At 45.5% G+C, this 72,089-nt stretch overlaps 1 protein-coding gene across 1 annotated transcript; it reads left to right on the top strand.

The window, feature by feature from the left end:
- Nucleotides 1–10,722: 10,722 nt before the first annotated feature.
- Nucleotides 10,723–37,534, top strand: pde6d (phosphodiesterase 6D). Its single transcript, XM_033031295.1, has 5 exons — nt 10,723–10,954; nt 22,550–22,638; nt 24,092–24,217; nt 27,508–27,613; nt 36,849–37,534. Exons 1-5 carry the CDS (start codon nt 10,905–10,907, stop codon nt 36,928–36,930), a joined length of 453 nt encoding a protein of 150 aa, XP_032887186.1. The 5' UTR covers nt 10,723–10,904; the 3' UTR covers nt 36,931–37,534.
- Nucleotides 37,535–72,089: the final 34,555 nt, after the last annotated feature.

The following is a 72,089-nucleotide window of genomic DNA, read 5'->3' on the forward strand; positions in this document are numbered from 1 at the left end:
CACTCTGCAAAGAGGTGGGCAACCTTCTCCTCTCTAGTAGCCATATCCGGAGAAACATCTCTTCCTCCCACCCCCGTTCCCCCCTTGAGCTGACATGATTGTACCCACCATGCAGTTGGGAACCCTCGTACTGCAGGACGGAGATGGAGTCCGTAGTGACACGGTGTCAACACAACACCCTCTCCCTCCATGTCAGCAAGACCAAGAAGCTTTCTGAAGTGTGGTGGAGTACAAGTCCCTAATCTGCATCAATGGTGCAGATGTGGAAATGGTTGAGAGCTTCAGGTTCCTTGGCGTTAATAATACCAATGACCTGTCGTGGACCTACTACACATTGAGACAAGAAGGCACAACAACGCACCTATGTTCTATGTTTCTATGTAAATCACAGAGCCCTCTGTTCGGTTTAAGCTGTGACAAGGACTCTCCAGACTCTCTTCGCAAATCCACACTCTGCAGCCTCTACTTCCTCAGGAGACATCAAGTAACCGTTGCTTTGTGGAGGACTGCGTCGCAACAAAAACCTTCCGAGTGTTTCCTAACCAGTAGCCTTGGATGAACCATGAGATCCGTACTCTTCAGAAGTCCAGATCCCCCCGGGGCATTCAGGTCTGGAGATGCAGAGGCCTACACAAAGTTCAGGTACGACCTTGGTAAGGCCATCAAAAAGGCCAAAAGGGACTTCTGCTCCAAGCTGGAGGATGAGACGGATGTTCGGCAACTGTGGCAGGGCTTGAATGCAATCACTTCCTAACAAGGCGAAACCAGGAGGCAGCTCAAATGTCAGCAAAGCATCACTCCCTGACGAGCTCAATGCGTTTTACGCACGCTTTGATAGGGAGAACACTGATGTGCCTTCCCGAGCCCCCATTCGCTGTGATGGTATTTCAGTCTCAGTCACAGAGGCCGACGTCAGAAAATCCTTCAGAGGGGGTGAACCCTCGAAAAGCACCTGGTCCTGATGGTATACCCGGGCGTGTTTTGAAAACCTGTGCGGACCAACTGGCTGGAGTTTTTACGGACATTTTCAACCTCTCACCTCTGAGGTCTGAGGTTCCCACCTGCTTTAAAAGGGCACTCCTACCTCGACAAGAACCTCGACCCAATGCAGTTCGCTTACCACCACAACAGATCAACGGTGGATGCGATCTCACTGGCTCTCCACTCCGCACTGGATCACTTGGACAACAAAAACTCATATGTCAGGCTGTTATTCATTGACAACAGCTCGGCATTTAATACCATCATCCACTCCAAGTTGGTTACCAAACTCGCAGAACTGGGTCTCTGCGCATCCCTCTGCAATTGGATCCTCAACTTCCTCATCCACACACCACAGTCTGTCCGTATTGGTGGAAATGTGTCAGCCTCAATAACAATCAGCATGGGAGCACCTCAAGGCTGTGTGCTCTGCCCCCTGCTGTACTCACTCTATACTCATGACTGCATAGCCGGACATAGTGCGAACTCCATCATGAAGTTCGCCGACTACACCACTGTTGTGGAACGAATCACTGATGGTGACGAGTCAGAGTATAGAAGTGATGCAATTATAAAGAAAGCACATCAGCGCCTCTACTTCATGAGAAGTTACGGAGAGTCGGTATGTCAAAGAGGACTCTCTCGAACTTCTACAGGTGCACAGTAGAGAGCATGCTGACTGGTTGCATCGTGGCTTGGTTCGGCAACTTGAGCGTCCAGGAGCGGAAAACAATGCAGAAAGTTGTGACCACTGCCCAGTCCATCATCGGATCTGACCTCCCCACCGTCGAAGGGATCTATCGCAGTGGCTGCCTCAAAAAGGCTGCCAACATCATCAAGGTCCCACACCATCCTGGCCACTCACTCATCTCTCCGTTGCCATCAGGTAGAAGGTACAGGAACCTGAAATCTGGTACATCCAGGTTCAGGAACAGCTTCTTCCCCACAGCCAACAGACTATTAAACTCAACTCAAACAAACTCTGAACTATAACAGCCTATTGCGCTTTATCTGTTTATTTATTGTGTATATATTTCTGGTCTATGCTATATAGACTCAATGAACTGTTCTGGATTTATGCTTACAATACTCTGCAGCAAGCAAGAATTTCATTGTCCTATCTGGGACACATGACAATAAACTCTCGACTTAACTTGACTCTCCATCCCTCCCCCACCCTAGTTCTCCAACTAGTTTAATTGTCCTTCTGATTAATTTTACTGATTGTATGCCTCCTTGTCATCTTTCCCTCAGCTAACAATGAACAGTTCTACATTCCCTTGAGCATCGTCTGCTTTGATCTGCCATTTTCACACCTTACTCTTCGATATCTCTGATCTCCGTCTCCCCTGACTCTCAGTCTGAAGAGGGGTCTCGATCCGAAACATCACCCATTCCTTTTCTCCCGAGATGCTGCCTGACCCGCTGAGTTACTCCAGTACTCTGTGTCTATAATTATTTTTGGTTTGGACTTGAGATTGTGGTATAAACTACAACCACAATAATATCTCCAGAACACCAGAAGATTCACAACAAGGGTGTGTACTTTATTAATGACTAACAGCAATGCTTGCATCATATGTGTCTATGTGTGTTTATATATATATATGTGTGTGTGTGAGTGTGTATGTGAGTGTGCGTGTGTATATATATGTGTGAGTGTGTGTATATATGTGTGGGCGCGAGTGTGTATGTGTATGTGTGTATGAGTGTGAGTGTATATATGTGTGAGTGGGTATGTATATATGTGTGAGTGTACGTGTATATATATATATATATATATATATATATATATATGTGTGAGTGTGTGTGTGTATGTATATATATATATATATGTGTGTGCGTGTGTGTGTGTGTGTGTATATATATATATATATGTGTGTGAGTATATATATATATATATATATGTGTGTGTGTGTGTGTGTGTGTGTGTGTGTGTGTGTGTGTGTGTGTGTGTATGTATGTATGTATGTATGTGTATATATGTATATGTGTGTGTGTGTGTGTGTGTGTGTGAATATATATATATATATATATACTAGACCAAGTGCAGACCCGTTGGGTCTGTTCCCCCAACGTGCGGTTTTGGGGGGGGAGGCGGCATGCAGCGTCACACCCACTAACTATCCCCCCCCCCGCACTCACACTAATTACCCCTCTTGATATTATATTAATATTATTAATTTCTCCTTTTACCCCATAACCACCCTATCTACGGACGCATAGCCCCCAACTTGCAGTCACATCTAGAGAGGGAGGGAGGGGGGGGGGGGGGTAGAGAGTGAGGGCAGAGAGAGAAGGGGCAGAGACACACAGAGAGGGGCAAGAGAGAGAGGGGGATGGCGAGGAGGAGAAGAGGGAGGGTGGGTGAGAGGGAAAAGGTGGGGGTGGAGGGGAGGAGAGAGAGAGGGAGAGAGGGGGGGGAGGAGAGGAGGGGAGAGGAGAGGGGGGAGAGTAGAGGGGGGAGAGGGGGGAGAGGCGAGAGGGGGGAGAGGAGAGGGGTGGAGAGGAGAGGGGGGGAGAGTAGAGGGGGGAGAGGATGGAGAGGAGAGAGGGGGGAGAGGAGAGGGGGGGAGAGAGAGTGCCTTTTTATTTCAACCCAAACCCCCCAAACAACCATTTGCAGGCATTGCTTTTTTACTATAACCATATTTTCATTTTCAAACCACATTAAGGGTACTTACTCACAGTTGTGTGGACATGTGTTCAGTGTTATTCACAGCTCAGAGAAACGTGACCCTCTGCCTTCGTCCAGCTTGCAGACTAATTGAGGCACACCACTTCCTGGTTTTATAGTCCATCCCCCCTGCCGCCAGCGGGGGCAGCAGAGAGAATGGGGAATTTTGTAAAATCATTAATATCTCTGTCATCTTTCATCGACTGGAAAAATCCTCGATACACATGCGGCGGAGGGGGGCTCTAAGCGAGGTGGCCAAAAATGACGGCCGTAGGAGGCGGCGTTCTCTCGGAAATCGCAGCACAGATCGCCAAAACCGGTCAAGAACAGACTTTTAGTAATATGTGTGTGTGTGTGTGTGTGAATATTTCTGTACATGACGTCATTTCGTTACATAACCACATGATACATTAAGTAGTCAATGGTTCTGGCCTGGTCGATTGTCCCTGTCCCTCTTCCGGGCCCACGCCCGTGCCTACGTCTCCCTGGAGAGGGGACCTGCGGTGTCCACGGGGACTTTGGAATCCTTCCATAAACGGCAGAGAGTTGTGGACGGATCCTTGACCATCACGCAAACTAAGCTCCCTTCCATTGACTCCATTGACACCTCACACTGCCGCGGCAAGGCCAGCAGCATAATCAAGGACCAGTCTCACCCCGGTCACTCCCTCTTCTCCCCTCTCCCATCAGGCCAGAGGTACAGATGTGTGAAAACACACACCTCCAGTCTGAAATATATATCTATATACTCATATACACACAAATACATTCATATATACACTCACGCTCACACATATATACAGTCTGAAAAAGGGTCGACCTGAAACGTCACCTATTCCTTCGCACCATAGATGCTGCCTCACCCGCTGAGTTTCTCCAGCATGTTTGTCTACCTCCAGATTCAGGGACAGTTTCTTCCCAGCTGTAATCAGGCAACTGAACCATCCTCTCATCAACTGGAGAGCGGTCCTGACCTCCCAGCTATCTAATTGGAGATGCTCATACTATCTTTAATTGAACTTTATTATTTTTAAACTTTCACTAAACGTTATTCCTTTTATCCTGTATCTGTACACTGTGGTCGGCTTGATTGTAATCATGTATAGTTTTTTCACTGACTGGATGGATGGATAGTAAGTAAGTAAGTAAGTAAGTAAGTAAATAAGTTTATTGGCCAAGTATTCACATACAAGGAATTTGTCTTGGTGCTCCGCCCACAAGTAACAACATGACATACAGTGGCAGTTACAAATGACTCAGAAAACACTAAACATTAATAATAATAAGACATTAATGATAAAACACCATTGATCAAGCATGTGAACCAACAAAATACCATTTCAAAGGGAGGCTACAGATTTTTGGCTGTTGAGTAGAGCAATTACTCGTGGATAAAAACTGTTTTTATGTCTGGTTGTGGCAGCTTTGACAGTCCGGAGTCGCCTTCCAGTGATTCAACAAAAAAGCTCTTGGCTGTACCTCGGTATACATGACAACAATAAACTAAACGCTGATCACTGCAGGGTCTTGAGCACATTGTGGACACAGATGATGATGCTGCAAGTCGATGGTTGATGTTTGCAAACTGCACAAGTAGTTTTGATCAATGCAGTACTTTTTAAAACTGAGATTCTGCAATAAAAGCTCATTATTGTGGAAGAAGAAATTGACAAATGAATCTTAAATAGGGCACCGACTGCCTTTGTTTCAATCATAAGATGTCGTTAATCTCCTCGGTAAAAACCAAATGCTTTGGTGAGGTAGAAACTCAATGATTTTATCATTCAGGTTTAATGAGAAACTGAATTTTGCATTAAATCCCTTATTTTAATCCCTTGGAGAGATTTGTATTGAGTTTAATGAGAAGTGGATGATATAATTCGGGGAAGAACACCGTTTTTAAGGTACAGAAGAAAACAGATAAAATTGCTACTTTTAAAATATAATTGGACAGATACATGGATAGGAAGGGTTTCGAAGATGATGGACAAAATCCAGGCAATTGGGACTAACGCAATATGCCAACTATTTTTGTAGTTTAGTGTTAGTTTAGTTCAGTTTACTGTCACGTGTAGCGAGGTACAGTGAAATGTTTTTGTTGCGTGCTAACCAGTCAGCGGAAAGACAATACATGATTACAAATTGGGTCATCGATACAGGATAAAGGGAATAATGTTTAGTGCAAGATAAGGTCTAGTACAGTCCGATTGAAGGGTGTCTGAGTGTTTAAGACAGAACTGCAGATGCTGGAAAAATCGAAGGTAGACAAAAATGCTGGAGAAACTCAACGGGTGAGGCAGCATCTATGGAGCAAAGGAGTATGTGATATTTCGGGTCAAGACCCTTCTTCAGACTGATATGGGGAGGGGGCGAGCAGAAGAAAGGAAGATGCGGAGACAGTGGGCTGTGGGAGAGCTGGGAAGGGGAGGGGAAGGAGGGAGAAAGCAAGGACTACCTGAAATTGGAGAAGTCAATGTTCATACTACTGGGGTGTAAACTACCCCAAGCAAAATATGAGGTGCTGCTCCTCCAATTTGGGGTGGGACTCACTCTGGCCATGGAGGAGGCCCAGGACAGAAAGGTTGGATACGGAATGGGAGGGGGAGTCGAAGTGCTGAGCCACCGGGAGATCGGGTTGGTTAATGCGGACTGAGCGGAGGTAGATGGTAGCTCAGGACTGCTCTCCAGTTGTTGATAGGTTGGTTCAGTTGCCTGGGAACATCTGGGAAGGAAACTGTTCCTGAATCTGCTGGTTGCCTGATAACTCAGCCTTAAGGCTGACATGGAGAAGGTGAGTCAAAGGGTCTGCTACTGTCTCCATGACTCTATGATCTTGGAGATAGTATGGGCTCATCATTTACAATTCATTGTTCTTTATCTCTCCACATTTCTGTCCAAATAATTTATATATATTACAACAATTACCTCCCACATTACTTCATTCATGTTGCAAAAAGGGTGAGTCTTAATTATCTGTTCTTGTGGTGGGGTTGGGCTCTCAGCCCGATGATTCAGAGACCAACACCACCACACAGCCAAGTCAGAAATGGAGTCTTGTGTATTGTCTACCAATAGTTAGGGCCCAAACTGACTCATAAACAAAATTAGACGATATTCGCTGTTCCAGATTTAGATTATGGTTTCCTCTGGTTGTTGTGTAGACTTGATGAGATTACTCTGTACCAAGTATTCATGTACACGTGCACATTGTATACTTCCAGTCTGAAGAAGGAAGGTCTTGACCTGAAACGTCATCTATCCATGTCCTCCACAGATGCCACCTGAGTTACTCGAGCACTTTGTGTTCATCGCAAGATTCCAGCTTCTGTGTTTCCTGGTATCTACTGTACATAGTGTTCTTTGACCGGATAGCCTGTCGAATAAGGATTTCACTGTACATCGGTAGACCTGACAGTAGGTAAACCAAACTGTACTAATTTCACTATTCATTTAAATTTAATTGTCAAGTTACAAATTATTTGACTTTTGTCCGTGACTCTCACCTCATGCGATGACTTCCATGAATTGGGCTTTCCACCGTGCAGTCATGTTCATCTCATTTGGTCCTTAACTCTTCCATCGCATTGAGAATGCTTTCTGTCCAACCTGCCTCCCTGCTGCAGGTGTAATCCTGGTTATGCCAGTTCCAACCTGCTGATGCAATCACGATTCATTACAAACTCCACCGACACCATTATTTCATTTATTGAGTGCACTGTACTGACTTCTTCTTACATAGAAACATAGAAAACAGGTGCAGGAGGAGGCCATTCTGCCCTTCGAGCCAGCACCGCCATTCATTGTGATCATGGCTGATCGTCCCCTATCAATAACCCGTGCCTGCCTTCTCCCCATATCCCTTGACTCCACTAGCCCCTAGAGCTCTATCTAACTCTCTCATAAATCCATCCAGTGATGGCCTCCACTGCCCTCTGTGGCAGGGAATTCCATAAATTCACAACTCTCTGGGTGAAAACGTTTTTTCTCACCTCAGTCTTAAATGACCTCCCCTTTATTCTAAGACTGTGGCCCCTGGTTCTGGACTCACCCAACATTGGGAACATGTTTCCTGCATCTAGCTTGTCCAGTCCTTTTATAATTTTATATGTTTCTATAAGATCCCCCTCATCCTTCTTCTTCTTGGCGTATGGCGTGCACAGCCTAAAGTTGTAGGACAACTTGTTCTATTTGATCTTATTTGATTGTGCACGCTGGGTTGATTGCATTCGACGAAACAGTGCGGACCACGTGAAGGTTGTAATCTTTCGCCCCACTGTACCAACCAGTTAGTTAGTGAATGGTTTTGTATAACAAGTTAGTTATTGAGTAGCACTGTATCAACTGGTAACTTATTGAGTTGTACAGCACCAACCAGCTCGTTATTGGGGAGCTGGGTCAACCAGTTACTGTGCTGTTCTTTATAACCAATTAGTTATTGTATAACCAGTTAGTTACTGAGTTGCACTGTTGTTGGGTGACTGCACTGTTATTGAGTTGAGTTGATCTGAAGAAGCATCACCCATTCCTTCTCTCCAGAGTTGCTGCCTGTCCCGCTGCATTACTCCAGCTCTTTGTGTCTATCTTCGGTGTAACCAGCATCTGCAGTTCCTTTCGACACACTTATTGGGGAGCACTGTGTCAACCAGTTAGTTACTGTGTTGTACCTTGTAATTAGTTAGTTATGAACGAGCACGCTATAACCAGATAGTTATTGAGCCCACTGTATCAACCAATTAGTTACTGAGTTGCACTGTATAATAAATTAGTTATTGAGAAACAATCTATAACCAGTTAGTTATTGAGTTGTACTGTAAAACCCATTAGTTATTGAGTTACACTGTCAAACCAGTTATTTGTTGAGTTGTACTGTAAAACCAATTAGTTATTGTGTTGCACTGTATAACCAGGACAGCTGCATCAGAGATTTGTCCACAAGAAGACAGAAATCCCATTGACTTAAATTGCAAAGAGAAAAGCACAGCGAGTAAGGAAAGTCAAACATGGTGAAACGTGGACCTTTTCTCAGGTTTTGATTGAGTGCACTGAATCAACCAGCTGGTTAGTCAGTGAGACGTGCCAATGAATTCTCAACAAGGCGAACAGCAGTCAGAACACAACAAACATCAGTCTGAAGAACGGTCACCCATTCCATCTCTCCAGAGATGCTGCCTGTCCTGCTGAGTTGCTCCAGTTACTCCAGCATTTTGTGTCTAACTGCCGCACACATATTTTGGAGTTTGCTTGTAACAGCAGCGTTGCAACAGCAGCATTGCAAAAGCCCTAAAAAAGGTAATTTTAAGTCAACTTATGCCTTACCTTCACCAAAATACTATCTTGGAAACTTTCCAATCAAGTTTCAGGGCCCACCAAAGCACAGAGTCTGCCTTGTTGAAGGTACATAATAACCTACTGCTCACCGTTGACTCCGGCGACTGTGCAATCCTGCTCCTTCTCGACCTCAGCGCATGTTTGATACTGTCGACCACACCATCCTAATTGACCGTCTCCGGTATGGGGTTGGTATTGATGGCACTGCCCTGAGCTGGTTCATCTCTTACCACAAAGGTAGGAGTTTCTCTACTAACATAGGCAACTCTTTCTCCTCCCCAGCTAGCCTCTGCTGCGGGGTTCCACAAGGTTCCACCCTTGGCCCCATTCTCTTCTCCCTGTATATGCTCCCCTTAGGCCGTCATTCAAAGGCACGGCATTTCCTTCCATTGCTATGCAGACGATACACAAATCTATCTCCCCCTAAAGCCCAAAAAAACGATCAAATCTGCTTAACCATATCCACTGCCTCGAGGATATAAAGTGTTGGATGGCCCAGAACTTCCTCCAACTAAACGAGAGCAAGTCTGAGGTCATCCTTCTCGGCCCCTCGGACTCAATCAAAATGATAGCAGGCAGCCTTGGAAGCCTTACCCCATTACTCAAACCTCACATCAAAAACCTTGGCATGATATTTGACTCGGCATTGAAATTTGACAAACAAGTCAATGCCGTGGTAAAAGCTAGCTTCCTCCAGCTTCAGACAATAGCTAAAATAAAACAATTCCTACAGTTTGATGACCTCGAAAAGATCATCCACACATTTATCTCCTCCCGCCTCGATTACTGCAACTCCCTCTACACTGGCATCAACCAATCTTCCCTGTCCCGCCTGTAACTGGTCCAAAACGCCGCAGCGAGACTCCTGACGGGCACCCGAAAAAGGGACCACATCACCCCGATTCAGGCCTCTCTCCACTGGCTCCCTGTGCGGTTCCAAATAAATTTCAAGATCCTCCTTTATGTTTACAAAGCCCTTAACGGGCTCTCCGCCACCTACATCAAGAGTCTGCTTATCCACCACACCACCTCCAGGTCCCTCAGATCGGCCGACTTGGAGTTGCTGAACATCCCGCGGTCTAGGCATAAGCTTAGGGGCGACTGCGCCTTTGCGGTTGCGGCTCCTAGACTGTGGAACAGCATCCCTCTTCCCATCAGAACTGCCCCCTCCATCGACCCTTTGAAGTCAAGACTTAAAACTCATCTTTATTCTCAAGCCTTTCTTGACGTCCTCTGAGGGAGGGCTATATGTATGTAGTGATGTATGTACTTAATCTATGAACAAATGTTGTATAACATTAGTACCCCCACCAATTGTAAAGCACTTTGGCCAACGAGAGTTGTTTTTTAAATGTGCTATAGAAATAAAAGTGATTTGATGGTGATTGCGTGAAGCTGCGGAGAGAGGGGGGTAGCTGTTGCAAGTTGGAGCAGTAGGTCCCGCCCACCGACGACGGCTCGCGCTCCTATTGGCCGAGCGAGGACCCGCTGGTCCCGCCCAGCGGCGTTACGCAGTCTCTGATTGGCTGTACTAGCTGTCGGTCACATTAATGGGCGGGCACAGTCACTCTGATTGGCCGAGCCGGCTGTCGGTTACCGGGGGAGGCGGGGCGGGCTGATTGTCCGGCCGCTGATTGGTCGAGGTAGCTGTCGGTCACCAGCTTCAGTCACTGAGACCCGCTGTGGATTGGCCTATTGGGCTGTCAGTCATGCCGGCGGAAGTGGAGGCGGGGCGAGGAGGGGGCGGGCTCAGCGGCGGCGGCGAACGCGACGTTGCTGTGGAGATAATCAGCTTGTTGTGTCCGCGCCGCCCGCCCGGAGGCCGCGCTCCCACACCCGGACCCACACCCGCCTCACGGCCGCCCACAGCTGCCGCGGGGAGAGCGAGAAGGAGAGAAGGAGCTGCGGGAAACCCGCTATGTCTTCGAAGGAAGACAGGGCCATGGAGATATTGAAGGGCTTCAAGCTGTATCCTTGTGTCTGTGTCAGAGGCCTGGGGCTGTGGGGCCCTGGAGGTGGGGTCTGGGCCTGTCGATCCCGGCCTGGGGCCTTGGGGGCAGGCCTGGATGTGTGCGGGCCTTGGGGCCTGGTCTGGGGGTGTGGGGGCCTTCGGGGGTCAGGCCTGTGGCCTTAGAGGTGGGCTCTGGGCCTGTCCCGGGGGTGTCGAGCCTGACCTGGGGCCTTGGGGGCATGCCTGGGGTGTGGGGGCCTTCGGGGACCGGCCTGGGGCCTTAGAGGTGGGCTCTGGGCCTGTCCTGGGGGGTATGTGGAGCCCGGCCTGGGGCCTACGCGGCAGGCGTGGGGTCGGGTCCCTGGGGTAGTTGGTTTTGGCCTGGCGTCCTTAGGATGGGGCCCCTGGCCTGTCCTAGGGGTGTGAGGCCTTGGGGTCGGGTCTGGGGCCCGGCCTGGGCGAATGGGTCTTGGGGACAGGCCTAGGACCTTAGGATCGAGTCTGGGATCTTGGGTCCTGAGCCTTCCATGAGGGTATGGGGCCTAGGAGACAGGCCTAGGAGTTGTGGAGCCTTAAAGGTGGGCTGGGCTCTGGGCCTGTCCTGAGGGGTATGTGGGGCCTTGAGGGTGGGCTTGGTGCCTGGCCTGGGGCTTGCACTGGACGTGTGGGTTCTTTGGCTCATGCCCTGGGGGTGTGGGGGCCTGCATTGGGTGTGTGGGACCTTGGGGATCGACCAGGGGACTGCACTGTGCGCGTGGGTCTTTGGACCTCTGGCTTGGGTGCATGGGGTCTGGGGCCTGCACTTGCTAGCTATTGTGGCACCTGAGGCCTGTACTGGGTATGGTGGTCTATGGGGACAGGCTGGGATCTGCACAGAGTGTGTAGGGCCCTCGAGGCAGTCCAGGCCTGTACTGGGTTTGTGCGGCATTGGGAGCAGGATGTAGCCTGCACTGGATGTGTGTGGCCCTGGCGAGAGGCCTGTGGCCACACACTGGATGTGTGTGGGTCCTTGGGGATGGGTCAGGCCTGCTATGGGTGTGTGGGGCCTTGTGGACAGGCTGGGGCCTGAACTGGGCCTCGGCTGCTGAAGCTGACTGTGCGTAATTCCCCTCAGTCCCTTAAGAAGGTAATTGGAGCATGGAGTGTCAGTGTTAGTCATTGTTCAATTCAGATAATTTGGCCTTTGGAAGAATAAAACATTAAATTGAGCTAAATATGTATATTCAGCAAATCATCTGAATAGTGGGAGAACCTAGGACCAGAGGTAATATCCTCAGAATTAAAGGATGTACCTTTAGATGAGAAGAAATTTCTTAAGTCAGAGGGTAGAATTCGTTGCCACAGATTGTGGAGGCCAAATTAATGGATTTTTTAAAGGCTGAGATTAACAGATTCTTGATTAGTAAGGATGTCAGGCGTTAGGGGGAGAAGGCAAGAGAATGGGGTTGAGAGGGAAAGATAGATCAGTCATGATTGAATGCAGACTAAACTTGATGGGCTGAATAGCCTAATTCTGCTCCTAGCATGTTAGAATGCTCTGAAGGAAACCATTCATATCTGATGTTGGAAATATCAATGTTTTCCCTCTTATTTCACAGGCTTGATTTAGACCTTTCTTTGTCTCATTTGCTATTGGATTGGCCTTTTATGTGGGGTGTGATTACCTTGTAATCAGACAGAGCATTTTTAAACCTCATGATAATTCTAGTTGGTTGGAATACAAAGTGCAGGAGTCACTCAGCACCTGAGGCGATGGACTGGTGATGTTTCAAGTTGGGCCCCAAATTCACAATTGGTTGATGGTTTGCTGAGTCAAGATGTTGGAGTAGTTAGAGATACATGGAACTGCGGACATGAATTGCTGGAGTAACTCAGTGGGTCAGGCAGCATTTCTGGAGAATAGGAATAGGTGACCGTTTGTTTCAGACTCCAGTTTGAAGAAGAGTGCCAACCCGAAACGACACCCATTCCTCTTCTCCAGAGATACTGCCTGACCCGCTGAGTTACTCCAGCATTTTGTGTCTATCATCCACAGTTCTTTGTATCTCTAACTACGGCAGCATCAACACCCGAGTATAAAATCATGAGAGGAATAGATTGGGGGAGATGCACAGAGTCTCTTGCCCAGAGTAGGTGAATTGAGGTCCAGAGGACATGGGTTTAAGGTGAAGGGGTAAAGATTTAATAGTAATCTGAGGGGTAACTTTTTCACTCAAAGGTGGTGGGTGTATGGAACAAGCTGCCAGACAGAGTAGGTAGTTGAGGCAGGGGCTAATCCAACATTTAACAAACAGTTAGGCAGATACATGGATAGGGCAGGTTTGCAGGGATATGGACCAAACACGGGCAGGTGGGACTTGTGTTGCTGGGACATGTTGGCTGGTGTGGGCAAGTTGAACCAAATGGCCTATTTTCACACTGTATAATTCTATGACTCTACAGTTCATTCCTACACAAGGAACTGCAGATGCTGGAATCTTGAGCAGCCATTGGTGAAGTTAGTCTGGTTGCAAGATCTAATAAAATTATGAAAGGCTACACGGAAGAGGATTAGCAACTAGGATGCAAATTTAATAAGTGGAGCTACTAAGGTGGTAATCTCTGGCCTTCACCCTGAGCTGTTTGTGAATTATCATGGGGCAAATAAGATCAGGGAATTGATCTAAAGATTTGGAAATGTTTCAACTAATGGCACATTGACACTGGTATAATGGTAAGTGCAAGCTGTTCCATTGGAATGGGCTTCACTTCAATTGGACTGGTATCTGTGTTCCAGTGAATTGACCAACCAGTTCTGTGGAAATTGATTTTTTCTAAATAGTGCTAAATCAGTCTGAAGAAGGGTTCCAAAGTGAAACATCGTCTGTCCATTCCGTCTCCAGATGCTGAGTTCCTGCAGCGCCCTGTGTTTTGTTCAAAATTCCAGAATTGGCGGTCTCTTGGGTCCCTAAATAGTCTCTTTGGTGGGGAGTGGCTTCTAGTGGAGAAAAGTTTCGAAAGTTAGAAAAGAGAGAGAAAATAGTGGTACAGTGTGGCAAAGTGGGTAATGATAATCGGAGCCTGCAAGGGAGGGACGGCAAGGGAGAATGGTCATAAGATGGAGTTAAAAGCAGTTTCGTTAAATGCATAATTGTAGAAAAGAAGACACAGGGCTGGAGTAACTCGGCAGGTCAAGCAGCATCCCTGAAGAAGGGTCCTGACCTGAAACGTCACCTATCTATGTTCTCCAGAGATGCGGCCTGACTCGCTGAGTTACTCTAGCACTTTGTGTGTTTTTTTCCCCATTAAATGCATGCAGTGTTCATGACAAGATAGTTGATTATACAACACAATAGACATTAAAGGATATGATCTAATAGCTGTTAAGGAGCAATGGATGCAAAGTGATCAGCTTTGGGAATTAATTTGTTCGGAATGTTTAACTTTCAACGGAGATGGGTTCCATTGAGAATAGGACAGTTTTGCCCTGATATTAAATGGTGGAATAAAGCAGTAGGTAGTGTGTAAGATTTCATAAATTAGATAGTGATCATAATATAGAATAGTGATTATGATCAATAGAATTTTAAGTGGAGTTTGAATATGATTTGGTTCAGTCTGAACTTTGGAGAAGTCTGAATGAAGACATGAATTAGCTAGCAATGAAGGGAGAGTGTAGCTATCAGAAGGGTGCTGGATCGGTGACCGTAGGGAAAGGCTTTGCCTAGTTGTGGCAAGGCTGTGGGACTAATCTAAAGTTCCTAATGTGTTTATAACCTGATTAATGGTTCTCTGAGCTGTACTGTTTGGCAATGGAGCCAGTGTAGATTCAACGCGCCAAGTAGCATCTGTTCACACCAGAACCTTTCTGTAATTATGTGATTTCTAAGTAAAATAATTACCTTAGTGATGTTTCTCAAAAACTTGGAGGACAGCTTCCTGACTTGTTACCTTTTAAGTGGAAAAGATGTGTGATTGACATCTTAACATTGCTTTATTGTGACGTGTACCGAGCTACGGTGGAAAGCTCTTTTGTCGCGTGCTATTCAGTCAGTAGAAAGATTATACAGCAACTAATATGAATAGTCGAGAGATTTTTATTGTCGTGTGTCCCAGATAGGACAATGAAATTCTTGCTTGCTCCGAGGATAATTGGGTTTGTTATTTTTCTTCCAAGAGTCTGGAATATGACACGCAGCCTTCCATTTTCTGCAGTATATAATTTAATAATACAAAAAAAACTAGGCCTACATTAACAAATCTAAGATATGCTAAATATTCCCTTGATTCCTTTAGCACCAAGAGAGTTAGATTTAGGTCTTGGGGCTAAAGGAATCGAGGGATATGGGGAAAAAGCAGGAACGGGGTACTGATTTTGGTGATCAACCATGATCATATTGAATGGCAGTGCTGGCTCGAAGGGCCGAATGGCCTAATCCTGCACCTTGTATATTTAAGAAGGAACTGCAGATGCTGGAATCTGTGGGCCAGGAAGGGGTGTGCTGACACCTGGGTCCAGAACTTTAGTGATTTGTTTGCTTGGGATTGGTCAAGAGATCATTATAGATGGGAAATTTGCAAATAGTTTAAAAGAAAGGGTAAAGATTTTTATTAGGGAATTATGTCATAATATTCCTAGCACTATGCTGTATTTAATATTGGATTTGAAAGCCCATCTGCATGTACTTAATTTACAAGTATGTGGAAAATGGAATTCTCTTCATGGGGAAGTACAACGGGATCTGGGGGTCCTTGTTCATCAGTCGATGAAAGTAAGCATGCAGGTACAGCAGGCAGTGAAGAAAGTGAATGGCATGTTGGCCTTCATAACAAGAGGAGTTGAGTATAGGAGCAAAGAGGTCTTTCTGCAGTTGTCCAGGGCCCTAGTGAGCCACACCTGGTATTGTGTGCCGTTTTGGTCCTCTAATTTTAGGAAGGACATTCTTGCTATTGAGGGAGTGCAGCGTAGGTTTACAAGGTTAATTCCCAAGATGGTGGGACTGTCATATGCTGAGAGAATGGAGCGGCTGGGCTTGAATACTCTGGAATTTTAGAAGGATGAGAGGGAGTTTTTATTGAAACGTAAGATTATTAAGGGTTTGGACACGCTAGAGGCAGGAAACGTGTTCGCGATGTTGGGGGAGTCCAGAACCAGGGGCCACAGTTTAAGAATAAGGGGTAAGCCATTTAGAAAGGAGACGAGGAAACGATTTTTCACACAGAGAGTGATGAGTCTGTGGAATTCTCTGCCTCAGAGGGCGGTGGAGGCAAGTTCTCTGGATACTTTCAAGAGAGAGCTAGATAGGGCTCTTAAAGATAGCGGAGTCGGGGGATATGGGTTGAAGGCAGGAATAGGGAAATGATTGTGGATGATCGGCCATGATCACATTGAATGGCGGTGCTGCCTCGAAGGGCCGAATGGCCTACTGCTGCACCTATTGTCTATAAACTCTCTCAAGTTCCTATGTGACTATTTTCTCATTTGTGCCATAATATTTTTGCATCATTGCAATGTAATATATTTAGTCCTGTTCAGTCCATCTTAATTAATCAAAATCAATCAATCTTAATTTGGGAGGAAAGGATTAAATCAGAGTCCCACTAGTGTTTGAATGGGGCTATAAGTTTATGGCTGGGATATATAGTCAGTTGTGCTCCATTGAGCTGATGTAACACTGGGCAAGCTCTCCCATGATCTGCTGGCGTTGCATGTGCAGATGCCCGCAGAACTGCCAGCAGCTGCTGGAGACAGTGAGTACCAGAAAATGTCAGAAACTAATGTTTTGTGGAATCAAAGAAGTGCTTGTGCTTCATTTCTTTTGTTATATACAGCTGTGGTTTAAACCTGAAGGTTGCTGGTGGCTTGATTTTAGCCCTGTATATATTCTGGGATGACCTTGATTTAAAAATAACAGCTAGCTAGCTAGCTAGCTATTTAGTACTTTCAAGGATATTAATTTTGCATTGATCTTTAAAACAAATAAAGATCGTTATCTTGAGATGGAAATAATGGATTTAAAATTGTCTAAAATTATTCCCTCCTGTGAAGCATCAAGGAGCTGCAGAAAGGATACAATCTCATTCATTCCCATTTGTGTGCAGGTTAAAATTGAGTCAATCTCCTGTATCATTGCAAATGAAAAGTGTAGACTCGAGTCTGCAGGTGAACTAGGGTTACAAGTTAAAGTTAATTCAACCAGAGTGAAGAAGTCAAGTCAAGTCAAGTTTATTCGTCAAATACACATACGAGATGTGCAGTGAAATGAAAAGTGGCAATGCTCGCGGACTTTGTGCAAAAAGACAAACAAACAAACAACCAAACAAACTACAAACAGAATCACATATTCTTTTACATATTAAATATTGTGGGCGGAAGGAAAAACGTTCAGTAAAGTTAGTCCCTGGTGAGATAGGAGTTTACAGTCCGAATGGCCTCTGGGAAGAAACTCCTTCTCAACCTCTCCGTTCTCACAGCATGGCAACGGAGGCGTTTGCCTGACCGTAGCAGCTGGAACAGTCCGTTGCAGGGGTGGAAGGGGTCTCCCATGATTTTATTGGCTCTGGAGTTGCACCTCCTGATGTATAGTTCGTGCAGGGGGGCGAGTGAAGTTCCCATAGTGCATTCGGCCGAACGCACTACTCTCTGCAGTGCCTTCTTGTCCTGGGCAGAGCAATTCCCAAACCAGATGGTAATATTTCCGGACAAGATGCTTTCCACAGCCGCTGAGTAGAAGCACTGGAGGATCCTCGGAGACACTCTGAATTTCCTCAATTGCCTGAGGTGGTAAAGGCGCTGCCTTGCCTTACTCACGAGTGCTGCGGCGTGTGATGTCCATGTCATATCCTCAGAGATGTGGACTCCCAGATATTTAAAACAGCTCACCCTATCCACAGTATCCCCATTTATCCTCAATGGTGTGTACGTCCTCGGATGATGTGCCCTCCTAAAGTCCACGATCAGCTCCTTAGCTTTTTTGATGTTCAAGAGGAGGCTGTTGTTCTGGCACCAGAGTGCTAGATCAGCCACCTCCTCCCAGTAGGCCATCTCATTGTTGTCTGAGATCAGGCCCACCACCACAGTGTCATCAGCAAACTTAATTATTGAGTTGGAGCTGAACCTAGCCACACAGTCATGTGTGTACAGGGAGTACAATAGGGGGCTGAGGACGCAACCCTGGAAGAGATGGCAGGTTGCGTAGTTTTGAATGTCTACCCTTGACCTGACTTGGAGGTTGAAAAATCGTTGGAGTTCACTTGGTTCTGATGAAGAACCTGAACTAGACACATCTTGTTCTGTACCAAAACAAAGTGCTGGTGGAACGCTTTGGGACAGGCAGCAAGCATCGTGGAGGGAATGGACAGACGACGTTTTGGGTTTGGGCTCTTCGACAGACTCTGAAGGACTCTACGGAATTAGAAGAAAGATTCTGACCTGCAGCATCGTCAGTCCAAACCTGCCACCATTTTGTGTTTTGCTCAAGATTCCAGCATCTGCACTTGTGTCCACATATCCTTAGTCAGAGGGTGGTGAATCTGTGGAAATCATTGCCACAGATGGCTGTGGAGGCCAAGTGAATAGATACTTTTACAGCAGAGACAGACAGATTTCTTGATTAATGCGGGTGTCAGGGGTAATTGGAAGAAGGCAGGAGAATGGGATTAGGATTGAAAGATAGATCAGCCATGATTGAATGGTGGAGTAGACTTGATGGATGGAATGGCCTAACTCTGCTCCTATCACTTATGAACCGATGAAGGTTTACTGATCTTTACAGAAGAACAGTGGATTTCTGTGTACATTCTGGATTTTCTATGTTTATCTCAATGTTAACCATTTTTCTGTTCCATTCCAAATATGATTCCCGCACAGAATATATTGTCTTCCGTACTTCTGTGTTACCATTACCGTCTTCATTCCTGGGAATGAATGTAGACGTTAACAGATGAAAATTCAGTGCCTTCCATTTATGGGTAAATGTTGTTCCCTCATTATCTTCTCCCTTGAATCCTGGGCACCGCTGGACAGATAAAGGCGGTCTATTAATAGAAGCAACATCTGTTATGTGAGGTCAAAAGAAATCCAAATACGCTTAAGTACATTTCAATCTAAAAGCGTGGGGTTTTTTCCTTGTCTGTGGCTTGGGATCTTGCTAGAGGAGCCACTAGAGTGAAGGACTGCTTCCCTCAAATATTTCAGAAGCTAAAGAGTATTAGAATTGCCCAAAATGCTGCAGTAACTCAGCGGGACAGGCAGCATCTCTGGATGGAAAGAATGGGTGACGTTTAGGGTCGAGACCCTACTTCAAACTGCATTGCAGTTCCTTCCTACAACTTAGAATCGCCCGTTAGGATCTGAAATTGCAGATTACACCCCAATACAACTGAAAAAGGAAAGTGCTGGAGTAATTTAGCAGGTCAGGCAACATCTCTGGATGACATGGATAAGTCTTCTTCTTCTTGCGTATGGCGTGCATAGCCTAAAGCTGTAGAACAGCTTGCACACCAGGTTGATTGCATTTGTCGAAACAAGGCGGACATGGATAGGTGAGGTTTTGGATCAGGACCATTCTTCATATCCTATCCATGTTGCCCAGAGATGCTGTCTGATGTGCTGAGTTACTCCAGCACTTCTCTTTTATAAAATGCCATCTGCAGTTCCTTGTGCCTTCGTATCCTTCAGTTGGATTTCACACATTTTGCACACTGACATTAGAAATCAAGAATCGCTAAAAATCCTGCCATGCACCTGTTTCACAGCTCCGGTGGTGTAGGTTTGATACCAATTTAGGGTAAATGCGGAGGTTGTATGTTCTTCCCTGTGTTTTCCATGGATGCTCTGCTCTCTGGGCGGCACGGTGGTGCAGTGGTAGAGTTGCTGCCTTGCAGCGCCTACAGCATCGGAGACTATGGGAGCTGTTTGTACGTTCTCCCCCTGACTTGCATGGGTTTTCTCTGAGATCTTCGGTTTCCTCCCACACTCCAAAGACATACAGGTTTGTGGGTTAATTGGCTTTGGAATAATTGTAAATTATCCCTAGTGCGTGTAGGATAGTGTTAGTGTGCTAACTTCTCCTATACTGTGCCTTGGTGCACGTGACAGCAATAATGCTAAACCTACTCCAATCTGTTGACTGTTGTTAATCCATTTTTTATTATTTTATGGCGGTGCCTGTGTACTGCTGGAGCTGGAGCTGGAATTTCTCTCCCCAAATTTCACTAGTCGTTGTCCTCTTCCGCTGAAAACCCAGTGGGAATAACAAGTGAGGTGGATGGCTGGTGAAATTCTAAAGAGGGCACCACTTTGATGTTAAATGCAGAGGTTTAAGATGGTATTCACGACCTAATCAAAGGCATTAAGGAATGGACCTAGCCAAGGTCATCAATATTCTGAAAAATAAAAAAACTGAAAATGTAGGCTTTCAACCTGATCTTTCCTAATAATGTACTAGCCAATTAGTAGTTTTCTGTATGTGTAAGAATGAACTGCAGAAGTTGGTTTAAACCGAAGATGGACACAAAAAGCTGGAGTAACTCAGCGGCACAGGCGGCATCTCTGGAGAGAAGGAATGGGTGGCTTTTTGGGTCGAGAACCGAAGTCTGAAGAAGGGTCTCAATCCGAAACGTCACCCATTCCTTCTCTCCAGAGATGCTGCTTGTCCTGCTGAGTTACTCCAGCTTTTTGTGTCTCTCTTTAGCATTCTATGCAGTTCCCTTTTCATCATTTTATCAAAAGATAAACCGCCTAAACCTACCTGATCTCCTGGTTGCTAAACAGTAACTACCCCTTCCATTCCCACCCTGACCTTTCTCTCCTGGGCCTCCTCCATTGTCGGAGTGAGACCCAGCGCAAATTGGAGGAACAACTATCATGGATCGGACACGTTTGGAGGGCTATGGACCAAACGCGGGCAGGTCGGACTAGTGTAGCTGGGACAAGTTGGTTGGCGTGGGCATGTTGGGCCGATGGGCCTGTTTCCCCACTGTATCAGTCTGAATCTAACTTGTATTTCGCTTTGGCAGTGGTATGGATATTGACTTCTCTAACCTCTCTAAAGCAAGTACCGTTGCTTCCCCTCTCTCTCTCCATCCCTCCCTCTTCCCAGTTCTCCGACTAGTCTGACTGTGCTCGTTTATATTTTATCTGTTTGCTTTGTTGTTACCTTCCAGCTAACAATGATCTATTCTACATTTTCCTTGAAACATCCTCTTTTGTCTTGTTTTCACACCTTGCACTTCCCTCTGTTTCTCCCTCTCCCCTGACTCGGTCTGAAGAAGGGTCTCACCATTCCTTCTCTCCAGAGATGCTGTCTGTCCCGCTGAGTTATTCCAGCATTTTGTGTGTGTGTGTGTGTGTGTATTCTGTAATCTAACAATTGGTTTTGATGGTGATGTCATGGCAAGAATATTTGTCTTCCCAATTTCCCCTCTCCTGGGCCGCATAATTGTGACTTCTTGATCAGGTTTTGAGACTTGCTGTTTGGTTTTTAAGCAGCTATTTTAATGTTGCAGCAGCATGTTTAAAAGTAGGATCATTTTAAAAATAAATATTACAATTGAGAAGGATTCGATAGATATCCTAGAGCCAGAAAGATCTGCCAGCAATTATCGAAATAGTTTTTTAAAGTTTATAATGCAGCTGGATTTTCCAAAACCATTTCTATGGCAAACAGAATATCTTAATATTGGCCGTTGTTTTTCTGTGTAGCGCAATTGCAGTCGGCGACTAAAACGTCTCTCTCATGGTTTGTCAGGTGAGGAAGGGGCTGTGGACCCCCAGCAGGACCAAAAACAAGACCTGTCAAAAAGCGGATGAGCCCCTAGTGAGCCATCGGCCATCCACAATTCAGTGGAAGTTGCGATCACTGTCATACACGGCATTGTAAGGCACCGTGCCCATTGATGTTTTCAACGATGATGATGATGAAACGTTATTCCCTTATCGTGTATATGTAAATGGATCGATTGTAATCATGTATTGTCTTTCTGCTGACTGGTTAGCACGCAACAAAAGCTTTTCGCTGTACCTCGGTACACGTGACAATAAACTAAACTGACTGATCAGAGGTACATTACAGTCTAATCCTGTGCCAAAGTATTTGAACTAACAGATTTACAATTTGTAAACAACATCACCAATGTAAAGATGTAGTGTCTTGTGTATTTTAAAAGAAGATAGACACAAAATGCTGGAGTAACTCGGTGGGACAGGCAGCATCTCTGGAGCGAAGGAATGAATGGGTGACGTTTTGGGCTGAGACCCTTCAGGATATTTTATTTTTATATGGCTTTTACACATGTTGGTTATACCATATAACCATATAACAATTACAGCACGGAAACAGGCCACCTCGGCCCTTCTAGTCTGTGCCGAACACTTATTCTCCCCTAGTCCCATCTACCTGCACTCAGACCATAACCCTCCATTCCTTTCCCGTCCATATACCTATCCAATTTATTTTTAAATGATAAAATTATACAATAATGTTAAAAATAATTTGGAAGTATGAGATAGTTATTACACTGTCATAAGTAGTTTGCTGCAATGATGAGCAGCAATGGAGCAATATTGTTCTAGGAGTTATTACATTCTTGATATATCCGACTTTTATTTACTTAACTAATCGGTTGTTCAGTAACTGGATGAATCTGCGTGATGCTGAGACAGGGAAGATCTTGTGGCAGGGTACGGAAGATCTCTCGCTACCGGGAGTGGAACATGAAGGTACCGTAATCATGGGTTCTAATGATAAATAGCTTAATTATGCAGAATATTCTGACGATAATCCACCCCAGATTTTATACACTTGACATATTGTAATGTTTTACAATTCTTTTCATCTAGAAATTAACACAAGTCCTGTACAGACTCAGAAGGGCCTGTCCCACTTGGCGTTTTTTTTTCTCGGCGACTGCCAGCATCATTGACTGGCGTATCAGGTCACCGAAACATTTGCGGCGTGATGACGTGTTTTTTCAAGTGTTGCACCATTTTGTTTGTCGCCGCTGGATTTTGAAATGTTCAAAATCTTTTGGCGACACTGACATGACGCCGGCTGTCGCCGAAAAAATCGCCGAGTGGGACAGGCCCGTAATGATTTGGTTAACCAATAATGCCGATTTTACTGGTTTTTATAATCTGAATTCCTGGATCGCAATGCATTGTGGAATCATTTGTTATTAATAAATGTCCAAGGACAGTGAGGTATTTGGTTAAAGGAAACTGGTCTTTTCATCCACTGCTGATAGATGTTCACATTATGTGAAACTTCAACATCATTTAACAAAAAAATCTATGAATGTTAAAAAATATATATAAAGCACTGGCTTCCACTTTTAACATTGGCACAATTTTCAGGCAATTAGCTCATTAGGTGTTGAAGTTATCCTTTATCTTGAGATTGCCAAGGAGATAGCAGCATGTACTTGCCTAACCACTTCAGTATGTACACTAATTGCATATATATGAACACTCCCACCATTTCTCTGCAAAAAATAGCTAAATGGTAAACAAATAATACTTCCCTATTTTTATATCAATTGTTTGAGCTGTAAGTTGTTTCAACAAACAAACGGCGGCCACGGTGGCGCAGCGGTAGAGTTGCTGCCTTACAGCGAATGCAGTGCCGGAGACCTGGGTTCGATCCCGATTACGGGTGCTCTCTGTACGGAGTTTGCACGTTCTCCCTGTGACCTGTGTGGGTTTTCTCCCAGATCTTCAGTTTCCTCCCACACTTCAAAGATGTACAGGTTTGTAGGTTAATTGGCTTGGTGAATGTAGAAATTGTCCCTAGTGGGTGTGGGATAGTGTTAATGTGCGGGGATCGCTGGTCAGCGCGGACGCGGTGGGCCGAAGAGCCTGTTTCCGCGCTGTATGTCTCTAAACTAAATATGGTTAACTATCTTTTTACATATAAAACCATATGTGAATTTGCTCAGGCTGTTTGGGTTTTCTGATTTTTTTAAAAATATGGTTCATAAAAATTTCAGAGTGGGGGAAATTAGTAGATTGTATATTTTTGTGTAGAAATGTGTAGCTCAATTTTGAATCTTTTGTATGTAATTCTTTCTCCATGCTTGCCTCCTGTTGTCACCCAAATCTTTGTCTATACAGCTGGTAAATTGTTTTAGAATTTGTATGTCTGTGAACCAAAATCTTTCATTCGTCTTCTACACAGCACGGGTTCCTAAAAAGATCCTGAAATGTAAAGCTGTCTCAAGAGAATTAAACTTTTCTTCATCTGAACAGATGGAAAAATTCAGGCTAGAACAAAAAGTTTTCTTCAAAGGGCAGTGCTTAGAAGGTGAGTACCTTATTAATAGTTTTGCTGCAGTGTGATGTTAATAATGATCTGCATTAAGGAATATTCAAGTGCTTCCTTCATGCATTAAAACAATTAGAAAAGCAATATACAATGCTGGAAGAACTCAGTGGGTCAAGTACCAATAGCAAATCATAGCAAATCGGATACTGATTGTGGATAATCAGCCATGATCACAATGAATGGCGATGCTGACTGGAAGGGCTGAATGGCCTTCTCCTGCACCTATTGTCTGTTGTACACTAACACTATCCTACACGCACTCGGGTCAATAGACCTACAAACCTGCATGTCTTTGGAGTGGGATGAAACCAGGGCTCCCGGAGAAACCCACGCGGTCACAGGGAGAAAGTATAAACTCTGTACAGCCAGCTCCCATAGTGAGGATCGAACCCGCGTCTTTGATGCTGTAAGGCAGTAACTCTACTGCTGCACCACCGTGCTGCCCCAACTGTTCAGATCTGGACTCTGTATCAGGACTAAGAGGGAAGAATTATAAGACTTTAGTATCATTTACCGATTAACTGGACAAAAGTAAATATTAAGCACATTCAACAATATCTTTCCACTGGAACTAAAAACCTTTTATATTACTGGTAAGGAAAATATATGAACTTGGATAGATATTATTTACTAATCCGGCTGTTTTCTTGGAGGTGGCTTCAATTCAAAGTTGAATTTTTTTTTTTAAATCGGAGACTGCACAAATTGTCAGCAAGTTAATTGATGAAGATAAAATGCTATATTATTTTACTCTTGCATTAATCAGTGAGGGATTAGTGTCCTCCCTTTACGCAGCAACATCAGTGTCAATTGTGTGCTGCTGTGCAGGATAGACTTGACGTGATACCATCTGGTGCAATTTATTTTTAATCTGCTGTATTTCATAAGTGTAATCCTGCTTTGCTTGGCATTTCTAGGCTTTGAACAATTGCGCATGAATATGCAGAAATATCTTCAAATATTATTCACCTTGCGTAACAAAAATATTCTTGAAGCTGAAATGTCTAATGAACTGTTAGTTCATTAGAAATTTCACTTGGACTTTTAATTGTCATAGGCAGCAACACATGCTGTTTTCCCCCCAGGAAATGTATGTTGTTTATTTGGGAGGGGAATTGATGGTTAAATTAGAACGGGTAGGATCTGTATACTTTTGGAAAGCCAGGGTCAGGCAGCATCTTTGGAGGGAATTGGGGATCAGAGTGCAGATGCTGGAATGTTGATTGAAACACAAAGTGCTGGAAGAACTTGGCCGGTTAGGTCGCTTCTGTGGTGGGAATGGACAGGCGACGATTCGGGCTCGGGACTCTTCTTCAAATCCTCCTTTAGTCCAGTTTGAGGTAGGGTCCCAACCCAAATCACTTTCTGTCCATTCCCTCCACAGATGCTGCCTGACCCACTAAGTTCCTCCAGCACTCGGGGATCATCAGTGTGGCTTTGGAATGGGAAATCCTGCCTCACTCATTTCATTTGTGTTGGGGGTTTTTTTGAGGAGGGAACTGAGAAGGTTGAGGAAGACGAGGTGGTATTTGTTGTCCACTTGCACTTTGGCAAGATATTCAATAAAGCCCCAGGTGGTAGGATGGTCCAGAGGTTTAACATGGAAACGTCAAAAATATGTGCAGGAGTAGGCTATTCGGCCCTTCGAGCCAGGACTGCCATTCAATGTGATCGTCCCCAATCAGCACCCTGTTCCTGCTTTCTCCCCATATCCCTTGATTCCGTTAGCCCCAAGAGTAATATCTAACACTCCCTTCTGTGGCAGAGAATTCCACAGATTCACAACCCTCTGGGTGAAAAGGTTTTTCCTCATCTCAGTCCTAAATGGCCTTGCCCCTTATTCTTAAACTGTGACTCTGGTTCAGGACTCTCCCAACACGGGGAACATTTGTCCCGCATCTAGCCTGTCTCATTCCTTAAGAATTTTATGTTTCTATAAGATCCCCTCTCATACTTCTAAATTCCAGCTAATTTAAGCCCAGTTGTTCCATTTTAAAGCACATGGGATCCAAGGTGAGCTGCCTCATTGGATCCTACATTGATTTCTTTAAGTGATAAGAGGTTGAAGGTAATGGTGGAAGGTTTTCTGATCGGAAGTTTGACCAGGAGTGTACTACTAGGATCCTTGCTGGGGCCTCTTTATTTTTGTGATATTGATTAATGGACGTGAATGTAGGATTAATGGAATGGAATAAGTTATTGTCACGTGTGACAAGGCGCTGTAAAACTCTTTGCTTGCATACCCATGGTATGCGAATAGCTGACAAAGTTAGTAAGCTTATTGTTTAAGAAGGAACTGCAGATGCTGGAAAATCAAAGGTACACAAAAAAGCTGGAGAAACTCAGCGGGTGCAGCAGCATCTATGGAGCGAAGGAAAAAGGCAACGTTTCGGCCCGCTGAGTTTCTCCAGCTTTATTGTGTACCTTAGTAAGCTTGTTGTTGGTTGGTGATGCTATGGATAGCAAGGAAGGTTGGCTAAGGCTACAGTGAGGTATAGATCAGATGGAAAGTTGGGCGGAGTGCAGGCAAGTATGAGCTGACGCATTTTAGGAAGTCAAATTGGGGTGGGACATGTAAAGTATATAGGATGTTCAGGAACATTGATGAATGAAGAGGGAGCCTGGGTTCAAGTTCTTGGTTCCCTGTAAGTGGCAATTCATATAGTACACTGAGTGTGTTTGCCTTAAAGGCTTGTGGCATAGAGTATAAAAGTTGGGGTGCTTTGTTGTAACTTTGCAAACCACATGGAGTGTTTGAAGTTGTGGTCACCACATTATAGGAATGATGTGATTCCAGAGTGCAGAGATTTGCCAGGGTGTTACCTAGGAGAGGAGAATTGAGTAATGGGGAGAGATTGGATAGACCTGAAAGGTGTCCTGATAGGCATATAGAATTATAAGTGGCATAGCTGTAGTAGATAGTTGGAATTTGTTTTCAGTCTGATCAGGCAAGATCAGTTTGAAGAAGGGTCTCGACCCGAAACATCGCCCATCCCTTCTCTCCAGAGATGCTGCCTGACTCGCTGAGTTACTCCAGCATTTTATGTCTACCTTGGAATTTTAAGATCATTGAGGAAATGCCATTCTCTACGAGCTTTAAGATGGAATTTTATTTTGATGTTTCATGAATCATGTTTCTCATCCTCTATTACCATCTGCAATGCCCTGAAGAGATTTTGTAAAATTAAATTGTTTTTAAGTATCATTATGAGAAATTATATTTGTTGCAGCTAATCTTTCGAAACCGTGTCCTTTTTTTTTCCCCCTAGAATGGTTTTTTGAATTTGGGTTTGTCATCCCTAACTCAACAAACACTTGGCAATCGTTAATAGAAGCCGCTCCAGAGTCTCAAATGATGCCAGCTAATGTTTTAACGTAAGTAGCTAGTACTTGGCCGTTAATGTGTGCATTATATTGTTGTCTTGGAACAAAAATTAAATTGATGGTGATAAAATTGAAAGCATTACATGTGATGGGATGTGGTGATCTATTGCTGGCCTTGTTTGTTCCTTTGCACAGTTGTGTGTCTGCACTCGTCATTTTCTACATGGTTAGTTTTCATAACTGTATACGTCCTGTCAGCTTCATGTGAACAATGAATTTTAATAAACTCGTTTGAATCTGAAAATGCTATTTATGGAGGCAGATTCCAGACATCATCCCTCATAATGGCATTTTTCTAAAGTTTCCTTAGCTATACTTGTGCCTTGGTCTCTTCAGCCACAAGCGACGCTGCTCTAGCGGAGGTTTGGAGCAAGCAGCCAACAACTAGGATGCATCACCCATGGTCAGTCATGACCGAGGGGGTGGCCACTATACTTGTGCCTCAAGTGTGCTTTCTTTTTTTTTTTTTTCTTCAGGCCAAAAGTCACTTTTAAACCTGCTTTTCTTTCACCACCCAACAATTAATTAGTGATGCATTCCCAAGCAAATTAACTTTATAGCCTAAGGTACACAAAATTGCTGGGGAAACTCAGCGGGTGCAGCAGCATCTATGGAGCGAAGGAAATAGGCGACGTTTCGGGCCGAAACCCTTCTTCAGAGAAGGGGTCTGAAGAAGGGTTTCGGCCCGAAACGTCGCCTATTTCCTTCGCTCCATAGATGCTGCTGCACCCGCTGAGTTTCCCCAGCAATTTTGTGTACCTTCGATATTCCAGCATCTGCAGTTCCCTTTTGATAACTTTATAGCCTCATGGGTAATGTATGAAAATCAGCATTTTTCTAACTTCCCAACTTTGCAGCTGAGATTAGAGATACTGTAATAAAAAGCTATCATTCGTGTAGCAAAAGATTTGAAAATAAACTGTTGATTCTTGGTTACACTGGGAATACTAAAGAGAGAGAGAGAGAGAGAACAGCTACTAGTACTGCTGTCCACAGCCTCAGAGTAAGCATTTGATCCTAACTTGCGTGGCGTGTGTGCAGTTTGTACGTTCTCTGTGACTACGGAGAATCTACTTCTCCGAGTGCTCCAGTTTCCTCTAAATGTTTGTAGGACACTTGGCGACTGTAAATAGCCCCTGGTGTTGTGCGTGACTGGAGGATTGGCATGGTGGGGTGAGGGGGAGTTGGTGGAGATATGGGAGGGTGGTATAGTGTGGCAACTGGTGGAGTCGCTGCCTCATAGTGCCATCAGAAACCTGGCTTCGATCCTGACCTGGGGTGCTGTCTGTGTGGAGTTTGCACGTTCTCCCTGTGACCGCGTGGGTTTCCTCTAGGTGCTCTGGTTTCCTCTCGCAACCCAAAGACATGCGGGTTCGTAGGTTAATTGGCTTATCTGACATTGTTGCTGATGTGGGATAGCGTAGATCTAGTGTGGACGAGTGATCTATGGTCAGTGTGGACTTGACGGCCAAAGGTCCTGTTTTTTCATTCTGTTTTTTTTTTTTACTGTATCAGTGTAGGATTGGTGTTAATGGGTGCATGATTGTTAATATGGATGTGGTTAGCTGAAGGACCTGTTTCCATACTCTGACTTAAAATTGTAACTGGTCATTGTATTGAATACAGCTTTATAAGCCTAGGGTCATCTTATTATTAAAATGTGGCGGCAGGTTGAGTGTCCAATAAAGATTTCCATTATTGTTAGCAAGAATGTGAAGTTCTGATCTATTGGCTGGGGAGGAGCAGCATTCCTCTCTTTAAAAAAGGAAGTTTAAGAAAGAACTGCAGATGCTGGAAAAATCGAAGGTCGACAAATGCTGGAGAAACTCAGCGAGTGAGGCCGCATCAATGGAGCGAAGGAATAGGTGACGTTTCGGGTCGAGACCCTTCTTCAGACTGATTTCGGGGCGGGAAGAAGAAAGGAAGAGGCGGAGACAGTGGGCTGTGGGAGAGTTGGGAAGGGGAGGGGAAGATGGGAGAAAGCAAGGACTACCTGAAATTGGAGAAGTCAATGTTCATACCGCTGGGGTGTAAACTACCCAATCGAAATATGAGGTGCTGCTCCTCCAATTTGCGGTGGGACTCGCTCTGCCTATGGAGGAGGCCCAGGACAGAAAGGTCGGATATGGAATGGGAAAGGGAGTGGAAGTGCTGAGCCACCGGGAGATCAGGTTGGTTAATGCGTTCTGTGCGGAGGTGTTGGGCAAAGGGATCGCCAAGCCTGCGCTTGGTCTCACTGATGTAGAGCAGTTGGCACCTAGAGCAGCGGATGCAATAGATGAGGTTGAAGGAGGTGCAAGTGAACCTCAGCCTCAACTGGAAAGACTGCTTGGGTTCTTGGATGGAGTCGAGGGGGGAGGTAAAGCAACAAGTCCTGTGGTCGCGACAAGTGTAGCAAAAAGGAAGGCTGAGTTGTGACCTAATAGTGTTTTAAATTATGAAAGACTGTATTCAAGTATGCAGAGGGTGTGTATGTTTACATATACTAGGTTATATAGTGGTTTACATACAGTAGGTTATATAGTGGTTTACATACAGTAGGTAATATAGTGGTTTACATACAATAGATATTAGATCTGCAGTCTCTCAACACCAGGGATACGGGTTATTTTTTTAACCCACCAATATACTGCATTGAGTGGGAGTGTCTAGGACCAGCAGGCACAGCGTCAGAACAAAAAGGTTGCCCCTTTAGCATGGAGATGAGGAGGAATTTCTTTAGCCAGAGCAAGGTGAAGCTGTGGAATTCATTGCCACAAACGGTGGTGGAGGCCAAGTCATTGGGTATTTTTAAAGCGGAGATTGGCAGGTTCTTGATTAGTCAGGATGTCAAAGATTATGGGGATGAGGCAGGAGAATGGGGTTGCGAGGGGAAAAGTAGATCAGCCTTGATCGAATGGTGGAGTAGAGTCGATGGACTGAATGGCCTAATTCTGCTCTTCTGTCATGGCCTTAAACCTATCTACCTTTTATATTAAATCGAATAACTCTTGCTTTGATTATCCGTGAGTTGTAGGCATTGACGCTCTGTTCCGTGGCATTCCTTTCATGCCACTTGTCATTCAATCTCTCCCGAAACACATCCATCTGTTTTTCTTTACTGTGGCATCAAAACATGGAACATTCTGCCAAAGATGATTGTTTCCCAATCGTTATGGCTTTATATAACGTACCCAGGCCTTGGGTAAGTTATACCCAAGTTTAAGAATAAGGGGTAGGCCATTTAGAGTGGAGACGATGAAACACTTTTTCTCACAGAGAGTTGCAAGTCTGTGGAATTCTCTGCCTCAGAGGGCGGTGGAGGCCGGTTCTCTGGAAACTTTCAAGAGGGAGCAAGATAGGGCTCTTAAAGATAGCGGAGTCAGGGGATACGGGGAGAAGGCAGGAACGGGGTACTGATCACATTGAATGGCGGTGCTGGCTCGAAGGGCTGAATGGCCTACTCCTGCATCTGTTGTCTATTCTCTTGCAGAATTGATCAGTTTAGCTAAAAATAAGATGTGGTTTTATGCTGGATGTAACGAGCCTCCTGTCAAAATATCATGGATTGTGCAATGGGGAGATTTGCACTACTTATCCTTAAATAGCATTGGGTTTTAGAGCATGATTATCTGGGTTCAGAAGTTGGCCAGTGGGTTAGCCATACAGTGTGTCATTACTGCAAATACATTGAGAAATGAATGCTGAAATTATTTGGGTTAAGGGCCTGTCCCACTGTTGCGGTTTTTTTCGGTGACTTGCCGGCACCCGTCCTAGTCGCAGCAGGTGGCCGAAAATATTCAACATGTCGAAAATCCAGCGGCGACCAGAAAAAGGTACGACTCTTTGGGCAACTACTCACGACCATACAGGCAACGCCCCGCGATGTCGCACATGCAGCCTGTATGGTGGTGAGTAGTCGTCCAAAGAGTCGTACCTTTTTCTGGTTGCCGCTGGGTTTTCGACATGTTGAAAATTTTCTGCCCACCTGCTGCGACTATGACGGGTTTCAGCAGTCGCCGAAAAAGTCGCGTAAGTGGGACAGGCCCTTTAGGTAGAATCAGTATCTATCTTGGGTATAGGCAGTATAGATACTACTTTGGCATAGCTCTTGGTTGAGTGCTTATCCTGGTGTTATAGCACGTACTTTGTGTGTTTTAATAGTAATTCGATAAAGTTGCAAGCTAAGTATGTTAGACCCTTTGTTACTGCTTGCCTCTTGTGTAGTCGCTTGTGTTATTTGCACACAGAATGTCGTCATGCTTTTACATTTTATTTTAGCTAGGAAAGTTAAAGTATGATCAATGGAATTTCCGTTGGTTCTGCAGAGTTTAAGTGTAAAAATAGATTTGGCAGAATAGCAGCATATTGAATCAATCTCACTTCCCTACTGATGGTTGGCACAGTATGTCAAAGACTGGAGGATTCTATTGCAGATCAAGTTACCAAAGCAAACAAGTGCAAATTCTACAGTGCAAGGTGAAGTGGTTATTGAAAATGGGTTTGTTATATCCACTTCAGTTCTTTGAAGGTTAAATCCTGCTTGGAGCCAGTTATGCCACCAGCTGGATCAAAAATTAATGGAACGCCGAGCTTCTGTTTTTTAGTCTTTTTTTAGCTATTTACTCTAGAATGGAGTTTGATTATTTATTTTAATATTCTTGGTTTTAGCTAAAAAAAAAGTCCTCCTTGACTTCACCTGAATAACAATGTCATTGATGGTAAAGGTTTATCTTGCAATGTTCTTCCTTTCCTTAGCAGCGACGTCTTTAGTTCTAAGACTTCAGAAAATTGCCTTCTCCCTTTAGAAACGAGGAACTGCAGATGCTGGCTTGCAAAGAAAAGACACCGAGTGCTGGAGTAACTCGATCAAGCAGTATCTCTGGCGAACATGGATAGGCGACGTTTTGGGTTATTTTTGACTGACGAACAGTCATAACTTGCAAGTAGAAACTGGAATCCTGTGGGGAAAATTTAAGTTTCCTGGATAGGCCTAGAATACATATTCAGACCTGTGGGTCTGACGAAGGATTCCGACCCAAAAATATCACCTTTCCATGTTCTCCAGCGGTATCGCCCGACCTGCTGAGTTACTCAAGCATTTTGTATCTTGGATTTTCTCTTTGTTGGTTCTGTTAAACTTTTAATTGTAAATGCATACTCAGTCTTTAGGTCAGGAGCACCATGGCTTCAACTACCAATGGTAAAATCCCAGAATACCTACTATTTAGTTACATGCAGTAAGCTGATGGCTATTGATGGTGGATAGTTGTGGCTTTTAAGACATTTGGAAGGGTATATGAATAGGAATGGGTCAAATTATGGCAAATGAGACTATCCCAATATGCTAACTTGGTCGGACAAGGTGGGCTGAAGGGCCTGTACCCTGCTCTCTAGTTGTATGACTCCATCTGCAAGATAGCAGCATTTAAGATATTCAGAATCATTTTTCAATCATTTGTTTACATACAACTTCAGCACATCTTGTCTTGTTATGTTTGGCACTTAAATGTTTTGTTTCATATTTAGAATATCATGTCTTCACTCTGTTATGCAGCAATCAGTTATTTTTAATAGGTTTTTGTTTTATTGTAGTGCAGATGGATAGCTGACACTCCTGTAATCCAGTCTTGCTGTTTGTTGATTACCAGCTCCAGTGTGTCCAATATCATAGTTTTATGAGCACTTGTGCCTCCACTCAAAGATCCTGAAACAAAATATCCTGGTACATCCCTTGCTTAGAAACATAGAAAATAGGTGCAGGAGGAGGCCATTCGGCCCTTTGAGCCAGCACCACCATTGTTTTACCTTGGAGCATTCTCCTTTGGTCCTTTTTGAGGATATTTTCCCCCAGTACATTGCTAACATCATCGGTGCATCCTGTTGTCTCTCTGTATTTTTGTTCCCAAATCCATCTTTTTCGCATCTTCACAGGGGTCACCTCTATCTCTATCTACATGTCAGAATTGTAAGCTGGTGACTGCTGACTCCCACAAAACATTGACTAAATGTCCTATGGTGCTTCCAGAAAAGATTCTCCCAGGTCCTTTATCTGTACTGACAATACCAGTTCTTCAAATGATGTCATTGTTTTTCTTCAATTTTTTATTCTTCCCATCGTAATTGAAAATGACCTCCCAGTCTGAAGAAGGGTCTCTACCCGAAACGTCACCCATTCCTTTTCTCCAGAGATGCTGTCTGACCTGCTGAGTTACTCCAGCTTTAGTGTGTCTATCTTTGGTTTAAACCAGCATCTGCAGTTCCTTCTTAAATATGTCTGTTCCATTTCCTGCCCTTCTCCGAACTGTTAGGAGCAGGATAAGATAAAGCCTGGCCTTTATTTACAACCTGCCAGCCTTGTCCATTTGATCAAGTTTAGGTCCATTCTCGGTCACGTGTGTGACCAAAACTATGAAAAGTTGTGGAATACATCTCTTCTAATTCTGAAAGCATCACGTGTATTATTTTGTACTGTATATATAATTCATTTTTTTCAAAGTTTATCAAGTGAAATGTTTATGTTATGCTGACAATGTTTGTTTAGGGTCAGAGGTCCTACGGTTTACCACTAGGGGCGCCGCATTGAAGGCCGTCTCTGCCTACAGTCCGTTTGTTTTTCAATCTTTTTTTAATTTTTAGTCGGTTTAAAGTTTGTTTTGGGGAATCTTTAACTTCTCTATGTGGGGGAGGGGGGGTAACTGTCTCCCAGTCACTTCCTGGCGGGGATGCGACTATTCTCCGAGTCGCGCCCTCGCCCCCCTCTCACGGCCTACCACCTGGATCGCAGCGGCCTTTCCTGCCGGGGACTAGACCAGAGCTTCAGCAGCGGCGGCGCAATGCTGGATTCACCGCGGAGCGGGCGATGTCTACCTGGATCGCCGATTGGAGCTCCGGAGCGTTGGTCCGCTGCTCCAACATTGTTGAGCTGTAGTTTGGGAGAGCTTTCAGCGCAGGCAACGCTGAACAACATTGCGGAGTCCTGGGGCCCTTTGCCGAAGGCCACCAGCGTTGCATCTCCGCCCAGCGCGGCCTGCGGACTTTGGGAGCCGCGGACTCCGGTAGGAGGTGCCCAACTCGGATGTCCAGGCCGCTGAGGAGGCCCCCCCAGCCCCGACGTCGGACCTCCATCACCCCGGCGAGCGGGCCTGAACATCGGGCCGCCCGGAGCGACTACAGCAGAGGACTCGGGGAGGCCCTGACCACGGGTGAACATCAGGAACATTAGAAGAAGATGACTGACTTTGGTGCCTTCCCTCACAGTGGGAAACTTTTGATTCTGCAGGGTGGGGATGTTTTATGTTGAACTCTATCGTGTGTTGTGTTCTTTATTTTTATTGTATGGCTGTATGGTGATCACATTTCACTGTACCAACTGGCACATGTGACAAATAAATGTATCTTGTAGGTCAAATATTTTTCCGTAGCTTGGTTTTATCTTACAGACTCTGTGAATTTTTAAAAGTTGGCATGTTCATATCTTTAGCAGACATGCATTATAGTTCTGTATGTGGGAAAATATCAATGAGTAAGATTAATCTCTTACAAGAATGTTTTAATGTATTGCTTTGTCTGATGCCGTCTGGTCACGTGTGTGACATTTTGGTTCACTTTCCTGAGAAAGGCCCTTCAGGTGCTTCTAATATGGTGGGCCTGCTGGGTGCATTCTTCTCTCTTCTCCCATTTTTTTTTAAGCTACCGTTTCCTCGCATACCCCAATTAATTTTCCCACCACCACTGATACCCACCCATACCCATTTCCTGCAACACTTTCCTCTGCAAGCATTGGAAACGCAATACCTCTTCTTTTAACTCCATCCTAATGCCCTGAGCCCAAACACTTTATAAAGTGACAAAAGACTCATACTGTTAACTTTATATCACTGTTCAAAATGCAGCCTGTTCTACCTTGGAAAGATTAATTAATTTATGTTAGCTGACTATTTATTCAAGTTTGACCCTGTGCTTCTTGCTGCGTTAAGGGCCTGTCCCACTTTCGCGACCCAATTCACGATCTCTGCCGAGTTTGCCCTTGACTTGTACTCGCAGCAAGGTCGGAGCAGGCCGTGATGCTAGTCGCAGGTACTCGCGGCATCAAGTAGGTCGGGGCGTTTTTTCCAGCCTAATGAAAAATGTCCACGAGTAAAAAAGGTCGTGAATTAAGTCGTGAAAGTGGGACAGGCCCTTTACTTTAATCCTTTGTTTCCCTCCCATTCTGATCACTGTCTAAGAGTTGCTAAACTGTTTTAACTTTCTCATGGAACAGTGCCCCAACCTCCAACCAATTCCATGCAGTTTTCCAGGCTCAATATCAAAACTTTTTTGTTTAACGGCATTCCAGGAATTTTAATTTCTAATGTCCAGGCATCCTTCCATGTTCATTTGGTAATTTTGTATATTTATTCTGCATTTACACCTCTGGACATTTTGTTATCTACTACCACCTTTTTATTACATAGTTTAATATCTCTGATTTTCTGTTACTGTTACAGATACAGACCTTCCCGTTTAGTTTTAGTTTAGAGATACAGCGTGGAAACAGGCCCTCCGGCCCATCAAGTCCGCACCGACCGACGATCCATGTTCACTTAACACTACCCTACACACACCAGGGACAATTTTACATTTATACCATGCCAATTAACCTACAAACTTGTACATCTTTGGAGTGTGGGAGGAAACCGAAGATCTTCGGCTCGAAGGGCCGAATGGCCTACTCCTGCACCTAATTTCTATGTTTCTATGTTTCTATCTCAGAGAAAACCCACCTGGTTAGGGGGAGAACATACAAACTCTGTACAGACAGCGCCCGTAGTCAGGATCGAACACGGGTCTCTGGCGTTGCAAGCGCTGTAAGGCAGCAACTCTACCGCTGCGCCACCGTGCGGCCTTTGTTCTCGCCAGCCCTTAAAGATAGCGGAGTCAGGGGATATGTGGAGAAGGCAGGAACAGGGTACTGATTGGGGATGATCAGCCATGATCACATTGAATGGCTGTGCTGGCTCGAAGAGCCGAATGGTCTACTCCTGCACCTATTGTCCTCACTTCTTCTCAAATCTGCTTATTTCTATAATCAGTTCCAATGACAGACCATTGACCTGTAATGTTAACTCTTCCTCTCTCCACAGCTGCTGCCAGCTTTGCTGAGTATTTATTATAGTTGTCTGCCGTCACTGTAGTTGTCTTCCATGCCCTTGACCAAGCTGTTTAAGCTTACAACTCTCTCTCTCTCTCTCTCTCTCACCAACAGTGGTAATGTAGTCATAGAGACCAAATTCTATGACGATGACCTCCTCGTAAGTACTTCCAAAGTCAGACTTTTCTACGTCTGAGGTGAATTGTGTACAGTTCAGTGCGGAGTGTCTTGTTAATGGGCGGATGGATGAAACACTTTCAACCTCAACACCAATGGAGCAGCTCGACTTGGACGGCAACTGGCAAATTAGGTTCTTCAGAACGTTTTAGAAGATTGAAGTGAGCAAGACTCACTGCAAAAACAAAAAGAGACTCTTGTAAAAGAAGAATGAGCAGTGACAGTACTGTATTCCCCGAGACCAATATTGTACATTATTTTAATTGCGATTTGTTTTGCTTTGAATCTGTACACTGCTTTGCTTCAATAGTTTGTATGATATGTAGTTGAAAATTCCAGCTCATTTGAACATTTAGTCCACGTTAATTATTTCGTTTTTTTTTCTATTATGACATATTCTTCAGTTGTAACAAAGTGTAAAATACTCCGTCTGCTAGTTATAATCCCCAATAAACTAATGAGAGGGCTGAGCAGCATTGAAATAAAGGCTGTTGCTTCTGTATTTAAAATTCAAATCTAGTTAATTTGTACTGTATATATTGTTGCAGTAATATTTTATAACATGTTTTGAGTTTACAATTTGTTTGCTAAGGTACAGTATTAAACGAGTTAGCTTTAAATGATTTTAAGTAGATCTTTTGTTTTAATCAATGGGGTTGTGCTAGAACAATATAAACAATTCACAGTATATAGTGGGAGGAAGAAAAGATCACTCATCTGAGTAACAAGAATGATCCCAGGATTGAGTTGGGTTAGCATATGATGAGCGTTTGACAGCACTGGGCCTCTACTCGCTGGTGTTTAGAAAGTTGTGGGGGGACCTCATTGAAACTTACAGAATGTGGGTTCCCAACCTTTTTCGGCCCATTTACCCATGGCAACTTTAATAGTACGCAACAACGTTATTTCACTTATTTTTGAACAACTAATTCTTCTTCTTATCGAGTCCACACACAAGATTAGAAGTTGTTCAGCCAGAGCTGAACACACTTCTCGGCATCTGCACAATGGTGTCTGTCTTGCACTTCTTGTGCGTCTTGTGCGTGGTGGTGGAAAGATTGGTTGAAACAGGGCCGCGACGTGAACGCTCTTTCCTTGACCCCCATGAACAACTAATGATGAACAGATACTGGTATACCAGAACCAGTCAGTCAATGAGAAAAAATAAGTACAAATCCAGAATCAACCAATTTACCCCCTGGGTAGGTGAAATGTACCCCAGGTTGGGAACCCTTGGCATAGATAGCGTAGATGTGGAAAGGTTGTTTCCACTCGTGCAAGAGTCTAGGACCAGAGGTCGTAGCCTTAGTATTAAAGGGCACTCTTTTAGAAAGGTGAGGATCTTCTTTAGTCAGCAGGTAGTTCATCAGTGGAACCCATTGCCACGTAGGGGTGTGGAGGCCATCAGTCGATATTTTTAAGACCGAGATACACAAATTCTTGATTAGAACGGGGGGTTATTGGGGGGAGGGGGGGTGGGGGAGGAGGAGATCAGTCATGATTGAACGGCGGAGAAGACTCGATGGGCCGAATGGCCTAACTCGTGAGCTTGTGAAGTGGTCTGCTATCAAATGCATTGTATCGGTGATCCATCCCTGCACTCTTCACAGCAGCTTTGCATACACGGGTAGTATTGTTTTCAGTCATACAGCACAGAAACGGGCTCTTTGTCTCAACTTGCCCACGCTGACCAAGATGCCCCATCTACGCAAGTCCCATTCACCCTCTAAACCTTTCCTATCCGTGTACCTGTTTAAATGTTGTTATTGTCCCTGCCTCCTCTGGCAGCTTGTTCCGTATATCCACCACCCTCTGCGTGAAAATGTTGCTCCTCAGGTTCCTATTAAATCTTTCACCTTCAATCTGTGTCCTCTGGTTCTTGATTCCCGTGCGCTGGGGAAAAGACTGATTTACCCCCCCCCCCCCCCCCCCCACCACCCAGGCATTCATCCTATCTAATCCCCTCATGATCTTTAGCTTGTGGAGATCTAGTGCCGAAATGGGGGCCCTTCAGCCCACTGAGTCCATGCTGATCATCCCACGCACTAACACTAACTTACACACGGGGCTTAATTTAACAACTTACCAGAGCCAATCAGCCTACAAACCCGCACGTCTTTGGAGTGTGGGAGATAACCGGAGCACCCTGACAAAACCCATGTGGTCACAGGGAGAACGTACAAACTCCATACGGACAGCGCCCATAGTCAGGATGGAATCCGGGACTCTGGCGCTGTCAAGAATAAGTGAATAACTTTAAGTTTATTGGCCAAGTATTCACATACAAGGAATTTGCCTTGGTGCTCCGCTCGCAAGTGCCAACATGACATAGTGACAGGAATTACACATAAAACATTAATAATGAAACATTATCGATTAAATATGTGAATTATATAAAGTACCAGAGCAAAAGGAGGCTACAGATTTTTGGTTATTGAGTAGAGCTATTACTCGTGGAGAAAAAGCTGTTTTTATGTCTGGCTGTGGTGGCTTTGACAGTCCGGAGTCGCCTTCCAGAGGGAAGTGATTCAAAGAGTTTGTGGCAAAGGGTGAGAGGGGTCAGAGATGATCTTACCCGCTCGCTTCCTGGCCCTTGCAGTGTACAGTTTGTCGGTGGAGGGAAGGTTGCAGCCAATAACCTTCAGGCCAATCGGGCAGCAATTCTCCCGCTACACCTCCAAACAACCGCCCCTCAGCCTCCTGTGTCCAGAAAACTAAACATTAACGCATCTAATATTTTTCTAGGAATGCTAGTTTCATCAGAAAATCATGAGCTGAGCTGTAATTTGTAGCTTGTTCCAGACGCCCACCACCCTCTGAGTTGAAAATGTTGTCCCTCGGATTCCTATTAAATCTCTCACCTCTCACCTTAGGCCCACACCCTCTAGTTCTTGATATTCCCCTACCCTGAAAAAAAGACTGCATCAACCCTCATGAAGTTATGCCCCTCTATATGATTACCCCCCAGCTTCCTGCACTCCGTAAGTGTTCATTGTCAAGAGTCAAGAGAGTTTTAATGTCATGTGTCCAAGATAGGACAATGAAATTCTTGCTTGCTGCAGCACAACAGAATATGCAAACATAATACAGAACAGGAGATAAAAGTTCAGTGTGTCTATATACCATAGACCATATATACACAATAAATAAACAGATAAAGTGCAATAGGCTGTTACTGTTCAGAATTTGTTTGATGTTGTGTTTAATAGCCTGATGGCTGTGGAGTAGAAGCTGTTCTTGAACCTGGATGTTCCAGATTTCAAGTTCCTGTACCTTCTTCCCGATGGCAACGGAGACATGAGTGTGTGGCCAGGATGGTGTGGGTCTTTGATGATGTTGGCTGCCTTTTTGAGGTAGCGACTGCAATAGATCCCTTCGACGGTGGGGAGGTCAGAGCCGATGATGGACTGGGCAGTGGTCATGACTTTCTGCATTCTTTTCCGCTCCTGGACGTTCAAGTTGCCGAACCAAGCCACGATTCAACCGGTCAGCATGCTCTCTTCTGTGCACCTGTAGAAGTTCCAGAGAGTCCTCCTTGACAAACCGACTGTCCGTAATCTTCTCAGGAATATTCTCTATATTAAAAAAAATCAATCAATATTGAAGCTACAATTCATACAATTCGAATATCAAAGGAAAATTATGGAAAGGCGTGAATAATTTCTTCACCAAAATCAATCTTGTGACTGAATAGTTGCTTTGACAACTTTAGAGGAACATAGAGTAGCTGTTTCTTGCTGTAAACTGACAAGCAAAAAAAAAATATTTAAAGAAGGAACTGCAATTGCAAATGCTAGTTTATATTTAAAAAAAGACAAAGTGCTGGAGTAACTCAGCGAGTCAGGCAGCATCTCTGGAGAACAAGGATAAGGTGACGTTTCAGGTCGAGACCCTTCTTCAGCTTTTTGTAATTCATTCAAAGTATTAAGAGGGTTTTTGATCTTGAGCATTATGAAACCATCTCTTAATTTCTGTCAAAATATAAATTAAAAAAATAAACATGTGGGAAAGATTTGAAGGGATTATGGGCCAAACGCAGGCAAATGGGACTAGTTTAGATGCGACATGTTGGTCAGCGTAGACGAGTTAGGCTGAGGGGCCTGTTTTTATGGTATGGCTCTGTATGGCTCTATATAAATTGTTGGGATATTTATACCAAATAGTTTGAAAAACTCGCACTGCAGCAGGCAAGAATTTGCCAGTATAGTACTTAGGAGTCTTTTTTTGAATGCTAAAATTGGATTAACATTGTTAATTGAGCACTGTATCACAACACAAACCAGTCCTCATAGATATTGATTCTCCTTACTGGTTATGCTAAGTATTTTGGACCTAATACTAACACTATATTGGGAATGTGTTGGACAGAGCTGCAGATATTGGTTTAAATAGAGCTAGATAGAGCTCTAGGGGCTAGTCGAATCAAGGGATATGGGGAGAAGGCAGGCACCGGTTACTGATTGGGGACGATCAGCCATGATCACGATGAATGTTGGTGCTGGCTCGAAGGGCCGAATGGCCGAATGGCCTCCTCCAGCACCTCCTTTCTATGTTTCTAAATCGAATGTAGACACAAAATGCTGGAGTAACTCAGCGGGACAGGCAGCATCTCTGGAAGGGCAACGTTTCGGGTCGAGACCCTTCTTCAGACTGAATTGGAAATGAAAGATTGACCAGATTAATGGACAGGAAATATTTAGAGGGACGGGCCAAATTGGTAAAAAAAGGGCTAGCATAGATGGGTCATCTTGGACAACAATAGACATTAGGTGCAGGAGTAGGCCGTTCGGCCCCTCGAGCCAACACCGTCATTCAATGTGATCATGGCTGATCATCTATCTATCTATCTCACAACTATCTTTAAATGCCCTATCTAGCTCTCTCTTGAAAGTACACAGAGAACCAGCCTCCACCGCCCTCTGAAGCAGAGAATGCCACAGACTTACAACTCTCTGTGTGAAAATGTTTTTCCTCATCTCTGTTCTCAATGGCCTACCCCATACTCTTAAACTGTGGCCCCTGGTTCTAGACTCCCCCAACATTGGGAACATGTTACCGGCCTCTAGCGTGTCCAAACCCTTAATAATCTTATATGTTTCAATAAGATACCCTCTCATCCTTCTACTTTCCACAGTATACAAGCCCAGCTGCTCCATTCTCTCAGCATATGGCAGTCCCACCAACCCGGGAATTAACCTGGTGAACCTACGCTGCACTCCCTCAATAACAAGAACGTCCTTCCTCAAATTGGGAGACCAAGCCGCACACAATACTCCAGGTGTGGTCTCACTAGGGCCCTGTACAACTGCAGAAGGATGGACAGGTCAACATGGACAGGTCAGGCCGAAGGGCCTGTTTCCGTGCTATATGACTGACTTCTTGGAAGAGCAACTAGAAACACTTTTCCTTTGACATAACATCGGGCATGAATCCAATCTTTAATCAAATGGGTTTACAAAGAGCTTCGAGAGATTATGGGGTACTTAAACTATTTGTAAACCTCACGACATGTAATGGCCCAGTGACCTTCGTACACCACTTTCCACATTGTTAAATTATTAAGTGTTGGCAGAGAGTATAAACCCACACCAAAACACAATCATACACTCAACTCTCTTCCAAGGTTTAGAGTTCTAATCAGGCAATGGAAGCATTTTATTGTCTGGCTGGAATCCAAATTGCAGCTACGAGTGTAAGACTGCAGATTATTCTTACTGGAAGCTCTAGAAAATAGGTTCTTGGGAAAAAATGACAATGTTCCTGCATTATGCCTGTTATGCCGTGGAATACTGTACGGTCCAAGTGAATTGAAAGCAAGAATGTCTTCTACAGGTGCACTGAATGCATCGTGGCCTAGTTTGGCAATTCGAAAGCCCAGGAACAAAGGGGATTCCAGAGAGCCAATAGACAATAGGTGCAGGAGTAGGCCATTCGGCCCTTCGAGACACTATTCAATGTGATCATTATTGATCATCCCCAATCAATACCCCGTTCCTGCCTTCTCCCCATATCCCCTGACTCCGCTATCTTTAAGAGCTCTCTCTTGAAAGTATCCAGAGAACCGGCCTCCACCGCCCTCCGAGGCAGAGAATTCCACAGACTCTCAACTCTGTGTTTGAAAAAGTTCTCAGTTCTAAATGGCTTATAATGGCAGCCTACAACACACAATCCTCCAAAATTTCCGCCACCTCCAACGGGATTCCACCACTAGCCACATTTTCCCATCTCCACCCCCCTCCACCCTCCGCAGAGAACATTCCCTCTGCAACTCCCTGGCCAACTCATCCCTCCCCACCTAAACCACCCCCTCCCTCCCCAGGTACCTCCCCCTGCAACCGCAGTAGACGCAGCACCGGGTCCCAATACCTCCTCCCTCGATTCTGTCCAGGAACCCCAACAGACCTTTGAGGCTAGGCAGAGGCTCACCTGCACCTCCTCCAACCCCATCCAAGTAACAATTTCTTTGTCCTGTTGCCGGTACAATTAAACACCCCACTTTTTTGCTCATTCATCATCTAATTGGTGCAAGTGTGATTACCCTGAGCATACTTCAAAGATTCACATGGTCCAATATTTTTTTGGCTTTGGACTTGACTGGTCAGATGAACTGGGGGAATGATCTCCAATGTGTGGGTTTTCTCCGAGATCTTCAGTTTCCTCCCACACTCTAAAGACGTACAGGGTTTTAGGCTAATTGGCTTGGTATTAATGTAAAACTTGTCCCTAATGTGTGTAGGATAGTTAGTGTGCAGGGAATCGCTGGTCGATGCCGACTCAGTGAGCCGAGCTCTAAACTCAACTGAACTAAGCTAAACTATGCACCTCTATTTATAGTGCAGAGATGCTGATTTAAACCAAAGACAGACACGAAAAGCTGGAGTAACTCAACGGGTCAGGCGGCATCTCTGGAGAAAAGGAATAGGTGACGTTTCGGGGTGAGTCCCTTTTTCCGGAGATGCTGTCAGACCCGCTGAGTTACTGCAGCTTCTCCTGCCTGCCTCTATTTATATTTCATTTTTCTTGCCTGGTATGTGGATGAACTGAAGCACCACAAGAGGTCAGTATTATTTTACAAATAAGCCCAATTCATGTCCTGGTTCCGCCCAGTCATGTCCTTGCCAGCATCGTTCCTCTCCTCCTACTGCTACCTCGTGTAGAGTTGGACAGAGGTGTACAAAACAACAGGAATAGTTGCCCCTCACGGCTTTACAGACATACAGCTCACAGCAACTTCCTGCCCCGAAACACAATGAGCAAACACAGTTAAATTGTCAACCGTGTAGGAAGGAACTGCAGATGCTGGTTTACACCGAAGAGCGACACAAAATGCCGGAGTAACTCAGCGGGACAGGCAGCATCTCTGGATAGAAGGAATGGGTGATGTTTCGGGTTGAGACCCTTCTTCAGACTTGCTGAGTTTGCACGTTCTCCATGTGACCTCGTGGGTTTCCTCCGGGTGCTCCGGTTTCCTCCCACATCCGAGAGACGTGTGGGTTTGTAGGTTAATTGGCCCTCTGTAAATTGCCCCCTAGTGTGTAGAATGCGAATGTGGGATAACATAGAACTAGTGTGAACGGGTGATTAATGGCCGGCGTGGACCCAGTGGGCCGAAGGGCCTATTATCCATGCTGTGTGAGTAGATACTCAGCAGGTCAGGCAGCATCTATGGAGCGAAATGAATAGGCAATGTTACGGGTCTTTAGGTTAGCAGTTTGTTGTTTTAATCATGGAATGGGAATTCAAAAGTCAAGAGTAAAGATTGTCATACATTGACAATTGTCATATGTTGTCATTTATTGTCATGTGTCCCAGATAGAACAATGACATTCTTACTTGCAGCAGCACAACACAATATGTAAACATAGTACACTGTGAACAAACTAATAAACAAGAGAAAAGGTTCACACACACACACACACACACACACACACACACACACACACACACACACACACACACACACACTCACACACGCACACACGCACACACGCACACACGCATACGCACACGCACACACACACACACACACACACACACACACACACACACACACACACACACACACACACACACACACACACGCGCACATACTCCACATAAAAAGCAAACAATAAATGACCTGTGGTAATTTACTTTTATTATGTTGAAGAACTGTGACATTTACCAGTGTTTAAGAAAGAACTGCAGATGCTGGAAAAATCGAAGGTGGGCAAAAATGTTGGAGAAACTCAGCGGGTGAGGCAGCATCTATGGAGCGAAGGAAATAGGTGACGTTTCGGGTCGAGACCCTTCCTTAGACTGAAGAAGGGTCTCGACCCGAAACGTCACCTATTCCTTCGCTCCATAGATGCTGCCTCACCCGCTGAGTTTCTCCAGCAATTTTGTCTACCTGTGACGTTTACCGGAGTCACTTAACTGACTGATCCCCACCCTTGGTCACCCATATCTCTAGATCTAAAGAATCAGCATTCACTTTGAACATTGCCTTTAATATCAAGTTTTAAACTACCCGAGCTTCCTTCATTTGTCAGCAGGGGGCTCCAGGACTCAGCTACGGGAAAACCTGGTAAAGTCTTGAGTTCCTGTTAAAAACACAGTGTTTGAGAAGGAACTGCAGATGCTGGAAATCGAAGGTACACAAAAATGCTGGAGAAACCCAGCGGGTGCAGCAGCATCTATGGAGCGAAGGAAATAGGAAGAAAAACACAAAGAAAGTACTTTGTTTAGTTTACTGTCACGTGTACCGAGGTTCAGTGAAAAGCTTTTGTTGCCTGCGAACCGGTCAGCATAAGCCTGCAATTTCCAACCTCAACCTGAAGAAGGAATACAGTGGTTTATTACAGCCCGATCGCTGCCTCCTGTTTAGGGATAGCTTATAAAGACCACTCCCTGCACGTCTCACATCCTTTTAATATTTAATAAATAGGAACTGCAGATGCTGGTTTATATCAAAGATCGACATAAAGTACTGGAGTAACTCAGCGGGTCAGGCAGCATCTGTGGAGAACATGGATAGGTGACGTTTCACAGAGAGCCGGAGTAACTCAGCGGTTTGTTTAAGAAGGAACTGCAGATGCTGGAAAATCGAAGGTAGACAAAAATGCTAGAGAAACTCAGCGGGTGCAGCAGCATCTATGGAGCGAAGGAAATAGGCAACGTTTCGGGCCGAAACGTTGCCTATTTCCTAATTCAACGGATTAGCGGGTGCAGTCTTAAGAAGGGTCCTGACCCAAAAAGTCGTGATCCGTGTTCTCCACAGATGCTGCCTCACCCGCTGAGTTACTCCAGCACTTTGTGAAACGTCACCTATCCATGTTCTCCACAGATGCTGCCTGACCCGCTGAGTTACTCCAGCACTCTGTGAAACGTCACCTATCCATATTCTCCACAGATGCTGCCTGGCCCGCTGAGTTACTCCAGCACTCTGTGAAACGTCACCTATCCATGTTCTCCACAGATGCTGCCTGGCCCGCTGAGTTACTTGAGCATTTTATGTCCATCCCTTTAACATTTAGTAGTTGATTAGTCAGAAAAATAATTATATGATCTTATTTGTCTTATTGCTGTATTCTTTTTCTTTAAGAAGAGATGACTAGTAATGACTGTCCTCTAAGGGCATCTGGTTTGTTGCTGCCAGGGGTGGTGGTGGAGGCAGATACGATCGTGGTGTTTAAGAAGCTTTTAGACAGGCACGTGGATATGCAGGGAATGGAGGGATACGGATCACGTGCAGGCAGAGCAGATTAGTTTGACTTGGAAGACAGACACAAAAAGCTGTAGTAACTCAGCGGGTCAGGCAGCATCACTGGAGAAAAGGAATGGGTGACGTTTCAAGTCGAAACCCTTCTTCAGACTGACAGAGTCAGGGGAATTGCTATTGAGGGAGTGCAGCGTAGGTTCACAAGGTTAATTCCCGGGATGGCGGGACTGTCGTATGCTGAGAGAATGGAGCGGCTGGGCTTGTATACTCTGGAATTTAGAAGGATGGGAGGTGATCTTATTGAAACATATAAGATTATTAATGGTTTGGACACGCTAGAGGCAGAAAACATGTTCCCGATGTTGGGGGAGTCCAGAACCAGGGGCCACAATAAGAGGTAAGCCATTTAGAACGGAGATGAGGAATTCTCTGCCTCAGAGGACAGTGGAGGCCGGTTCTCTGGATACTTTCAAGAGAGAGCTAGATAGGGCTCTTAAAGACAGCGGAGTCAAGGGATATGGGGGGAAGGCAGGAACAGGGTACTAATTGTGGATGATCAGCCATGATCACATTGAATGGCAGTGCTGGCTCGAAGAGCCGAATGGCCTACTCCTGCACCTATTGTCTATTGAAAGGGAAACTAGAGATAGGAAAAGATACAGAACAAATCAGAGCCAGCACTGATGACCAAGGAATGATGGAGCCTAGTGTATGTAGGGGGTACACATGTATGTAGGACCACACATTCTTCTCTATGGATTGTCACCTTGTCGTGGTGGAGAAGCTCGTGTGGACCTGAGAGCCTGAGAGCGATGCCGTCTGGAGCTATGCTCCTGGTAGGGCCACCCATGGCGGTAAGGTCGAGGGGGAGGTCTCTGACAAAGAGCAATCCAACCAAGACCTCAACGGTGGAACAGGCGGAGGACGATGGCTGACTTTAGTGGAGCGTCACAACGGCTAGCAAGGCGGATGACTTTCAGAAAGCTTTCGACAAGGTCCCACATAAAAGATTAGTATACAAACTTAAAGCACACGGTATTGGGGGTTCAGTATTGATGTCGATAGAGAACTGGCTGGCAGACAGGAAGCAAAGAGTAGGAGTAAACGGGTCCTTTTCAGAATGGAAGGCAGTGACTAGTGGGGTACCGCAAGGCTCAGTGATGGGACCCCAGCTATTTACAATATATATTAATGATTTGGACGAGGGAATTGAATGCAACATCTCCAAGTTTGCGGATGACACGAAGCTTGGGGGCAGTGTTAGCTGTGAGGAGGATGCTAGGAGGCTGCAAGGTGACTTGGATAGGTTGGGTGAGTGGGCAAATGCATGGCAGATGCAGTATAATGTGGATAAATGTGAGGTTATCCACTTTGGTGGCAAAAACAGGAAAGTAGACTTTTATCTGAATGGTGGCCGATTAGGAAAAGGGGAGATGCAACGAGACCTGGGTGTCATGGTACACCAGTCATTGAAAGTAGGAATGCAGGTGCAGCAGGCAGTGAAGAAAGCAAATGGTATGTTAGCATTCATAGCAAAAGTATTTGAGTATAAGAGCAGGGAGGTTCTACTGCAGTTGTACAGGGTCTTGGTGAGACCACACCTGGAGTATTGCGTACAGTTTTGGTCTCCCAATCTGAGGAAAGACATTCTTGCCATAGAGGGAGTACAGAGAAGGTTCACCAGACTGATTCCTGGGATGGTAGGACTTTCATATGAAGAAAGACTGGATAGACTCGGCTTGTACTCGCTAGAATTTAGAAGATTGAGGGGGGATCTTATAGAAACTTACAAAATTCTTAAGGGGTTGGACAGGCTAGATGCAGGAAGGTTATTCCCGATGTTGGGGAAGTCCAGAACTAGGGGTCACAGTTTAAGGATAAGAGGGAAGTCTTTTAGGACCGAGATGAGAAAATCATTTTTTACACAGAGAGTGGTGAATCTGTGGAATTCTCTGCCACAGAAGGTAGTTGAGGCCAGTTGATTGGCTATATTTAAGAGGGAGTTAGATGTGGCCCTTGTGGCTAAAGGGATCAGGGGGTATGGAGAGAAGGCAGGGATGGGATACTGAGTTGGATGATCAGCCATGATCATATTGAATGGCGGTGCAGGCTCGAAGGGCCAAATGGCCTACTCCTGCACCTATTTTCTATGTTTCTATGAGGGCTGCAGCAGAAAAGGGTCTCCGGTCGTCTTGGCCTCCACGCCACTGGATCCTGACCCAGATCTGTCAAGGACCGTGTGGTGGCTGTCTGTGCACCAGTCTCCCCACGTTAAACAAAGTCACGCACAGGCGTCCTCCATGAGAGGACAGTCATACTCGTTTCGAGTGACCGCCGATGATGATGGGTTGCATGCAGGCAGAGATTAGTTTAACCTGGCAACATTGTGGGCTGAAGGGCCTGTTCTATCTTGTGAGCCTGAATGTTATGAGTGGTCATTGTTTTCCTTTGCAAAGCTCCACACATTGAAATTGCAACAAGCGCAGTAATGAAGGGTGTTGTTGCAGGGAATGCATGTGGGTGTGTGAGGCAGCAGATGGTAGCAGATGCAGGCATTAACTGACGTAACAGACAACCCAACCTCCACAGCACGCTCCCGTCCTGTTTACCGTGGCATATTGCATCTCATTACATTAACGTCTTACAAAACGCTTGCTGAAAGCTACCAACATATACTGTGGACACAATGCTCCTGGATTATTACTGTACACACACACACACACACACACACACACACACACACACACACACACACACACACACACACACTTGCACACACACACACACTCACACACACATGCGCACACACACTCGCACACACACACACACACACACACACACATGCGCACACACACTCGCTCACACACACATGCGCACACACACTCGCACACACACACTCACACACACATGCGCACACACACTCGCACACACACACATGCGCACACACACTCGCACACACACACACATGCACACACACACACACATGCATACACACACTCGCACACACACACACATGCGCATGCACACACACACACATGCGCACACACACTCGCACACACACATGCATACACACACTCGCACACACACACACACATGCGCATGCACACTCACACACACACTCACACACACACAATCACACACACATGCGCGCACACACACTCGCACACACAAACACACACTCGCACACACATGCGCACACACACACACATGCGCACACCCACTCGCACACACACACACACACACATGCGCACACACACTCGCACACACTCACACACACATGCGCACACACACTCGTACACACACACACTCGCACTCACGCACACACACACACTCAGTCACAGGCGCACACACACACACACACTCACACACACTCACACACACATACACACACACACGCACACGTACTCACACACTCGCACAAAAACACATGCACATGTACTCTCTCACACACACATACACAAAGACACACATTCACTCTCACACGTGCACACACACGCACACACTCGCACACTCTCACACACACACACACTCTCACACAAACACTCACACACACGCACAATCTCTCACACAAACACTCACACACGCACACTCTCTCACACAAACACTCACACACTCGCACTCTCTCACACACACGCACATTCTCTCACACACACACACACTCTCACACACACGCACACTCTCTCACACAAACACTCTCACACACAAACACACACGCACTCTCTCACACACACGCACACTCTCACACACACGCAGACTCTCACACAGACACACTCTCACACACAAACACACGCACACACTCTCACTCGCACACACACTCACACAAACACACACGCACGCACCCACTCTCACACACAAACACACACACATGCACACACACTCTCTCACAAACACACACCCAGCCTGTCTCCATGTAGACATTGACCTCACGCGTTGACCCTTCTTGTGCCGCTCCCACTGTATCCTCGTTAGTGTACAAGGGACGGCCCATCACACGAGGTGGACACCTGGCTACGTTATAGAGAGAGAGAGAGGTGCTGACATGACTGGCGATAACACGAGCAATACTGAACACATGGACACCAAGATTGGATTCAGAGGTGTGTACGGTTTTTGTTTTGCAAGTATTTTTAAATCCAGAATGAGATTATTTTTGAAATAAGAAGTTTAAAAAAAAACATAAATTGGTGTGAAAGGGTATTATTTTATTGGGCGGAGTGACAAGGGATGTTTGTGGGTTTGGAGTGTGAGATTTTGCAAGCACAGACAGTGAACCAAGAACTGCATGAAATTGCTGAGTTAGCATTAAAATGTCTGAAGGGCATAAAAAGTCACCTATCCATATTCTCCACAGATACTGCCTGACCCGCTGAGTTACTCCAGCACTCTGTGAAACGTCACCTATCCGTGTTCTCCACAGATGCTGCATGGCCCTAGTCACCCCAGCACTTTGTGTCTTTTTTTGTAAACTGGCATCTGCAGTTCCTTGTGTCTAAAATGTTGTTCTTCTGCACAGGACAACATCTGAACCAGAACTCCCTCCCCGATTACGGCACAAAACATTAGGCATCCGGATACAGGAAATAAACATCAGTCATGCACTCCTCCCCCTGTAGAACATAGAGCGCCATTAAATGGTCACACACTCGTACACACACACACACACACACACTCACGCACACACACACATTCACGCACACACACACTCACTCACTCACACACACTCACGCACACACACACACACACACACACACACACACACACACACACACACACACACACACACACACACACTCGCACACATGCACACACACACATACATTCACACACACCCATATTCAAACACATACACACATACACACACACATTCACACACACACATATTCGCACACACACACTCGCACACATGCACACACACTCACACACACACACTCGCACACATGCACACACACACACACTCACACACATGCACACACACTCACACATGCACACACACTCACACTCACACTCAGACACACACACACACACATACACTCACACACACACACACTCACAGACACATAGGCACACATACTCACACACACATAGACCCACACACACTCGCACACACTCGCACACACACACACTCACACATGCACACACACGCACACATGCACACACACTCACACACACACACACACTCACACACATACACTCACACACACACACTCAGACACATAGGCACACATACTCACACACACATAGACACACACACACTCACACACACACTCACACATGCACAGACACACACACACTCACACACTCAGACACGCACGCACACATACACTCACACACACACACTCACACACATAGGCACACACACACACTCACAGACACACACACACACACTCACTCACTCACACACACTCACACACACACACTCTCTCAGACACCGACTGACAGACACACACCCAGGCCGTCTTTATGGCAACATTGACCTCATGCAGCCCCATGCAGTGCGGGCTCATTGCCATGGAGACTATCCGTGACATCAATGGTGGAATCTGTTTCCATGGCAGTGTGCCCGACAGTGAGCAGTGACCCGCACCAACACGCAACATGCCTGTAACCGCGTGTGCAAGCTGTACCACACCAGCAGTGTCGAATCCACACACACACAAGCACACGCACGATGTAGTAACAGTTCTTGCACGGTTTCATGTTTTGTATACATTTTGTTATTCCGAATAAAATTTACTTTTGAAATATGAAAAAAAAGACTCTAGCAATATTAAATGTACATACACCAAGAATTCATACCACACCATTAAATGGATAGACACTAAGAATTTATACTACACTCTTGAATGCATTAAGGATGTTTTGTTTTTGCACATTTTTTGTTTTGTATGTATTTTTTTATATTGAATAAAATTTACTTTTCAAATATAAGAAAAGATTATAGTAATATTGAATGTACACACCGATAATTTATACCACACCATTGAAAGCGTTAAGAATTGATCACGATTTCTTTGCATGGATTTCCTTTGGTGTGTGTGTGTTTATTTTGTGAATAATTTTTAATTATTGAAATATTTTTTAAAAGGACGTTTGCTACATTGAACGACTAGACACTAAGAATGGTTAGCGTTTTTACGAGGTTCTTGTTTTCTACATATTTTAAATTCTGAATACACATTTTATTTAAAAAAAAATTTAAAATATTTTATTTAGCATTTTTTTTTAATGAAACTAGCAATATTGCATTTACAATCACTGAAAATGAGCACGACTTTTGTGTTGTGTATATATATATTTAAAAATTGTGGATAAAGTTAATTTTTTGATGTAAAAATGAACAAAGACAGACGTTATCACTACCGACCGCGATACTGAATGCACTTGAGGATGTATTTTAAGAGTTTTTGCAAGTTTTGAAAAAAAAATCCGATCAAAAAGCTTATTTTTGAAACAATTTAAAAACGGGAGCAAAAAAAAACGAGAGCCGGATGATTAAATTAGAATCTGCTGGATATTTGGCATGGAAAAACAAACCTTTATTTTCTCTGCACAATGCTCTAGCGTTCGCTTTGTCTGTGAAAGGCTGCAAATATGTCCTCACAAAGGAGGGTGTCTTTGTAACAAAGGGCTCGAAGTCTGCAGCGGTGGTTTGCACTAGCAGGGGGCGCTTGCAAACATCTCTGTAAGGCTGGGTGAAGCATTTCCACAGACAGACGCAATGTGTAGGAAGGAACTGCAGATGCTGGTTTAAACCGAAGATCAGACACACAAAAAGCTGGTAGTAACTCAGCGGGCCAGGCAGCATCTCTGGAGAGAAGGAATGGGTGACGTTTCGGCTTCTTCAGACTGGTTGGGGATAAAGGAAAGGAGACTTAAAGACGGTGATGTGGAGAGATAAGGAGCAATGAATGAGAGATATGCCAAAAAAGTAACGATGATAAAGGAAACAGGCCCATTGTTAGCCGTTTGTTGGGTGAAAACGAGAAGCTGGTGCGACTTGGGTGGGGGAGGGATGGAGAGAGAAGGGGAATGCCGGGGTTACTTGAAGTTAGAGGAATCAATATTCATACCACTGGTAGATACAGAATGCTGGAGAAACTCAGCGGGTGAGGCAGCATCTATGGAGATAAGGAAGAGGCGACGGCTGTGTTGACTGGAAGTGCAGCATTGTTTCACATGCTGGTTTGTGAACGATTGCTGGCTGCCTGACGGGAAATAGAAGCACGTCTCTAGAGGGGGGGGGGGGGTGCATGGATTTCCATGGAGACAGGAGGAACTGCAGATGCTGGAATCTGAACCACAACAACAAAGTGCTGGAGGAAGACACAAAATGCTGGAGTAACTAGAGTATTAGTTGTGAAGGGAGGAACTGGGGATGCCGGTTTACACCAAAGACAGACACCAAGTTACTCCAACTCAGCGGGTCAGGCAGCATCTGTGGTGAGAAGGGTCCCAACCTGAAACATCGCCTATCTTTTCCTTCCAACAGATACTGCCTGAACAGCTGCGATCCTCCAGCACTTTGTGATTGTATTTTTCATATATACAAATATTTTAAACATTATTTTTGTTTGTATTGCAAAACAAAAAATATATTTCATGCATTTATTTATATATTTATTTTTTTTTTTTAAAAAATCTAAAAATATATACATTTTATTTAAACAAATATGTACAAAATATTTATATACACAAAAAAACAACAGAACTCTTAATACATTACATGCGTCAAGCAAGCAAGAATTTCATTGTCCTATCTATCTGGGACACATGACAATAAATAAACTCTCTTGACTTGGCTTGGCTTGATATACATTAAGAATTGTTGGTGTTACACCCAGCCTGTGTTGGCTACATTTAGTCTACAATCATGGTCGTGCAGCGAGTCATTGTTGCAGAGAGAGAGAAATGTTAAGGCAGATTAATGTGGCGCGCTTGGGTCCCGCCTTCCCGTCTGTGCACCGGGTAATGGCTGCGCGTGTGTGTGTGTTTTTTGGTCAGCAGAGACCCAGATCTGTCACAAAATGTTGCAGCAACTCAACGGGACAGGCAGCATCGCTGGAGAGAAGGAATGGGTGACTTTTTTGGGGTCGAGACCCTTCAGAAGAATTCTCCAGAGGTGCCGCCTGTCCCGCTGAGTTACTCCAGCATTTATCGTCTATCTTCAGTTTAAACCAGCATCTGCAGCCCCTTCCTGCACAGATCTGTCACGCTCGCCCAGAAAACCCTGTCGATTATTATTTTTTGTTTTTTGTTGGATTCAATGTATTCATTGTCCTTTGTTCGAGGCCCATGATGTAATTTCGCCGTGAAGTGGGTACCACCTCAAGGAATAACGTTTGCGGTGTGTTGCAGTTCTTGTTTCAGCCTGGCTGGGGCTATGAAAAAGGGTCTCGATCCGAAACCCATTCCTTCTCTCCAGAGATTCCGCCTGTCCTGCTGAGTTACTCCATCATTTTGTGTCCAGCCAGGGTTTAACAGGCCGTATCAACAGTGATTCTTATTCATCCTTTATCAATCTTCATAATAATCCTTTTAAAATGGATCTCGGTGCAAAGGGGATGTTTGTTGTGTGTGTGTGGGGTGTGTGTGTGTGTGGGGGGGGGGGGGGGGGGGTGTGTGTGGGGTGTGTGTATGTGTGTGTTGCGTGTGGGGGTGGTGTGTGTGTGTGGGGTGTGTGTGTGTGTGTGTGGGGGGTGTGGTGTGGTGGGGGGGTGGGTGTGTGTGTGTGGGGTGTGTGTGTGTGTGGGGGGGGTGGGTGTGTGTGTGTGGGGGTTATGTGGGGGTGGTGTGTGTGTGTGGGGTGTGTGTGTGTGGGGTGTGTGTGTGTGGGGTGTGTGTGTGTGGGGTGTGGTGTGGGGGGGGGGGTGGGTGTGTGTGTGTGGGGGTTATGTGGGGGTGGTGTGTGTGTGTGGGGGTGGTTGTGTGTGTGGGGTGTGGTGTGGGGGGGGGGGGTGGGTGTGTGTGTGTGGGGGTTATGTGGGGGTGGTGTGTGTGTGTGGGGGGGGTGTGTGTGTGGGGGGTGTGGTGTGGTGGGGGGGTGTGTGTGTGTGTGGGGGGTGGGTTGTGGGTGGGGGTGTGTTGGGGGGGGGGGTGGTGTGTGTGGGGGGAGGGGGGGGTTATGTGGGGGGGGGGGTGCGTGGGGAGGTGCGGGGGGTGTGTGTGTGTGGGGGGGGGTGGGGTAGTGTGTGGGGGGGATGTCTGTGAGTGTGTGTGTGGCTGTGTGAGTATGTGTGCGGGGAGGAAGGTGTATGTGGGGGGGTTTATGTGAGTGTGTGTGGCTGTGTGAGTGGGTGTGTGCGGGGAGGAAGGTGTATGTGGGGGGGGGGGGTATGTGTGGGTGACTGTATGTGAAGCAGGGTCGATGCCACCGCCGCGGATCTACACTCTGTTGTGGACCTGCCGCGCCTTGTCCTCAACTCTCTCCGGGGCGCGGTGTCGGGGTGTAGTGTAGTGTACTGGGTGGGTGTGTGTGCTCGTGTTACTGCTTTACGGGTGCCGGTTAGTGCAGTCCCCGCTCCCGGTGCCCGCTGGTCTCCCGGTGCAAGCAGCAAGCAGTGCATCGTGCCCCCTCTCCCCCTCCATGCCCGCTGACAGCTGCAGCAGAACCTTCTAGAAGGTTGCACCCGTGTGGTTGCATTTCGTATGTGCACATATTTTAGCTGAGGACCCCGCAGCCCCGCTGTGTGTGTGTGAGAGAGTGAGTGTCTGGGTGTGTGTTTGTCAGTTTGTGTGGGTGTTTGTATGAGTGTGTGTGTGTCTGTGAGCGAGTGAGTGTATGTGTGAGTGAGTGTGTGTGTGAGTGAGTGTGAGTTTGTGTGTGTGTGTGAATGAGTGTGTGAGTGAGTGAGTGAGTGAGTGTGTGTGTCAGTTTGTGTGGGTATTTGTATGTGTGGGTGTGTGTGTGAGTGTGTGTGTGTGCACCATAATGTGGGTGTGTGTGTGGGTTTGGGTGTCAGTTTGTATGAGTGTGTGTGTGGGTGAGTGTGTGTGTGTGCACCATGATGTGAGTATGTGTGTGAGTGTGTGGGTGTCTGTGTGTGTGTGTGTGGGTGTGTTTGGCTGTGTGTGATTGAATGTGTGTGTGCGGGTGTGTTTGGGCGTGTGTGAGTGAGCATGGGTGTGAGTGTGTGGGTGGGTGTGTGTGTTTGGGTGTGTGTGAGTGAGTGTGGGTGTGTGTGTGTGTGTGTTTGGGTGTGTGTGAGTGAGCATGGGTGAGTGGGTGGGTGGGTGTGTGTGTGTTTGGGTGTGTGTGAGTGAGTGTGGGTGTGTGTGTGTGTGTGTGTGTGGTTGGGTGTGTGTGAGTGAGCATGGGTGAGTGTGTGTGGGTGCTGGGTGGGTGTGTGTGAGTGAGCATGGGTGAGTGTGTGTGTGTGTGCACCGTGCTGTCTAGCTCTTCTTTAAAGCAACCAGCGAGGAACCACAACGCTGCCGTTGTACCCTCTCTTGCTCGAATATCTTTGGTTGTACCCAGGCTCCCGACCCCAGCTTGTAGCAAGAATACAAGAGCTTGTAAACGCAACGTGGGTGAATGTCAGTGAATGTTTCAAGCCGCCCCTCCCGTGTGGAGACAGCAAGCTGATACACTCCAGAAACACGCTACGTCTTGGCATTTGCCCGCTTACTTTTATTTGTACTATAAATGTAATACTTATATTTTTAACATGCGTACGAATTGACATTTTGGCAAGAGTGTTTTATTGTCACGTGTCCCAGATAAAACAATGACATTCTTACTCGCAGCAGCTCAACAGGATATGTAAACATGGTGCCCTGTAAATAAACGCGAGAGAACAAGGTCAGTGTGCATATATTTACAGACATATCCAAATAATAGCTTCATATACTTCTATTGAAGTATAAATATTTTTAATCGATCACTGCATTAATATAAACACACACACACACATATTTGTAAATGCAGCGATCGATTAAAACTAAGTTATTTTTTTAAATAAAAGTATATGAAGCTGTCATTCGGCAGCGGCGGAAACTGATTTTGAATTCCTCTTGCAAACGCACACTCACTTACAATCAATAATGCAAAAAGCTTCCGGTTATTACATGTCTTGTGTGTGGAAACATATTGCAGCCGGCAGCCCGCGCCATTAAAGGCAGCACCGAGGTAACAGAATCGAGCTCAAGCCATCGACCAACGCAGCCCGAGATGAAGGCGACCGCTTGGAATTCACGACTCCAATCTAGAGATAACACTAAAGATATCCATTGCTCGCGTTAAAACCTTTCCAATGTAACATCTCCTAGTGGTTGAATGAACAAACAAGGGAAAGTGCAGCGGTGATTTTATATTCACAAACCCATTCACGGAAATACGTTTACAAGTGTGCATGAATACATTTGACTTCTCTCTCCCCCCCCCCCCCCCCCCCATCTTTAGCCTCGACAAAATCAATCGTGGGAGATGGCAGAGGATTTGCAGTAAAATACTAGTCTCAATCTAGATTTATGGAGAGATTGGATTTCAGCCCACAGTCATCATTGTCAGCTGAGCCGAGATTGGCGTCTATCCATCACTTGTCAAGAACATTTTGGGATGTACTGGAAGCACGAAATAAGATCATTCCCCAGTGTGTCTGGTTAACAGTTATCTGAGCATTCCTCCTTCTCCCCGCTCCCGTCCGGCAGAAGGTACAGGAGCTTGAAAGCGCGCACCACCAGACTCAGGAACAGCTTCTTCCCCTCTGTTATCAGGCTTCTGAATGGTCCTTCCATAAGCTAGGGTACTGTCCGATTCACCTCTACCCCATTGCGGACATTGGACTTTGTCTCTGGAACTGATGCGCTATAATATTGAGAACTATATTCACTATATTCTGCACTCTGTATTCCCCTTTGCTCTACCTGTTGGACTGGAGTTTGACTTGATTGTGTTTATGTATAATATGTGAAGATATACGGTTTGAGAAAGGACATTCTTGCTATTGTGGGAGCGCAGCGTAGGTTTACAAGGTTAATTCCAGGGATGGCGGGACTGGCATATGCTGAGAGAATGGAGCAGCTGGGCTTGTACACTCTGGAGTTTAGAAGGATGAGAGGGCATCTTATTGAAACATATGTTTATTAAGGGTTTGGACACGCTAGAGGCAGGAAACATGTTCCCGGTGTTGGGGGAGTCCAGAACCAGGGGCCACAGTTTAAGAATAAGGGGTAGGTCATTTAGAACGGAAATGAGGAAACACTTTTTTACACAGAGTTGTGAGTGTGGAATTCCCTGCCTCAGAGGGCGATGGAGGCCGGTTCTCTGGATACTTTCAAGAGAGAGTAGGGCTCTTAAACATAGCGGAGTCAGGGGATATGGGGAGAAGGCAGGAACGGGGTACTGATTGTGGATGATCAGCCATGATCACATTGAATGGCGGTGCTGGCTCGAAGGGCCGAATGGCCTCCTCCTGCACCTATTGTCTATTGTTGTGCATGTAGATGCCCAGACCATCACATAAACCGACCTCCCTTCCATTGATCATCTATACCTCACGCTACCTCAGCAAAGCCACCAGCATCATTAGCATAATGCTAAACCCTTTAACTCTAACGCCCCCTCCCATTCCCACACTGACTTCTCTGTCCTGGGCCTCCTCCATTGTCAGAGTGAGGCCCAACTCAAATTGGAGAAACAGCACCTCATATTTCACTGATATATCTTTCTCGGTCACTTCATGCAAGCTGGCAATAAAAGACATCAAGCATCGCAGTAAACCTAGTCACAAGCACATTAGAGTCATACGTGTGAAAACAGGCCCTTCGGCCCAACTTGACCATTCCAACCAAGATGCCCCATCTACACTAGGCCCACACCGCATTTGGCCCATATCCCTTTGAATTTTACCTATCCATGTACCTGTCCAAGTGTCTATTATATGTTGTTACAGCATCAGCCTCAACCACTTCCTCGGGCAGCTCGGTTCATACATCCAACACATGTTCCTCTAAATGTTTCCTAGGTGGAATCTAAAGAGTGACACAGTGGTGCAGCGGTATAGTTGCTGCCTTACAGACCCGGGTTCGATCCTGACTAAGGGTGCTGTCTGTATGGAGTTTTGCATGTTTTCCCTGTGACGGAGTGGGTTTTCTCTGGGTGCACTGGTTTCTTCCCATATCCCAAAGACGTGCAGGTTTGTAGGTTGATTGGCCTTGGTAAAAATTGTAAATTGCCCCTAGTGTGCAGATTGTGTGAGAGTGCAGGAATCGCTGGTCGGCGTGGACTCGGTGGTCCAAAGGGCCTGTTTCCACACTTTACCTCTTGGTTCTTGGTTTCTTGGTCCTCCAAAATATTCCAAATGGAATTTAAACTGGAGGTGGTGAAGGGAGGGCTTAAGCCAGAAAGGGTTATTGGGAAGAAAGAGCTACTTTAAATTTAGTTGCATCTTGTTGGGTAACTATAGTAGGGTGGAGATTATTCCATGCTTTAATTGTGCGGGGGAAGAACGAATTGCTGTACACATCTGTCTTTGTAGCTGGGATCACAAATTGGATCGAATGCCCTCGTCTGCTCCTAATTGGTTTGGGTTTGGTGTAGGTCTTGTAGTCTATGTCGAGCTGACCATTTAACATTTTGTAAAAACAGGTCAAACGGTGAGCTTCACGTCTGCCTTGGAGAGGGTTCCACCCCAGAGAATTCAGAAGTTTGGTGACACTCGCTTCTCTCTCATGGGTGTTAGTAACAAATCGAACTGCCTGTCTTTGGACACGTTCGATGGAAGAAATGTTTTTATTTGTGTATGGGTCCCATGCTGCAACTGCGTAGTCCAAATGAGGTCTAACGAGGGTGAAGTATAGCTTCTCCTTGACAGAAGTTGAACAATGATGAAAGTTGCGCCTCAGAAAGTTTAGGACACCTGTTGCTTTCACCTCGAAAGTTTAAAGCCTATAGTTTTATGTTGATACATAAATGTGCAATACCATTAAATCCCTTGTGATCTTTGTCTTTTTTAAGTATTAAAAACATTTGACTCAGAAGCACAACCTAACTAAATACTTAAAGGAGTTATGAATCTGGTATGGAGGGGGGTAATTTTTAGTTTAGTTTAGTTTAGTTCAAAGATACAGCACGGAAACAGGCCTTTCGGCCCTCCGAGTCCGCACCGACAAGCGATCCCCGCACACTAACACTATCCTACACACACTAGGGACCATTTATACCAAACCAATTAGCCTGCAAACCTGCACGTCTTTGGAGTGCGGGAGAAAACTGAAAATCTCGGAGAAAACCCACGCAGGTCACGGGGAGAACGTACAAACTCTGTAGAGACAGCACCCGTAGCCAGGATAGAACCCGGGTCTCTGGCGCTGTAAGGGCTGTGAGGCAGCAACTCTATCGCTGCGCCACATGTTGCCCCATTTTAGTCCAGCATATATGTGGCAAACCCTCAGAGCTGGGGCGACAATTCTGGACTTGAGCGGGCAATCATTCCTGACAGGCTGTTACAGTCGTGTCCCACTGTATATCCTCACAGGCTAAAACAATTTGATGTTTGGATTTGCTGAGGATCTATCGCCCATGACATTTAACTGGGAGGATAGGCAGTCGATAGATTAGTGCGGGTGTCGAGGGTTTATGGGGAGAAGGCAGGAGAATGGAGGGAGAGATAGATGGGCCGAATGATGGGTAGACTTGATGGGCCGAATGGTCTAATTGTGCTGCTGAAACTTATGAAGTTATTAGTATTTATAATGTTGCAAGTCTTTTCACAGACAGGCCCCTGGGCATTTACTGTAAAACACTTCCTTATTGTAAATTTACCAGAAAAGGCCGATTGAATCAAATAGAGGCAATGAATGTGGCTTTAAAATGTATTTACAAAATCAGGTTATCGCTAGGTCTGGTTATCGCATCTGAATCGTTTTTTATGCAGTTCCAAGTAATAGTTTAGATTTCACTTTTTCTACTTTTAGAGAAACAGCGCGGAAACAGGCCCTTCGGCCCACCAAATCTGCTCCAACCAGCGATCACCCCGTACCCTGACACTATCCTACACACACTAGGGACAATTTACAATTCTTTACTGAAGCCAGGGGTGAAGGAAAGAGCGTTGACGTCGTGGCCCTGTTTCCACCGATCTTTCCACCACCACGCACAAGAAGCACAAGAAGCGACAAGACAGACACCACTGTATGCAGATGCCGAGGAGTGTGTCCAGCTTTGGCTGAACAACTTCTAATCTTGTGCGTGGACTCGAGAAGAAGAAGACTGAAGCCAGTTAGACTACAAATCAGCACGCCTTTGGAGTGTGGGAGGAAACCGGAGCACCCGGAGAAAACCCACGCAGATCACGGGGAGAACGTACATACTCCGTACAGACAGCACCCGTAGACAGGATCGAACCCGGGTCTCACCGGGATTATATTCAGTTCCAAAATGTGTGCCTTCTTGGTCAAAAACTTGCCCCAAATGAATAAAACATTGACGTCAAACTCTGCATGAAACCATGGATAATTGTCAGTCTGACTATTTATAAAAAAAATCATTGCTTTCCTTTTTATCCTGAGCAGGCAGTACATGTAAGGACATGAGTCCTTGTACTAACCACACACATTCCACACGCTGCCTACTCACATGCTTCACTGCCCAGAAATGTGTTTATCCAATCTCAACTTGTTACTGTTCAACAACATTTGAAAGAGTGCAGGCCCAACAAAATCAGTGGATGTTTGTATAAGTAAATTGCACACTAAAACGTACCCAACAATAATGCCCTGAACAAGGTTTGACTCAAAATATATTTCTTAGCCCCCCCTCGGTCGTGGCTGACCATGGGTGTCTCCAGGGTTGGAGGATGCCTGTGCGTGACTTTGTTTAACGTGGGGAGACTGGTGCACAGACAGCCACCACACGGTCCTTGACAGATCTGGGTCAGGATCCAGTGGCGTGGAGTCCAAGACGACCGGAGACCCTTTTCTGCTGCAGCCTTCATCCGCCTTCCCAGCCGTTGTGACGCTCCACTAAGGTCAGCCATCGCCCTCCGCCTGTTCCACCGTTGAGGTCTTAATTGGATTGCTCTTTGTCAGAGACCTCCCCCTCGACCTTACCGCCATGGGTGGCCCTACCAGGAGTATAGCTCCAGACGGCATCGCTCTCAGGATCTCAGGACCACACAAGCTTCTCCACCACGACAAGGTGACAATCCACGGAAAATATACCAAAGATTAACAAATGGGGGCAGCCCGGTGGCGCAGCAGTAGAGTTGCTGCCTCACAGTGCCACAGACCTGGGTTCGATTCTGACTATGGGTGCTGTCTGTACGGAGTTTGCACGTTCTCCCCGTGACTTGCGTGGCTTTTCTCCGGGTGCTCCGGTTTCCTCCCACACTCCAAAGATGTGCCTGTTGGTAGGTTAATTGGCCTCTGTAAAAATAAAAAGCCCCTAGTGTGTAGGGAGTGGATGAGAAAGTGGGATAACATAGAACTAGTGTGAACGGGTGATCGATGGTCAGCGTGGACTCAATGGGCCAAAGGGCCAGTTTCCATTCTGTATCTTTCAGTCAATCAATAATGTAATTGTCACAGTTTGAAAAATCCAGCAGACTAAGGAACATGTTGAGGATACAAAGTGCTGGAGTTAAGGGCCTGTCCCACCCGCATGCGACTCCATGCGGCAAGCGCGACCTAACATGGTCGCTTGAGCTGTACGGCCTCGCGGGGCCGGTCCCACTTCGATCGCCGGAGTTGTATGGAGTTGTGTGGAGCTGGTCCCGACATCGCGCGGGGCTCCAAAAAACTGACACTGTTCAAAAATTCCGCATGGCAACGGCTTGCCGGCCCGCAGCCGCATTGAGGCCGGACGCACTGCCTCGACTGGCGTACGCAGCGTCTTGACGGTGTAGGCCTAGTGCGAACTTCCCGCGGACTTCACTCGAACTTCACGTCAACTCGTACGGGATCACTCGACCTCCGCGCGGCCCCCGCTTCCGGTTTGGTCGCGATTGCCGCATGCAGTTGCATGCTCGTGGGACAGGTCCTTAACTCAGCGGGTCAGGCAGCATCTATGGAGAACATGGATAGGTGACGTTTCACAGAGTGCTGGAGTAAATCAGCGGGTCAGGCAGCATCTGTGATGAAAATGGATAGATGACGTTTCAGGTTGAGACCCTTCTTCAGACTGACCTGAAACGTCACCTATCCACGTTCTCCAGAGATACTGCCTGACCCGCTGAGTTACTCCAGCACTCTGTGTCCTTTGGGTATTAGGCAGCATCTGCAGTTCCTTGTTCCTACACAAAGAAACAGGTTCTTATTTTCCTGCCACATCCCCTTTATCGAGGCAAATTCAGGGAAGATGTAGGGGTGACCTTACTACGAATTTGTGATTGCGTAGAATTCCTTTCTGCAAACAGCTGGTGTGATGGATGAAATGAATCCCTGAGGCATGGGAGGATTTTATTGTGGGGGCTGATGGTTTTATTGTTCTGGATGTATAAACACGCATCAAACAGAATGGGGAGGGAGAGGACTAATGTCAGATAAAGTGAAAAATGTCATGAAGTATTTAACAATACTCAATCGTGTAAGCCGGTAAGGCTAACTTGTTTGGTAACAAAAGTTGGACACAAAATGCTGGAATAATTCAGCGGGACAGGCATCATCATCTTTGGAGAGAAGGAATGGGTGACCCTTCTTCAGAGTCCCTTATTTATTAACGGACATCTTTGGAACGCAGATAGACACAGAGTGCTGGAGTAACTCAGCGGCTCAGGCAGCATCTGTGGAGAACGTGTATAGGTGACGTTTCACAGAGTGCTGGAGTAACTCAGTGGGTCAGGCAGCATCTGTGGAGAACAAGGATTGGCAATGTTTTTGTTCAGGACTCTTCTTCGGACTCAAGTCTGAAGGTGGGCCCTGACCTGAAACGTCACCTGTCCATTTTCGCCAGAGTTGCTGCCTGACCCGTTGCGTTACTCCAGCACTCTGTGTCTTTTTTTGCATACTATTATGGTTTCATTTACTTAGAATATCTGATACATATATGGGTCTAAAGAATGATTCTGGCCCAAAACATCGCCTATTCCTTTTCTCCAGAGACGCTGCCTGACCCGCTGAGTTACTCCAGCATTGTGTATCTATCTTTAGTGCAAACCAGCATCTGCAGTTCATTTTTATCACACACTGGCACCGGAGCACTAATAACTGCTAAAGTCTGTGACATCATGAGAGATTTGGCCGAATTTTAGTCTCCAAATCTAACCTTAGCCTTAATCAACCAGATAAGGAATAATTGCCAAAGCAAGTTACATAAGCTGATATTCAGTTTAGAACGTAGAAAAATATGGTATGGGCACAAGGAACTGTAAATGCAGGCATACAAAATAATAACACAATGGGTCACGCAACATCTGTTGAGTAACAATACCCACCTGTCCCCCTATTTCTCCCCATCTCGTCCCTGTGTTTCACCTGGGTACACATCTATTTCTCCCACTACCCAGGCACTGTCCAGTCATTATCTCCCACTACCACTGCCCGTCTTTGGAGTACGGGAAGAAACCGGAGCACCCAGAGAAAACCCTATCTAGCTCTCACTTGAAAGCTTCCAGAGAACCGGCCTCCACCGCCCCCTGAGGCAGAGTATTCCAGACTCACAACTCACAACAATGTATGTGTGTGTGTGTGTGTATATATAGAGAGACACATATATATATATTTATTACCACAGCTTTTTTTGTCTATGTTCTATATATATATAAATATATATATTCAATTAACAATAGACAATAGGTGCAGGAGTAGGCCGTTCGGCCCTTCGAGCCAGAACCGCTCCTCCAGAGATGCTGCCTGTCCCGCTGAGTTACTCCAGTTACCCTATCTTTAGTTTAAACCAGCATCTGCAGTTCCTTCCCCAATATATATATATGTATAATACACACACACATATATTGTGTGTATATTATATATATATTAAGACAGTGGAATTGATTGTAGACTTTAGGAGAGCTCCCCCTCCCCTCACCCCACTCACCATCAACAACACTACAGTCACAACTGTGGAGTCTTTTAAGTTCCTGGGAACCATCATCTCCAAGGACCTTAACATAGAAACATAGAAACATAGAAATTAGGTGCAGGAGTAGGCCATTCGGCCCTTCGAGCCTGCACCGCCATTCAATATGATCATGGCTGATCATCCAACTCAGTATCCCGTACCTGCCTTCTCTCCATACCCTCTGATCCCCTTAGCCACAAGGGCCACATCTAACTCCCTCTTAAATATAGCCAATGAACTGGCCTCGACTACCCTCTGTGGCAGGGAGTTCCAGAGATTCACCACTCTCTGTGTGAAAAAAGTTCTTCTCATCTCGGTTTTAAAGGATTTCCCCCTTATCCTTAAGCTGTGACCCCTTGTCCTGGACTTCCCCAACATCGGGAGCAATCTTCCTGCATCTAGCCTGTCCAACCCCTTAAGAATTTTGTAAGTTTCTATAAGATCCCCTCTCAATCGCCTAAATTCTAGAGAGTATAAACCAAGTCTATCCAGTCTTTCTTCATAAGACAGTCCTGACATCCCAGGAATCAGTCTGGTGAACCTTCTCTGCACTCCCTCTATGGCAATTAAGTGGGGGGCTACCATCGACTCCACAGTCAAAAAGGCACAACAGAGGATGTACTTCCTACGGCAGCTGAGGAAGCACAATCTGCCACAGGCAATGATAGTCCAATCTACACGGCCATCGTAGAGTCTGTTCTCACCTTCTCCATCATGGTCTGGTTTGGCTCAGCCACCAAGCACGACACCTGGAGGCTGCAGCGAATCGTCTGATCAGCAGAGAAGGTTATTGGCTGCAACCTTCCCTCCATTGATGAACTGTACACTGCAAGGGCCAGGAAGCGAGCGGGCAAGATCATCTCTGACCCCTCTCACCCCGGCCACAAACTCTTGGAATCACTTCCCTCTGGAAGGCGACTCCGGACTGTCAAAGCTGCACAGCCAGACATAAAAGCAGTTTTTATCCACGAGTAGTTGCTCTACTCAACAGCCAAAAATCTGTAACCTCCCTTTAATCTGGTATTTTGTTGGTTCACATGCTTGATCAATGGTGTTTTATCATTAATGTTTTATTATTATTAATGTTTAGTGTTTTCTGAGTCATTCGTAACTGTCACTGTATGTCATGTTGTTACTTGTGGGCGGAGCACCAAGACAAATTCCTTGTATGTGAATACTTGGCCAATAAACTTACTTACTTACTTACACATCTTCTAGAATGTTCTAGAATGTTCTCCCTTCTTGCTGAGGTATCAATATTGTAAATGCCACTCCCATTATTCAGCTCGCCCAGCCACACCTGCAGATTTAATTCCCTGGAATGTCGAGTTGCCGGTCCAAGCCTTTTTTCAATTACCCTCTCTGTAATTGCAACAATTTCATATTCCCACATGTTAACCAGTGCTCACATCATTCACCTGTGAATCGGCGAGACCGCTGTTCCAGGTGTGTACATCGGCGAGACCAAGCGTACACTGGGCGATCGTTTCACTGAACACCTCCGTTCAGTCCGCCTAGACCTACCTGATCTCCCGGTTGCCCAACTCTTTAACTCCCCCTCCCATTCCCACACTGACCATTCCCTTTCTGTCCTGGGCCTCCTCCATTGTCAGAGTGAGGCCCAGCGCAAATTGGAGGAACAGCACCTCATATTTCGCTTGGGCAGCTTACACCCCAGCGGTATGAACATTGACTTCTCTAACTTCTCTGCTTTCCCTCTCTCTCCATCCCTCCCCCACTCTAGTCATAGTACTAGTTTTACTATCATCTTGTTGAGATCCACTGTCTGTATAACTCGTTAGCACCTATCCCACAGCCAACAATGAACCATTGTGGGCTCCACATTTCCGTAATCATCGTTGCTTTCTGCATATCTTCCATTCACTTGTCCTAAGTACCATCTATATCTCTCGTTCCCCTCTCCCCTGACTCTCAGTCTGAAGAAGGGCAGTGACCCGAAATGTCACCCATTCCTTCTCTCCAGAGACGCTGCCTGTCCCGCTGAGTTGCTCCGGCATTTTGTGTCTACCTTCGATTTCAACCAGCATCTGCAGTTCTTTCTTACACATGTAGGAAAGGGTTGTCGCTCCAACAAGTTTACCAACATATATTCTCGTATACAGCGCTGCTTGCTTCAAAGAAATCTGATCAAAGATGATTTGGCACCGGGGCAGTCACAGTGGCGCAGCAATAGAGTCGCTGCCTCACAGCGCCAGAGACCCGCAGTCGATCCTGACTACGGGTGCTGTCTGTACGGAGTTTGCATGTTCTCCCCGTGACCTGCCTGAGTTTTCTCCAGGTGTACCGGTTTCCGCCCACGTCCCAAAGACGTACAGGTTTGTAGGTTAATTTGGCTTCTGTAAATTGTCCCTAGTGTGTGCAGGATAAAACTAGTGTACGGGGTGATCGCTGGTCGGCGCGGACCCGGTGGGCCGAAGGGCCTGTTTCCATGCTGTATTTCTGAAGCTAAAACTAGAAGATACAGAGTGCAGAATATAGTTCTCAGCATTGTAGCGCATCAGTTCCAGAGACAAAGTCCAATGTCCGCAATGGGGCAGAGGTGAATCGGACAGTACCCTAGCTTATGGAAGGACCGTTCAGAAGCCTGATAACAGCGGGGAAGAAGCTGTTCCTGAGTCTGGTGGTGCGCGCTTTCAAGCTTCTGTACCTTCTGCCGGACAGGAGCGGGGAGAAGGAGGAGTGACCGGGGTGGGACAGGGACAAGTCTTTGTGTTGGCTGCTCACAGATGGGGGAAGTACAGCGATGCACAGCCTTAGTGGGCGGTTTTAAGTGGAGTGGTACTTGTGTTTGCACCCCTACTCCAGATCTAAGGGGTACTGTTGACAATCAGCCACCTGTAGGCTAATACAAGTGGGCTACAAGTGCAGAAAATTGCTGCAAATTTGTTCCAATCTAAATAAAAGTTTTGTGATAAAATATAAACAAGTGCAGGATCCTATATTCCAATTAATATCCTACATAATGAAACTATTTTATATTAAACCTGCACCTTAAACCTAATTCATTTGTAACTGAATCAACTCTGTGATTTACATCTTTGCTGCTCTGTTTGATATTTCTCAACTTTGGTGCCATAAAAAACCCTAACTATATATTTTATCAGTAACATGCGAGCTAATAAACGGGTCCTTTTCACAATGGCAGGCAGTGACTAGTGGGGTACCGCAACGCTCAGTGCTGGGACCCCAGCTATTTACAATATATATTAATGATCTGGATGAGGGAATTGAATGCAACATCTCCAAGTTTGTGGGTACACAAAAATGCTGGAGAAACTCAGCGGGTGCAGCAGCATCTATGGAGCGAAGGAAATAGGCGACGTTTCGGGCCGAAACCCTTCTTCAGACTGATTCCAAGTTTGTGGATGACATGAAGCTGGGGGGCAGTGTTAGCTGTGAGGAGGATGCTAGGAGGCTGCAAGGTGACTTGGATAGGCTGGGTGAGTGGGCAAATGCATGACAGATGCAGTATAATGTGGATAAATGTGAGGTTATCCACTTTGGTGGCAAAAACAGGAAAGTAGACTATTATCTGAATGGTGACCGATTAGGAAAAGGGGAGATGCAACGAGACCTGGGTGTCATGGTACACCAGTCATTGAAAGTAGGAATGCAGGTGCAGCTGGCAGTGAAGAAAGCAAATGGTATGTTAGCATTCATAGCAAAAGGATTTGAGTATAAGAGCAGAGAGGTTCTACTGCAGTTGTACAGGGTCTTGGTGAGACCACACCTGGAGTATTGCGTACAGTTTTGGTCTCCTAATCTGAGGAAAGACATTCTTGCCATAGAGGGAGTACAGAGAAGGTTCACCAGACTGATTCCTGGGATGGCAGGACTTTCATATAGAAACATAGAAACATAGAAAATAGGTGCAGGAGTAGGCCATTCGGCCCTTCGTGCCTGCACCACCATTTGATATGATCATGGCTGATCATCCAACTCAGTATCCCATCCCTACCTTCTCTCCACACCCCCTGATCCCTTTAGCCACAAGGGCCACATCTAACTCCCTCTTAAATATATCAAATGAACTGGCCTCAACTACCTTCTGTGGCAGAGAATTCCACAGATTCACCACTCTCTGTCTAAAAAATGATTTCATCATCTCGGTCCTAAAAGTCTTCCCTGTTATCCTTAAATTGTGACCCCTAGTTCTGGACTTCCCCAACATCGGGAATAATCTTCCTGCATCTAGCCTGTCCAACCCCTTAAGAATTTTGTAAGTTTCTATAAGATTCCCCCTCAGTCTTCTGAATTCCAACGTGTACAAGCCGAGTCTATCAAGTCTTTCCTCATATGAAAGTCCTGCCATCCCAGGAATCAGTCTGGTGAACCTTCTCTGTACTCCCTCTATGGCAAGAATGTCTTTCCTCAGATTAGGAGACCAAAACTGTACACAGTACTCCAGGTGTGGTCTCACCAAGACCCTGTACAACTGCAGTAGAACCTCCCTGCTCTTATACTCAAATCCTTTTGCTATGAATGCTAACATACTATTTGCTTTCTTCACTGCCTGCTGCACCTGCATTCCTACTTTCAATGACCGGTGTACCATGACACCCAGGTCTCGTTGCATCTCCCCTTTTCCTAATCGGCCACCATTCAGATAATAATGTCATATGAAGAAAGACTGGATAGACTCGGCTTGTACACGCTGGAATTCAGAAGATTGAGGGGGGATCTTATAGAAACTTACAAAATTCTTAAGGGGTTGGACAGGCTAGATGCAGGAAGATTATTCCCGATGTTGGGGAAGTCCAGAACTAGGGGTCACAGTTTAAGGATAAGAGGGAAGTCTTTTAGGACCAAGATGATTTTTTATTTCATTTTTTACACAGAGAGCGGTGAATCTGTGGAATTCTCTGCCACAGAAGGTAGTTGAGGCCAGTTCATTGGCTATATTTAAGAGGGAGTTAGATGTGGCCCTTGTGGCTAAAGGGATCAGGGGGTATGGAGAGAAGGCAGGTACAGGATACTGAGTTGGATGATCAGCCATGATCATATCGAATGGCGGTGCAGGCTCGAAGGACCGAATGGCCTACTCCTGCACCTATTTTCTATGTTTCTATGTTTCTAATAATGCGTGACACAAGATGAGGTCTGTGTGGGGGAATTTGCTGCAAATTTGGTCCCATTTAAATAAAAGTTTTATAATAAAATGTGAACCAGTGCAAGATTTTATATTCCCATTAATACACTCAGCCTACATTGCAAAACTATCTTATTTTAAACCAATGCCTTAAGCATGATTGTCGTTCCGCTGACTGGTTAGCACGCAACAAAAACCTTTCACTGTACCTCGGTACACGTGACAATAAGCTCAACTAAAACTAAGATCTGAAGAAGGGTCTCGACCCGAGACATCAGTTATTCCTTCTCTCAGAGACGCTGCCTGACCCTCTGAGTTACTCCACCTTTTTTGTGTCTATCTTCAATCTATATGTTTCCCCATGTTGGGGGAGTCCAGAACCAGGGGTCACACAGTTTAAGAATAAAGGGATAGGCCATTTAGGACTGTGATGAGGCAAAACTTTTTCACCCAGAGAGTTGTGAATCTGTGGAATTCTCTGCCACAGAAGGCAGTGGAGGCCGATTCACTGGATGTATTCAAGAGAGAGTTATAACCATATAACCATATAACAATTACAGCACGGAAACAGGCCATCTCGGCCCTTCTAGTCCTTGCCGAACACGTATTCTCCCCTAGTCCCATCTACCTGCACTCAGACCATAACCCTCCATTCCTTTCCCGTCCATATAACTATCCAATTTATTTTTAAATGATAAAATCGAACCTGCCTCCACCACCTTCACTGGAAGCTCATTCCACACAGCTACCACTCTCTGAGTAAAGAAGTTCCCCCTCATGTTACCCCTAAACATCTGTGCCTTAATTCTCAAGTCATGTCCTCTTGTTTGAATCTTCCCTACTCTCAGTGGGAAAAGATTATCCACGTCAACTCTGTCTATCCCTCTCATCATTTTAAAGACCTCTATCAAGTCCCCCCTTAACCTTCTGCGCTCCAAAGAATAAAGACCTAACTTGTTCATTAGCTCTTAGGACTAATGGAATCAAAGGATATGGGGAGAAAGCAGGAACATGGTACTGATTGTGGATGATGAATGAATGAATGAATGAACAAGTTTATTGGCCAAGTATTCACATACAAGGAATTTGCCTTGGTGCTCTGCCCGCAAGTGACAATGACATACCGTGACAGTAAGGAAAGACACATAAAACATTAAACATTAATAATAAAACATTATTGATTAAACATGTGAATTAAATAAAATACCAGAGCAAAAGGAGGCTACAGGTTTTTGGTTATTGAGTAGAGCTACTACTCGTGGAAAAAAACTGTTTTTATGTCTCAGCCATGATCATATTGAATGACAGTGCTGGCTCAAAGGGCCGAATGGCCTACTCCTGCACCTATTCTCTATGTTTCCACATATCTATGTT

This window comes from Amblyraja radiata, chromosome 13, assembly GCF_010909765.2.
Source record: "Amblyraja radiata isolate CabotCenter1 chromosome 13, sAmbRad1.1.pri, whole genome shotgun sequence".
In the NCBI taxonomy this organism is placed as follows: domain Eukaryota; kingdom Metazoa; phylum Chordata; class Chondrichthyes; order Rajiformes; family Rajidae; genus Amblyraja; species Amblyraja radiata.

Excerpts from the sequence above, each read along its gene's own strand:
- pde6d (XM_033031295.1), top strand. The coding sequence starts at position 10,905 with ATGTCTTCGAAGGAAGACAGGGCCATGGAGATATTGAAGGGCTTCAAG. Across the intron at positions 22,639-24,091 it reads ACCGGGAGTGGAACATGAAG|CACGGGTTCCTAAAAAGATC; the intron begins GTACCGTAATCA and ends TCTTCTACACAG. Across the intron at positions 27,614-36,848 it reads ATGCCAGCTAATGTTTTAAC|TGGTAATGTAGTCATAGAGA; the intron begins GTAAGTAGCTAG and ends TCTCACCAACAG.